General features: G+C 40.9%; 1 protein-coding gene across 2 annotated transcripts; it reads right to left on the reverse strand.

Moving 5' to 3' along the window:
- Positions 1-25,342: 25,342 nt before the first annotated feature.
- On the reverse strand, positions 25,343-41,961 carry Rwdd1 (RWD domain containing 1). Of its 2 annotated transcripts, none has more exons than XM_008772869.4 (7): positions 41,411-41,764; positions 34,483-34,548; positions 31,393-31,523; positions 29,735-29,878; positions 29,009-29,141; positions 28,506-28,568; positions 25,343-25,641 (listed from the first exon to the last, which is right to left on the reverse strand). In XM_008772869.4, exons 4-7 carry the CDS (start codon positions 29,858-29,860, stop codon positions 25,520-25,522), a joined length of 444 nt encoding a protein of 147 aa, XP_008771091.1. In that variant the 5' UTR covers positions 29,861-29,878; positions 31,393-31,523; positions 34,483-34,548; positions 41,411-41,764; the 3' UTR covers positions 25,343-25,519.
- Between the last annotated feature and the right edge of the window lie 19,431 nt (positions 41,962-61,392).

Below are 61,392 nucleotides of genomic sequence, written 5' to 3' on the forward strand. Positions count from 1 at the left end.
TCCAGGACGGAAAACATCTGCCTAGTCAGATATCCTTGGCACTGGAATAACTGAGCTAATGAAGCTGTGTGACTATATAAACTGTACATTTCTGCTGTTCGAGGCTCTTCATATCCCTCCTCTGTGAGGACAGTGTCAAGCCCCAATGTATTGGTATCCCAAAGTAAACCTCTTGCTTTTGCATCAAGATGTGAGTTCCGCGTGTTTGTGGGGTGGTGGGTATCCTCAGAATTGGATCGAGAGTCTCCTCAATCTGAGGGTATTTCACTGACACCCTCTGTGGCTGAGACTTGAATTTTCGCTGTAGTTCAGCCAACCTTATAATGAAGACTTCAGTTTGATTTTCTGCAACTCGAGCTCTATAGCTGCTGAAGAGAAGATTCTCTTCAAGGATGTGATATTTATTTCTCTGTATCGTCTGGTTTCACTTAATCTGGGATTTTAGCATTCATTTATTTCCAACAATAGGTTTATAACCTTTTTTGAATCTTAAGAATACTCTATTTTGTGTGTGTATCACACCCTTATTCTTTTCAATATTAATGAACATCTAGGGTCATTCCATTTCTTAACTATAGAGAAGAGCACAATAACATTGGAATCCAATAAGGGTTTGGAATGGTGACTCTGTTTTCATTGTCTATATAACCAGCAATGGGGTTGCTGGATCACATGGTAGGCCCATCTTTTAACTGTATAATATCTACAACATTTTCCATGCTGAACGCACTTAATGTGCACAATGTCTAATCTGCTATGTCATCTTCACTACCTGGTTTTTTTTTTACTTGTATGCTGCTGATTGAAACCAGGGTCTAATAATATGTCATACAAATATTCTCCTAACCTACATTCTCAGCCAGAATCTAGACTTTTGGATTCTTTTTAATTATGTCTTTTATCTCCTTCAATATAATATCCAGAATATCTCTGAGAGCAAATTATTTTCCCTTTCCTGTGATACTATATACCTTATTCTTGGTCAAGTTATTTTCTCCATTGTAGTCTTATGATAAAACATCAATAACATAACATATACCTTCTCATCATTTTAAATGAGGACTTCTGGGTACCTTGTCTTGCAACTACACCACCATCCATATCACAAAGTGTCCTTTTCTGGCCATTTATCCATTGCACTGCATTGCCTCATTCCTTCATCTCAATGTCTTTGAAGTGCTGTTTCCCTCTATTGATTTTCCACCATGTGTCACTTCAAAGGAAATCAGTTTTGGTTGCTATTTTATTTTCTACTTGCTTTTTTTTTATTATTATTATTAACTTGAGTATTTCTTATATACATTTCGAGTGTTATTCCCTTTCCCAGTTTCCGGGCAAACATCCCCCTCCCCCCTCCCCTTTCTTATCGGTGTTCCCCTCCCCACCCTCCCCTCATTGTCCCCCTCCCCCCAACAGTCTAGTTCACTGGGGGTTCAGTCTTAGCAGGACCCAGGGCTTCCCCTTCCACTGGTGCTCTTACTAGGATATTCATTGCTACCTATGAGGTCAGAGTCCAGGGTCAGTCCATGTATAGTCTTTAGGTAGTGGCTTAGTCCCTGGAAGCTCTGGTTGCTTGGCATTGTTGTACATATGGGGTCTCGAGCCCCTTCAAGCTCTTCCAGTTCTTTCTCTGATTCCTTCAACGGGGGTCCTATTCTCAGTTCAGTGGTTTGCTGCTGGTATTCGCCTCTGTATTTGCTGTATTCTGGCTGTGTCTCTCAGGAGCGATCTACATCCGGCTCCTGTCGGTCTGCACTTCTTTGCTTCATCCATCTTGTCTAATTGGATGGCTGTATATGCATGGGCCACATGTGGGGCAGACTCTGAATGGGTGTTCCTTCAGTCTCTGTTTTAATCTTTGCCTCTCTCTTCCCTGCCAAGGGTATTCTTGTTCCCCTTTTAAAGAAGGAGTGAACCATTCACATTTTGATCATCTGTCTTGAGTTTCATTTGTTCTAGGCATTTAGGGTAATTCAAGCATTTGAGCTAATAGCCACTTATCAGTGAGTGCATACCATGTATGTCTTTCTGTGTTTGGGTTAGCTCACTCAGGATGATATTTTCCAGTTCCAGCCATTTGCCTACGAATTTCATAAAGTCGTTGTTTTTGATAGCTGAGTAATATTCCATTGTGTAGATGTACCACATTTTCTGTATCCATTCCTCTGTTGAAGGGCATCTGGGTTCTTTCCAGCTTCTGGCTATTATAAATAAGGCTGCAATGAACATAGTGGAGCACGTGTCTTTTTTATATGTTGGGGCATCTTTTGGGTATATGCCCAAGAGAGGTATAGCTGGATCCTCAGGCAGTTCAATGTCCAATTTTCTGAGGATCCTCCAGACTGATTTCCAGAATGGTTGTACCAGTCTGCAATCCCACCAACAATGGAGGAGTGTTCCTCTTTCTCCACATCCTCGCCAGCATCTGTTGTCCCCTGAGTTTTTGATCTTAGCCATTCTCACGGGCATGAGGTGAAATCTCAGGGTTGTTTTGATTTGCATTTCCCTTATGACTAAAGATGTTGAACATTTCTTTAGGTGTTTCTCCGCCATTCGGCATTCCTCAGCTGTGAATTCTTTGTTTAGCTCTGAGCCCCATTTTTTAATAGGGTTATTTGTTTCCCTGTGGTCTAACTTCTTGAGTTCTTTGTATATTTTGGATATAAGGCCTCTATCTGTTGTAGGATTAGTAAAGATCTTTTCCCAATCTGTTGGTTGCCGTTTTGTCCTAACCACAGTGTCCTTTGCCTTACAGAAGCTTTGCAGTTTTATGAGATCCCATTTGTCAATTCTTGATCTTAGAGCGTAAGCCATTGGTGTTTTGTTCAGGAAATTTTTTCCAGTGCCCATGTGTTCCAGATGCTTCCCTAGTTTTTCTTCTATTAGTTTGAGTGTGTCTGCTTTGATGTGGAGGTCCTTGATCCACTTGGACTTAAGCTTTGTACAGGGTGATAAGCATGGATCGATCTGCATTCTTCTACATGTTGACCTCCAGTTGAACCAGCACCATTTGCTGAAAATGCTATCTTTTTTCCATTGGATGGTTTTGGCTCCTTTGTCAAAAATCAAGTGACCATATGTGTGTGGGTTCATTTCTGGGTCTTCAATTCTATTCCATTGGTCTATCTGTCTGTCTCTGTACCAATACCATGCAGTTCTTATCACTATTGCTCTGTAATACTGCTTGAGTTCAGGGATAGTGATTCCCCCTGAAGTCCTTTCATTGTTGAGGATAGCTTTAGCTATCCTGGGTTTTTTGTTATTCCAGATGAATTTGCAAATTGTTCTGTCTAACTCTTTGAAGAATTGGATTGGTATTTTGATGGGGATTGCATTGAATCTGTAGATTGCTTTTGGTAAAATGGCCATTTTTACTATATTAATCCTGCCAATCCATGAGCATGGGAGATCTTTCCATCTTCTGAAGTCTTCTTCAATTTCCTTCTTCAGTGTCTTGAAGTTCTTATTGTACAGATCTTTTACTTGCTTTGTTAAAGTCACTCCGAGGTACTTTATATTATTTGGGTCTATTATGAAGGGTGTCGTTTCCCTAATTTCTTTCTTGGCTTGTTTCTCTTTTGTATAGAGGAAGGCAACTGATTTATTTGAGTTAATTTTATACCCAGCCACTTTGCTGAAGTTGTTTATCAGCTTTAGTAGTTCTCCGGTGGAACTTTTGGGATCACTTAAATATACTATAATATCATCTGCAAATAGTGATATTTTGACTTCTTCTTTTCCGATCTGTATCCCCTTGACATCCTTTTGTTGTCTGATTGCTCTGGCTAGAACTTCAAGAACTATATTGAATAAGTAGGGAGAGAGTGGGCAGCCTTGTCTAGTCCCTGATTTTAGTGGGATTGCTTCAAGTTTCTCTCCATTTAGTTTAATGTTAGCAACTGGTTTGCTGTATATGGCTTTTACCATGTTCAGGTATGGGCCTTGAATTCCTATTCTTTCCAGGACTTTTATCATGAAGGGGTGTTGAATTTTGTCAAATGCTTTCTCAGCATCTAATGAAATGATCATGTGGTTTTGTTCTTTCAGTTTGTTTATATAATGGATCACGTTGATGGTTTTCCGTATATTAAACCATCCCTGCATGCCTGGGATGAAGCCTACTTGATCATGGTGGATGATTATTTTGATGTGCTCTTGGATTCGGTTTGCCAGAATTTTGTTGAGTATTTTTGCGTCGATATTCATAAGGGAAATTGGTCTGAAGTTCTCTTTCTTTGTTGTGTCTTTGTGTGGTTTAGGTATAAGAATAATTGTGGCTTCGTAGAAGGTATTCGGTAGTGATCCATCTGTTTCAATTTTGTGGAATAGTTTGGATAATATTGGTATGAGGTCTTCTATGAAGGTTTGATAGAATTCTGCACTAAACCCGTCTGGACCTGGGCTCTTTTTGGTTGGGAGACCTTTAATGACTGCTTCTATTTCCTTAGGAGTTATGGGGTTGTTTAACTGGTTTATCTGTTCCTGATTTAACTTCGGTACCTGGTATCTGTCTAGGAAATTGTCCATTTCCTGAAGATTTTCAAGTTTTGTTGAATATAGGTTTTTGTAGTAAGATCTGATGATTTTTTGAATTTCCTCTGAATCTGTTGTTATGTCTCCCTTTTCATTTCTGATTTTGTTAATTTGGACGCACTCTCTGTGTCCTCTCGTTAGTCTGGCTAAGGGTTTATCTATCTTGTTGATTTTCTCAAAGAACCAACTTTTGGTTCTGTTGATTCTTTCTATGGTCCTTTTTGTTTCTACTTGGTTGATTTCAGCTCTGAGTTTGATTATTTCCTGCCTTCTACTCCTCCTGGGTGTATTTGCTTCTTTTTGTTCTAGATCTTTTAGGTGTGCTGTCAAGCTGCTGACATATGCTCTTTCCTGTTTCTTTCTGCAGGCACTCAGCGCTATGAGTTTTCCTCTTAGCACAGCTTTCATTGTGTCCCATAAGTTTGGGTATGTTGTACCTTCATTTTCATTAAATTCTAAAAAGTTTTTAATTTCTTTCTTTATTTCTTCCTTGACCAGGTTATCACTGAGTACAGCATTGTTCAATTTCCAAGTATATGTGGACATTCTTCCTTGATTGTTATTGAAGACCAGTTTTAGGCCGTGGTGGTCCGATAGCATGCATGGGATTATTTCTATCTTTCTGTACCTGTTGAGGCCCGTTTTTTGACCAATTATATGGTCAATTTTGGAGAAAGTACCATGAGGAGCTGAGAAGAAGGTATATCCTTTTGCTTTAGGATAGAATGTTCTATAAATATCCGTTAGGTCCATTTGGCTCATGACTTCTCTTAGTCTGTCTACATCTCTGTTTAATTTCTGTTTCCATGATCTGTCCATTGATGAGAGTGGGGTGTTGAAATCTCCCACTATTATTGTGTGAGGTCCAATGTGTGTTTTGAGCTTTAGTAAGGTTTCTTTTACATATGTAGGTGCCCTTGTATTTGGGGCATAGATATTTAGGATTGAGAGTTCATCTTGGTGGATTTTTCCTTTGATGAATATGTAGTGTCCTTCCTTATCTTTTTTGATGACTTTTAGTTGAAAATTGATTTTATTTGATATTAGAATGGCTACTCCAGCTTGCTTCTTCTGACCATTTGCTTGGAAAGTTGTTTTCCAGCCTTTCACTCTGAGGTAGTGTCTGTCTTTGTCTCTGAGGTGTTTTTCCTGTAGGCAGCAGAATGCAGGGTCCTCGTTGCGTATCCAGTTTGTTAATCTATTTCTTTTTATTGGGGAGTTGAGGCCATTGATGTTGAGAGATATTAAGGAATAGTGGTTATTGCTTCCCGTTATATTCATATTTGGATGTGAGGTTATGTTTGTGGGCTTTCATTCTCTTTGTTTTGTTGCCAAGACGATTAGTTTCTTGCTTCTTCTAGGGTATAGCTTGCCTCCTTATGTTGGGCTTTACCATTTATTATCCTTTGTAGTGCTGGATTTGTAGAAAGATATTGTGTAAATTTGGTTTTGTCATGGAATATCTTGGTTTCTCCATCTATGTTAATTGAGAGTTTTGCAGGATACAGTAACCTGGGCTGGCATTTGTGTTCTCTTAGGGTCTGTATGACATCAGTCCAGGATCTTCTGGCCTTCATAGTTTCTGGCGAGAAGTCTGGTGTGATTCTGATAGGTCTGCCTTTATATGTTACTTGACCTTTTTCCCTTACTGCTTTTAATATTCTTTCTTTATTTTGTGCATTTGGTGTTTTGACTATTATGTGACGGGAGGTGTTTCTTTTCTGGTCCAATCTATTTGGAGTTCTGTAGGCATCTTGTATGCCTATGGGTATCTCTTTTTTTAGGTTAGGGAAGTTTTCTTCTATGATTTTGTTGAAGATATTTACTGGTCCTTTGAGCTGGGAGTCTTCACTCTCTTCTATACCTATTATCCTTAGGTTTGATCTTCTCATTGAGTCCTGGATTTCCTGTATGTTTTGGACCAGTAGCTTTTTCCGCTTTACATTATCTTTGACAGTTGAGTCAATGATTTCTATGGAATCTTCTGCTCCCGAGATTCTCTCTTCCATCTCTTGAATTCTGTTGGTGAGGCTTGTATCTACAGCTCCTTGTCTCTTCTTTTGGTTTTCTATATCCAGGGTTGTTTCCATGTGTTCTTTCTTGATTGCTTCTATTTCCATTTTTAATTCCTTCAACTGTTTGATTGTGTTTTCCTGGAATTCTTTCAGGGATTTTTGCGATTCCTCTCTGTAGGCTTCTACTTGTTTATTAATGTTTTCCTGTGTTTCCCTAAGTGTGTTCATGTCTTTCTTGAAGTCCTCCAGCATCATGATCAGATATGATTTTGAAACTAGATCTTGCTTTTCTGGTGTGTTTGGATATTCCATGTTTGTTTTGGTGGGAGAATTGGGCTCCGATGATGGCATGTAGTCTTGGTTTCTGTTGCTTGGGTTCCTGCGCTTGCCTCTCGCCATCAGATTATCTCTAGTGTTACTTTGTTCTGCTATTTCTGACAGTGGCTAGACTGTCCTATAAGCCTGTGTGTCAGGAGTGCTGTAGACCTGTTTTCCTCTCTTTCAGTCAGTTATGGGGACAGAGTGTTCTGCTTTCGGGCGTGTAGTTTTTCCTCTCTACAGGTCTTCAGCTGTTCCTGTGGGCCTGTGTCTTGAGTTCACCAGGCAGCTTTCTTGCAGCAGACAAGTTGGTCTTACCTGTGGTCCCGAGGCTCAAGTTTGCTCGCGGGGTGCTGCCCAAGGGCTCTCTGCGGCGGCAGCAACCAGGAAGACCTGTGCCGCCCCTTCCGGGAGCTTCAGTGCACCAGGGTTCCAGATGGCCTTTGGTGTTTTCCTCTGGCGTCCGAGATGTATGTACAGAGAGCAGTCTCTTCTGCCTCTCTGAAGGTTCAGCTCTCCCTCCCACGGGATTTGGGTGCAGAGAACTGTTTATCCGGTCTGTTTCCCTCAGGTTCCGGCGGTGTCTCAGGCAGGGGTCCTGCCGCTCCTGGGCCCTCCCCCACGGGAGCCCAGAGGCCTTATACAGTTTCCTCTTGGGCCAGGGATGTGGGCAGGGGTGGGCAGTGTTGGTGGTCTCTTCCACTCTGCAGCCTCAGGAGTGCCCACCTGATCAGGCGGTGAGGTGTTTTTCCCACAGGGTCTGGGAGCAGAGAGCTGCTGCGGGCCCAGGATCCGCGGGCGTGGGACCTCCGGCAAACACAGGACGTGCCTGGTCCTAGATGAACTCTGCCTCTGTGTGTCCCGATCTCACCAGGCAGCTCTCTTGCAGCAGACAAGTTGGTCTTACCTGTGGTCCCGAGGCTCAAGTTTGCTCGTGGGGTGCTGCCCAAGGGCTCTCTCCGCTTCAAGCTCTACTTGCTTTTTAAGGTAACATACAAAACATATTTGTTCATTCACTATTTACACCATTATATAATGTTTACTTTTCTTCTTTCTTTTTTTAAAATTTTCTTTATTTCCCTCCCAAACACTACCCCCATCCCAGTCACCCCTCACAGAGTCCCTCCATCCATCCCCCATCCCTTTCTCCCCTGAGAGTGTCCCCTGTTGGGCCCCACTACCCAGGCACATCAAATCTATGCAGGATTAGGCATATCCTCCCACACTACAGCCAGACAAGACAGCCCTGTTGGGGAACAGATTAAATTAAAGTGAGGCTCCAGCTTAATGAAAAGCCCGACTACAGTTGTGGAGAAACTCACTTGGAGACTGAGCTGCATGTCTGCTACAAATATACTCAAAAAATTGACTGTATATAAAGTTACCTCAAAAAAGTCAGAAGCCCTCCATTATACAAATGTTAAACAGGCTAAGAAAGGAATTAGGAAATCAATACCCTTCAAAATGGCCACAAATAATATAAAATATTTTGGTGTAAGTCAAGCAATTGAAAGTTGTATATGACAAGGACTACAAGTCCCTGAAGAAAGAAATTGAAGAAGATATTGGAAAGATCTCTCATGCTCATTGATTGGTAGGATTAACATCGTGAAAATGGCCACCACTATTTCACAATGAAAAAATCTACAAATTCAATTCAATTCCCATTAAAATTCCAACAAAATCTTTTACAGAACTTGAAAGAGCAATTCTTAACTTCCGTGAGAACCCTGTCAGAAATAGCAAGTCACCACCCTGCCTATGGGAAGGACAGATAAGGAAATGGCCTAAACAGGGAACCACTCTGTCTAGGGTGAGGACAGAGAAGGAAGTGACTTGGAAAAAAGACAATGCCAGGAAATACCACAAATTCCACAAGATGCACAGGGCAGGGCCAAATGTAGGAGACAACCTTCCCATTCAAGTTGACCAATAGTTTTAAATGTTGTTCAGGGTAACCAGGCGAAGTTGTCCAACTCAGGTGACCTCTGAATTCCCTGCCAAAATGTTTATAAAAAGTGTGTTCTTTGTGAGCTCGGGGTCTCCTCTTGCCTATGTACTGGAGGACCCCAATGTACGTTGGAACAATAAACCTCTTGCGGATTGCAGCGATCCCGGTGTCTGTGACCTTATTGAGTGGGGATCTTCCGACGGACTCTTACACTTCATATGGAAAACAAAAAACAAAAAAACAAACCCAAATCAAAACAAAACAAAAACAAACAAACAAACAATAGCAGCAAAGGATAGCTAAAACTGTTCTGAACAATAAAAGAACTTCTGGAGAAATTACCACCCCCAATCTCAAGCTGTACTACAGTGCAATGGTGATAAAAATAAATATAATAATAATAATAATAATAATAATAATAATAATAACCCTGCATGGTAATAGGAACAAACAGGTTGTTCAATAGAATTGAAATGAAGACCCTGAAATAAACCCACACATTTTGTCTGTTGAATTTTGACAAAGAAGCCAAAACCACACAATAGAAAAAAAAGACATCTTCAAAAAATGGTGCTGGTCTAACCAGAAGTCTGCATGTAGAAGAATGCAAATAGATCCTCATTTATCACCCTGCACAAAATTCAAAGCCAAGTGCGTTGAGGATAAAACCAGATGCATTAAATCTCATAGAAGATAAGGTGGGAAATAGCTTTGAATGTATTGGTACAGGAGACAATTTCACGAACAGAACAGGAACACTCAGGCGTTAAGATCAACAATTGATCATGGTGAAAGACCCCCGGAGAGGACCTTTCCCTCAGGAGGAGTCCCAAGCGCCCAGTGACTGAGCCGAGTCCACTCGGATGCAATCAGCAAGAGGGTTTATTGGAAAACACAGGTACCTGCGGGCACACAGTCTCTTCGGAGGACTTGCGCGCCCAGCAGCTCCAGCATGGGGCTTTTATAGGGATTGGGGAAGCAGAAGCGGGCGTACAGAAGCAGATGCATAGTTACAGGGATTGGTGGATTCAAACGAGGCACATAGACATGTTCACATATGATTGGCTATTTCACATGATGAGGTAATAAGGTATAGCTACACACATTGGCAGGTTTGGGGCGTCCTGGATGTCGGGGGCTGGGGGCTTATCTCTTCCTGCCAGGTGGCCTGTGAGTCAGTTCCGGTACTCCTGGTCTGTTCTGCATTCCTTTCCTTTCATGGTCTGTTAGTTCTAGCGGCAGGGCGGGGCTGCCTGGGCTTGCTTTTCACAGTGTTTAGTCCTGAGTCTGAATTTAAAACTTATTCTTTTAACTTCATATTTTTAAACCTCAAATCTGTATAATTTTCCTTTCAATGGGACATCATGAAACTGAAAAGGTTCTTTAAGGCAAAGGACAATACCAATGGGACAAAATGGCAGCCTACAAATTAGCAATATTTATAAACCATTAAGAGTTTATAATTTATCTTTCTTAATTTGTACTTTGGTTGAATTTTCTGTAAATCTATATTATATCCTCGATAATTGATAGAATCTCATCTTTGTAATTTCTCAGGAGCAATTTGTAATCCCCATGAAGGCAGCAGGCAAAGTTCCTGACAGGACACAAGGGGCAGGGCCAGACCTGCTTTCCCTGAGGCAAAGGAGAGCAAAGGTGTGGGGGGGAAGGGGGGCAGACGTCAGAACTAAGCAAAGCTAGAGCCCAGCCCTAAGCAGATTCCTGAGAAGGGCTTGACCTTTTCAAAGAACTTGTCCCCGGAAGACTGTTGCCTCCTCGGCTAAGGAGAATATCTTACAGTTTAATGATTCACCTTATGTCCTTGGGCACTTCCCAGTACTCCCCCTGCCCTAAGCTTCAGTTCCTGCTTCAATTCCTGCTTCAGAGCTTTAAATGCTGAACATTCCTCTCAATAAACAGACCTTGACTAGGACACTGCTTGGTCTCGCTCCTCTTTCTCACCCATTCCTCCTCAGGTTCGGATCCCCCTCGGTTCCTGTAAATTACGAAGCTCCTGCGGGCAGGGGCACAGAGGTAAGGAGGAAATAGTGCTTTCTGCTTACTGTGATTTAGACAAAAATATCCCAGTAAATAGGGACAGGCGGTGAAGACAGACCCATGGATGAGAAAATAGGAGCTAGAGAGCAGTTTATCCAGGCCCAGCCTGGCATTTTCAACAGAGAGAAAGAAACTGTCTCATGAAGAGAGAGGAAAATCTCACCCACGGGAAAAAGTCCTAGAAGGAGGGCCCATGAAAAGCTCTATCCTTAAAAACAGCACAGGGGTAGCTCAAGAATTCTCTCCTGGGACCATGCAGACTCTGACCAGTGGGGATAAGGGGCTTACCAGTTCTCCAAAGTTTAGTTAGAGTGTTGGATCTCCATGTAGCAGTAGAGGGATGCAAACCTGCAGAGTTTCTAAATCTCAGTCATGGCACCATATGATGTATTTATATAAAGGGCGAGAAATATGTTCTATGGAAGTGTGGTGAGGTATGGGGAAAGGGGGTGACTCTGCAGGCCCATGATGAGGCATCTCTTTCTCTGAGGGACCAGCCACACAACAGTATAGTATAAGAATAGAGTTTATTCAGGGAATGGGTAGAGGAGTTTAGAGGGTAGTAGGGGCAGAGATGGGGGAGGGGCAGAGTAGAAGAGTAGCGGCTGGCCAAGAGCATATGGAGAGAAGGGGGAGAGAAGGGACAACGGGAGAAGAAGGGAAGAGCAAGAGAACAAGAGAGAGCAGGGAGCAAGAGAGTGAGGAAGGGGCAAGCAGCCCCTTTTATAGTGTCAGGCATACATGGCTGTGGCCAGGTAACTGAAGGTGGAGCTTAGACAGAATGCTAACACCCAGGAAATACCAATGCCTTTAGCCTTATGCCATTGTTCTATGGCCCTAGCTTCCTCTTTCCATCCTGTTTGCCAATGTAAATGAGGACCAGCTTCTAATACTGCTTTTGTCAAAGTGGAAACTCTTGGGAGATACTTTTCTTCTGCATTGTCCATGAATTTAATATCTGTTTCACATAGGATTGTTAAGACCTAAGGAACTGTTATCTGTCAAGCCTTCTATTAAAAGGAAACTTTCTTGTATGTTACTGCTGTTTATAGAAAACTTTCTCATGCCCAAGTTGATTATATATTCTGTGCCCTTAGAACCCAATTATGGTAGGAGTTAGTAGGAATACTTAGTATAATTACCAACCATAAATTTGGATGCAAACCAAACACCCAGCAGAACTTCCTGTATCTCTATATAAGCCTTGCCCTGAGATGGACCCCAACATAAGAGAGACACCTATCCCAATGTAACAAATTATTTAGAATAAGACTTCCATTTTGAGTAGTGGTTGAGTAATATCTCTGATACCTGACATCCTAGAAAGAGACAGGCATGTCTAGTTGGCCAGTTAAGACATGAATGTTAGACAAGGCAAGTCCCATCCTGGTATACAAGTTAAGATATGAACATTAGACAAAGCAAATCCCCTAAATCAGTTGGATACCCCAACCAATGGAAACAGGATAAATGTACAACAAAGTCATGTTCCTAAGGAAATACCCTATCCCTAAATCATGACTGCTTGAATAACTTCACACAGATGTTTGTGGATTTTACTCACTAAAAATTTGTAGGATCTTCAGTCAATGTCATAGTTCAGATCCCAAATCTGGACGATGATCCTGGTCAATTGGCCCTGGGGCATATGCTTAATAAACTATCCCTGTCTACCTGGGATCTGTGTTTGTGTAGTTTGTGAGGCAATTCCTGTACCCCAATAGGGTGAATGCATACATTATGATACAATCACTTTCTTCAATTAGTGGCTGAGCCTAAATGACACCTAAGTTTCTGCATTTTCACCAGTTTGAGGTTTCTGTATTGAAAAAAAAGAAACTCCTCTGGAAAGGGTGGAGAGCTGCATTCATCTGTGGGTAAATTAGCTTCATTTTCATTTGTGTATTGTGTAATACTTTGACCTAAGTTCTGAGTGACTGGTCCTCCATGCTTCCTGTGATGGTTTGCATATGCTTGGCCCAGGGAGTGGCACTATTAGAAGGTGTGGCCTTGTTGGAGGAAGTGTGTCACTGTGGGGCTGGGCTTGGAGACCCTCCTGAGGATGCTCAGTCTGTTCCTGGCTTCCTTCGGGTGAAGATGTAGAACTCAGCTCCTCTTGCACCATACCTGCCTGGGTGTTTTGATGCTGCCATGCTCCTGCCTTGATGATAATGGACTGAACCTCTGAACCTGTAAGGCAGCCCCAATGAAATGTTGTCCTTTATTATAAAACTTAAATTGGTCATGGTGTCTGTTCACAGCAATAAAATCCTAAGACATTTCTGTTCACTGGGGCTACCACTCTTATCAGACATGTATCTAAGAAAACAGCCTCTATCACATCTCCCCTCTTGCAATGAAGATAAAAAGGAGGGAAAAAATTCTTAAGACAAAATTTGTACCAGTTACCATTAAAAAGTACTCATACTTCTTGTGTGTGTGTGTGTCTGTGTCTGTGTGTATGGGGTGGGGGAGGGGGTGAACCAGTGGAATTCAGAGGAAAACTTATAGCACTCTCTTTCCACCATGTGGTCAGGCGATCGCACCCAGGTCATCAGGCTCAGCAGCTGATCCCTATAACCTAAGCCCATTTCTAACAACTTTCCATTTTACTTAGAAGATTCCCTTCCTTGTTTTTGCTGCTCAGAGACATCAATGCGTAACAGTGCAGAGGTTATAATAGATAAATGCTTTAACCACTTGGTGGCACTGGAGAAAACTGCACTTAGAAGACAATTTACTCCATTTGGTTGGTAGGTGGCAGTAGTGTCTTTGCACTTGGATTTGCATCTTCCTGATGACAACATCCTTATGTTGAACCTTTCCTTACGTGCTTTTCAGCCATTCAATATTCCTCAGGTGAGAATTCTTTGCTTAGCTCTGTAGCCCATTTTTTTAAAATTTTTTATTAGATATAAACTTTTCTTTACTAATTTAGAGACAGGATTTTACTATGTAGCCCTGGCTGGGCTGGAACTCAGACACACACCTGCCTCTGTTTTCTAAATGCTAGGATCAAGGGCATGCACCACCATGACAGGATTAAGGTCATGTTCCACTGTTTTGTCTGTTTTGTTTTTTTTTAAAGATATATTTATTCATTTTATGCATATGAGTACAGTGTAGCTGCTTTTAGAGACATCAGAAAAGGAGACTGTATGCATTACAGATGGTTGTGGGCCACCATGTGGTTGCTGCAATTTGAACTCAGGACCTCTGGAAGAGCAGTCAGTGCTCTTAACCACTAAACCATCTCTCCAGCCCTGTAGCTCATTTTTTAAAAGGGTTATTTAATTCTTTGGAGTCTAACTTCTTAAGTTCTTTGTATATATTGAATATTGGCCCTCCATCAGATATAAGATTGGTAAAAATCTTTTCCCAATCTGTTGGTTACCCTTTTGTCATACTGACAGTGTCCTTTGCCTTAGAGAAGCTTTGCAATTTTATGTGGTCCTATTTATCAATTTTTGATCTTAGAGAATAAGCCATAAGTATTCTGTTCAGATTTCCCCTTTGTTCATGTGTTCAAGTTTCTTCCCACTTTCTCTTCTATTAGTTTCAGTGTATCTGGTTTTATGTGGAAGTCCAAGATCCACTTGGACTTGATCTTTGTACAAGATGATAAGAATGTATAGAATTACATTCTTCTACATGCTAACCTCCAGTTGAACCAACACCATTTGTTGAAAATGCTGTCTTTTTTACACTGTAAAAAAATGCTGTCTTTTTTACACTGTTTTAGCTCCTTTGCCAAAGATCAAGTGACCATAGGTGTGTGTGTGTTCATTTCTAGGTCTTCAATTCTATTCCACTGGTCTACCTGCCTGTCTCTATACCAATACCATACAGTTTTTTTTTTATCACTATTGTTCTGTAATATAGCTTGAGGTCATGGATGGTGATTACCCCAGAAGTTCTTTTATTGTTGAGGATAGTTTTCACTATTCTGGGTTTTTTGGTATTCCAAATGAATTTGCAAACTGCTTTCTAATAACTCTGTGAAGAATTGGCTTGGGATTTTGATGGGGATTGCACTGAATCTGTAGATTGCTTTCAGCAAGATGGCCATTTTTACTATATTAATCCTGCTAATCCATGAACATGGGAGAACTGTCCACCCTCTGAAATCTTCAATTTCTTTCTTCAGAGACTTGAAGTTCTTGACATATAGATCTTTCACTTGCTTGGTTAGTTACACTGAGGTATTTTATGCTATTTGGACTATTGTGAAGGGTGTCATTTCCCTAATTTCTTTCCCAGCCTGTTTATCCTTTGAGTAGAAAAAGGCTAATGATTTGTTCATGTTAATTTTATACCCAACCACTTTGCTGAAGTTGTTTATCAGGCCTAGTAAATCTCTGGTGGAACTTTTGGGGGTCACTTAAGTATATTATCATATCATCTGCAAATAGTGATATTTTGACTTCTTCCTTTCCAATTTGTATCCCTTTGCCCTCCTTTTATTGTCTAATTGCTCTGGCTAGGGCTTTGAGCACTATACTGAATAGGTAGGAAGGGAGTGGGCAGCCTTGTCTCCTCCCTAATTTTAGTGGGATTGCTTCAAGCTTCTTGCCATTAAGTTTGATGTTGGCCACTGGTTTGCTGTATATTGCTTTTACTATGTTTAGGGATGGCCCTTGAATTCCTGATCTTTCCAAGACTTTTATCATGAAGGGGTGTTTAATTTTGTCAAATGCTTTCTCAGCATCTAATGAGATGATCAAATGGTTTTATTCTTTGTGTTTATTTATATCGTGAATTCCATTAATTGATTTCCATATATTGAACCATCCCTGCATCCCTGGGATAAAGTCTACTTGATGTTTTCTATGGTATCTTCTGCCCTTGAGATTCTCTCTTCTATCTTTTGTATTCTGTTGGTGATGCTTGTATGTATGACTCCTGATCTCTTTCCTAAATTTTATATCTCTAGGGTTGTCTCCCTTTGTGATTTCTTCATTTCTATTTCCATTTTCACATCCTGAATGGTTTTGTTCAATTCCTTCACCTGTTTGGTTGTGTTTTCATGTAATTCTTCAACAGATTTTTGTGTTTTCTCTTTAAGGGCTTCTACCTGCTTACCTGTGTTGTCCTATATTTCTTTATTTATGTCTTTCTTAACGTCTAACATCATGATGTTAGATCATGATGATCTAACATCATCATGAGATGTGATTTTTAATCAGAATCTAGCTTTTCCAGTGTGTTAGGATATCCTGGACTCGCTGTGGTGGGAGAACTGGGTTCTGAAGATGTCAAGTGGCCTTGGTTTCTGTTGCTTATATTCTTGCCCTTGCCTCTTGCCATCTAGTTATCTCTGGTGTTAGCTGGTCTTGCTGTCTTTGACAGAGGTTTGACTCTCCTGTATGTCCAGCACTCCTGGGAGACCAGCTCTCTACTGGCGGGATCAGGACACAGAAGGCTGTGGCTCAGGTTCTGCTCCAGGCGCAGATGGAAACCAGAAAGATTCTGTCCCAGACTGCGCCTTGGTTCCTACGTCCCAAGGGCTCCAGGCAGGTCCCTCAAAGCAGAAGTGGTAGCCCTACCTGTGCTCTCAGGTGTGCCAGCACTCAGCTACCAAGTTCTTGGACTTTGGGAGCCTGTATGCCTTCTGTGTTCATGGGAATCTTCATAACAGAGCTGTCTTCTCTATCTCTGATGTTAACTTGCTAGCTAATGTCGACCACAATCCAGTTCACCTCTAAAGGAACACAAGAGTTTATTGTAAGCCAAATATGAGTTATTGTGGCTCAAGAACACAGATACAGGTTGCCCCAAGTGACATTTTATCACAGAAGGTGTTACAAGAATTTTTATAGTCACAGAACAAAAGAAAGTCACAAATTAAGACATTCATAATTCATATATTAGTAAGAACACCAGGTAGATGGGTTTCAGCAAAGCAGGGAGATATTATATTAGAAAAGGTTTAGATCTTATCTGGTGGCAAGTTAGTGGTCTATTGACATAATACATTCTCAAAGTTGTACCTGGTTGGTGACAAGATAAGAACTCAGATTCAGGGGGTTGGGGATTTAGCTCAGTGGTAGAGTGCTTACCTAGCAAGCGCTAGGCCCTGGGTTTGGTCCCCAGCTCTGGAAAAAAAAAAAAAAAAAGAGAAAAAAAAGAACTCAGATTCAGACAGGGGTGACAAATGGCTACTGTATTAAAGTGACTAACAACTTAGAGATGTTTGGTTATGGATCTGCATCTTTCCAGCTCTCCATAATCACCAAGTTCTCATCAGTCAATTGGTTTTTTGGTACCTTTAGCACAGGTGTGATTTTTCTTTTTGGAAACATCAGCTCACTCTAATTTGTGCCCTAAAAGCCACTCCTAGAGCTGAGTCCAACTTAGACTTCAGTTGGTTTACTGCATTTAATTTTCCCATAATTGGTCAAGACTGAAGCACTGTGACTCCCTCCATGGAGCAAGGAGTTATATTCTGTCCAATCATCTTTCTGAGTTTCTCACTCCATCATAAAATCAATGCAAAAAACTCAAAATTTGTCCAATGTTTGAACAGTGACCTCAGATTAACATCAACACAAGTTCGGTACCAACAGGGCTATATTCCCCTGTCAGTAAATCCTTCTTCTAGTACTCCATGAAACCAGAGAACTCCAAAGGAAGCTTAGTATCGGCATGTCAGCATAGGCAGGGCCTTCCACTCTGACCCGTGTTGTCTTCTTGATCTTTGTTGATCTTTACTAAGATGTGCCTCATTCTACTTGGACAGTGACACAGGTGTCTCTTAAATGACAGTGACAAGTACATCTGGTAGCCATGGAGTTTGCCTGGTGCTCTCATTCACCATGCTATAATCTCCTGTAGGTGCCATTGGCCCTTTCTCGTTATTTAACATTACAGTGGAACTCTCTACTACAGGAAAACAGTTCTCAGCCACAGTGTATATTCAACTCCTTTATTTGGACATTCCCTTTTACAATATCATTTAAACTGGGGTTGAACTTACACACTACAATATTCATCAGTATTGACCCACAGACTGATTTTGTAAAATATATATTTCTATCAACCCACCTTTTCAAACAATTTCCTCTACCTTATAGGCATCACTTTGCTTTACATAATACTGTTGAGATTCGTCTATTTCTAATGTGACATTTTCATTCCTGAGTAGTATTCTACCCCATAAAAACATCATAGCTTCTTAGTTCACTCACCTAGTAATGATATATAGGTTGTTTCCAGTTTGGACTTTTCTGAATAGAAGTTGTTGTGAATAATCTTAAGTAGAATTTAATTTGGGATTTCTAAGTCTCTGGTGAAAAGGCTGGCTCATAGAGTAGATGAATAGTGCCTAGTTCCCATCAGACTTTCACGCCAGTGTCCCTGGGCAGTTCCAGATGCTTCATACTCTTACCAACACCAGGTTAAGTATCCATGATTACTAAAAGTGCAACACAAGCTTCACTATATGTAAACATTCTACACTCAGTTACATATGGACTATTCTCAGCAAGGAATACCCAGTATATTAAAAACCTGAAGAGTATTTCAGACTCTTATTCAGTTTGGTTACACCAAGAAGCCATCAGAACTGTGTGTTCCCAGTGCTGTCCAGATTCACTCACCCTAGCACAGCACAGTCCGTGGGAAGTCATGGAGCACACGAGCTGAGAACCCAACAAGCTTCCCTGTCAGTTCTACTGTCATTTGCTATTGAATCAGCATGGTCTTTTTTTTTTTTAAACTTTTCCTTAAATTTTTAATATCACACTTAATTTGTGATATGTGCATAAAACAGTTGTTCTTGAAAAAATATAGTTACGCAAAACCCAAAAGCTATAAATATTAATCCAAACAAAACAGCTATTCTCTCTGCACTCAGAGAACTGATGCAGGAAAATTGCAAGGTCCAAACTATCCTGGATACTAAGGTACCCACAATAAAAATACTAATAATAATGGAATTGCCTGAGCCTAGCTCTTTAAAAATAGCTCAATTAGTACTGGGTATACAGTCCAAAGGCACAGCACTGGCCCTTCATGGTCGAACCATTTTTAAAAGACGCTCTGCTTCAGGTTCCACATCTGCTAACACCATTCGTTTCTAGAACTCTTACAACTCGCTTTCTGTAACTCATAGCACACTACTTGTCCATACTGTTTTTAACCAGAAAAGAATTATATGCCAAGGAATTATATCTGAAAGCAGATGAGCTTCATTTGAGACTTTTCTAGTAGCATTTTACAGAAACTGTAAAAAGTACCCAGTAAGAATTGGTTGGTGTATACTTTTTAGGAGTCATATTTCCACAGTTCAGCTGCAGTGAGAAGTTGTGTTATTGTTAATAGTATGCAGTATGAATGTAAAAGGGGGAGACATATTCATTATACATACAAAGTCAATACCCAGTGGGTGCCTTGCCTGGAAAAGGTGTTACTAGAGCTTCTACTTAACCCCAGGCAAGCACTTTTACTGACCTCACTTTATTTAGTACTAAACGTAAAGCTGTAGTGGTTTTGTTCACAGTACTGACAGAATCAAATACACACATATTTTTGCAACCCAAGACTAAGTAGTAACTATAAACACTAGTAGTATCAAAACTTGTGATTGGTAGTTCTAGTTGGTTATTCAAGGGCAGTGTTCATACTGAATTCTTACCCCTTGTTATGGTAACTCAGAAACCTTATGATGGCAAGTCCTTATGATTCAGAATTTTGCAGATCTGCTGGGATCATCAGGGTCAGGTCTTCCCAGTGTATTCAAGTGAACAATAATATCCTTGAAGTCTTCAGACATTTGCTTCAGCAGAGGATCTATATTTTCTGCTAATCTGAAGATTCTCTCCTACTCTTCTCTTTGCAACAGATTAAGGCCAGCTCTGTTCTTTCCAACTAGGTGAACAGATGCTTTAGTTCTTGCTGCTATAATATGAGACTGACTGCCCAACTCTTATTCTTCTTACCTTTTCCAATCCAAGAATTAACTTGGTTGGCTTTGGTGAAGAAGATACCTCCCTAGATCTTGTAGCTGCAGGCTCTCTTTGTCCATCAGACTATCCACTGGACCACATATCATCCTGGACCACAGGAATTATTACTGGATTAAGAGTCAGGTAAAAGTAAAGATATGTTGACTAAACCGATGTTACAAATACTAGTTAAAGCCACTATTAATAATGGTAATGGTATTAGGGTAACCCCAACAGTTGTAGTTGTAGATGACAAGTTCTGTGACAGCCATGAAGGCAGAAACATCTGACACTGCAGTAAGCATTAAGGCCGCTGAACTACCAGCGATGGCAACAGCAGAAGATACCAGAACCAATCTTAGTTGCAGACAGAAGACAACGCACGAAGTAAGCATGCAGACCTCTGAAACTGAGCAACACTGAAAAGAGCAGACCTACTCCACCAGAGAGGGAGTGACATCCTAGCTGGAGAGTGCTTTAGGTCATCCTTCAGGAGCCTGCTTTAGGTCACAGTTAGGTGTTTTAGGTTGGGTTTCCCCAGGAAGCAGACTGGGGAATATTTTAGGGAGCAAACATCTGTGAGAGAGTAAATGAAGCACAACTGAGCAAGGGAGAAGCAACTGAGACAGAGGCCACAGGTAACAATCAATAGGATACTCGGGATATCTCTAGTCTGCTCCTCAGAATTATTCCAAATTACTGCTGCTCCAAACAGGGATAAAGGGCAAGAGTAGTGTAAGAAAGAGTACAGCCCACTCTGCTCAGCAATCTTTCAGTGTTTGCCTGGTTTATGTTTCTGATGTAATAATGGCAAATGGCAGACAGTGTATACTTACTTCTTATGGCAATGTATTATGGTAGAATCGGAATGGTTTATAGATTAAAAACCCATGAAAGTTCTCACTACTAAATACCAATCTTAAGGCAACTGACCAGTTTTTCTTTTGAAGTCTGTAAATGTGTAAATATGAGGGTAAGTGCAGGGCCTAAAATGGTCAGAAGAAGGTACCAGACTCCTGGAGTTACAGGTGAGCTGCTCCAAGTGGATGATGGAAACAGAACTTGGGTCCTCTAGAAGAGCAAACAAGAGTTCTTGACCACTGAGCCTTGTTTACAACCTTCAGCTTTATTTTTTGAAAAATGAACTACTTATTACCTTACCCTTACAGACCAGGAAACTAAGACTCAGACATTCAGTAACTTCACACTCCCATGGCAGTCACTCCAACACCAAAGGCTGTTAGTCCAATTCGCACCATTTGAAACAACCATATATTTTCTTTTTTAAAATGTCTGCATAGCCAGGCGGTAGTAGCACACCTTTAATCCCAGCAGTCAGGAGGCAGAGGAAGATGAATCTCTGTGAGTTTAAGGCCGGCCTGGTCTATAGAACAAGTTCAAGGACAGTCAGGGCTACATAGAGAAACCCTGTCCAAAAGAAGAAAAAAAAACTTTCTATTGTATAATATGTAGACATATGTGCATATTCAGCGGGCACATACACACCACAGCACATGTGTTGGAGTCAGAGGATAACTATAGGTAGATGTTAGCCATCACCTTCGACACTGAGATAGTCTCTTGTTCAGCACTACATACACAAAGGTGGGTGGACCACAGTCTTCAGGGATTCTCCTACCTCTAACTCCCATCTCTATAGGAACACTGAGGTTATAGACATGTACTACCATGTCTGGCTTCACCAGAATCCTATGTATACAACTCAGGCTTCGTGATTATGAGAAAGGGTATTTTACTCACTGTAATATCTTCCCAGTCTTAACAATTGGATCATGCATATTTATGTGAAGAAATTTATCAGATATCACTGGTGAGTAAAAAGAATCAAAATTAAGAATCAAATCTTCACTATCTTGTTCTTCCTTCATGCTTAGTTTCCAAAGGCCAGGTTCAAAGTGCACAGGTTCATAATCAATCGAGTACCAATGGTAAAAAAAATAAAAGTCCTAACCTTCCCATAAAAAACAAGAGCTCGGAGATTTGCAATCAACAGAGCTCCATAATATCGGCTGATAACAGCAAGTGACTTTGACTGAAAGGCAAAAACTATGGAGCCATCACTGATCCCTTCCCATATTCCTGTCACTGATTCTGCTGTGGCTAGTAAGTCTAGACAGTTTCAGTGTGCTAGCCTAGCATGAAGAAGTTTCAAAGCTCTTCTTTGTAATTTTATCCTTCACCTTTTTCCCCGAGACAAGGTTTCTCTGTGTAGCTCTGGCTGTTCTGAAACTTGTTCTGTTGACCAGGTTGGCCTCAAACACAAAGATTCACCTGCTTCTGCATCCTGAGTTCTGGGATTCAAGGCATATGCCAACAATGTTCAGCTTAATCCTTAATCATTTTTAAGAGAAAAAAAAGAACTATAAAAGTTCAAGGCTGTTCTGCTGTGTAATGAATTCCACTGTGCACCGTGTGTTGTCTAAAAGTCAATAGCAAGATGCTCCCACTAAAAGGCTTTCCAAGGCAAATGTTCTCTTTCTTTGTGCAAAGAGACAACATCAAGAACAGTAACATAAAGAAATGCCCAGGAACACCTCTCTCCCCAGTTCTGGCTGCCTTCTATTAACTTGCTTTCTTTGCAAGGTCATGCTTTTCATGTATTTGTCAGTCTGTCTCTCTTACTCCCTCTACCTCGTTTTTCTACCTACTGCATCCTATCTTCTCGTTTGATTCCATATTCCTGAAATGTTTACCCAGATCACACACTTAAACACAATTTTAAATTGTGGCTCAGGACCATGGACAGTGCTAATGGGTTGGCCTGTTGAGTGACCAGCTGAAAATTTCACATATTATTAGGCATATTTGTTGTGGTGGCTAAAAGTACATAAGGTTCTAGTCACAACAGTAAAACTCCGGTCTGAGCTGCATTATTTCTCTTCATGGAAGGAGTTTAAAACAGTAACACTACCACACTGCACAAATGGCATATAGCAGCTGTCCAGTGTTTACTAAATGGAACTTTTAAGTGACTGTTCCCAGTAAGCAACTGGAACACAAATGTGTGTGTCTTAAGCTGCAAATCTACAATGTCTATGCAATTGCCTAAGGTTGGATTAAGGATAAGAATTGGATGGCGATTCAGTCAGTCTCACTAGAGAATGCAAAATTAGCTCGAGATATAAAATGAAAATCACATGGGTCATTTTTCTCTGATAATAAAAATAAAAAGTCCTTTGACAAGTCTCTTAACAATTAAAACAATCCTTTAGCCATCCTTTGATACAAGTAAACTGACAAACATGTCACATGAATTTTCACCTAAACAGCAGCAGTCTGACAACTTATTATCTTCTTGGCAGCATGTGAGTCTGCAGCCTGGACAGTGGTTATGCCACTCACCATCTGTGAGCACACTGCATGACAAGCTAATGTCACCTGCCTGTGCACACAGTTCATGTGCCACAGATTCTGAGGGCTTCACCTACCACTGATCATTCCTTCAATGTAAAGCAGGTGATCATCTTGACACATAATCCCGCCTTGTCTTCCTACCTGACACACAAAAAAAACCAAATAGCTCATCTCCCCATATTTGAAGCCTGTGGCACCAACCATGGGTAATATGCTCATGTTAATAACCCATAGACATCTTTCTTCTGGAATCTAAGAGTTCATCTTTGGCAGCTTACACATATTCTAGATACACGGTTTGTGAAGAGTAGTGAACTCTTTTCAATGAGATGACACTGGCCCTTCCTTTTAGTCTGAACCCAACTGACCAATATTCAACTAACCCTTTACATGTCGCCTGCTAGCACTTCCTCAACTTGCCCCTAAGAATCCTTGCTGGCAAAAAGAGCATGAAGGGACAAGACGATGAAGACTTATTCAAGAGGGTGGGTATAAAGAGAAGTCTGGTGTGAACTTTCCTGAGAATTCCCATTCTTCCCATAATTTAACATCCCCTACCCAGTGCTCCTGTGCCACAGGATCCAGCAAGATGACATTTCCCTTTTTAATCCTACTAATATTTTTATATGTCTGGGCACAAATAGAAAAAACAAACAAAAAAAATAAAACAAGCACACATTCAAATGCATACACATCGTCTCCAATGCCACCGGTCAGGCTGCTGCACCAGTGGAGTCATGGCTTACTCCCAGATTATGAATTCAACTGGGTTTATACTCCCATGACAACTCTTGAAGTGTCAATAGAACTAAACAGGATGCCTTTTTATTATTGCTTTCCCTTACAGTCTAGAACGACCAAGGTAGAAACCCACTACAATATCAAAATACCTAACAATCTTGTAAATTGCATGAAGAGGGACTCCTTGGCATTTGGGTCAAAGACCTGACCATGGCACATTGTTTCTCCATGCTTTGTTACCCCAACTGAACAGCTTCTTCCCTATCTACTGATTAGCTTCCAAAAGCCCCTTTTATGGAAAATAAAAGCTCACATAGCATAAACTTTTGGCATAGAAAAACTGAAAATTATTGCTGCCACCTGGCATCAAGACCAACTAAAAAAAAATCTTCGAAATGTACTAAAGTCCATAATGATAATTTTTCTTGGTTTTGGTTTGTTTGTTTGTTTGTTTTTTCAAGACAGGGTTTCTCTGTGTAGCACTGGCTGCCCTGGAACTCGCTCTGTAGTCCAGGTTGACTTCAAACTCAGAGATCCTCCTGCCTCTGACTCCCAAGTGGTAGGAGTAAAGTTGAACACCACCAACTCCCAGCATGATAGTTTTATTTTAAATATTTTGATTTTAATCATAAGTCTCATTCCAAAAGCAACTGTGAGGTTAAAACTGCATTTGTGGGTATGTGACAGACATTTTTGACTGAAGGTAGGTACTTGAACAGCACAAGTGATTTTCACCAGGGTCATGTCGACCTTCTGAAACTGTTATGACTGACAGCCTGGCTCACCTACCTAATGTCCCAACCAACCATCTCAATTTACTATGAAGAGGGCACCCCATCTGCATGTATCTAGACATATTTCTCTTCTAACAGTCCCAAAAGAGTCTTTGGACTGGTTAACTGGCAGGAAAACGACTAACCCAGGCAGGTAAGACAAACCGACAGGCCAGTGGCTCAGTCAGAATATCTCTATAACTGCTGTAATGAGACTGAACTGTTTTAAAATCAGGTTGGGATCTACTGTTTCTGTCTCTAACCCACAAAGGCCCAGGAATGCATACCTCAAAATCCTCAAATCCGGATTCAAATATTGCCACCACTGTAATAAAGTCTATTTTATTCCTCCCTACATAATATTTGAGCTTCTAATTTTGTTAAAACTCAAAATTAGTGTGCCAGGCACTAGGAGTCCAGGTTGGTTACTGTTCTACTCACTTATGCTTCTTGTAAGACACTTGGGATCCAAAATAACCACTGACTCCAGTATAGAAATCCTGAGTCACACCAATTCCTTATTTGTAAAGCCATGCATCTACAACAGCAGCCTACATCAGTGATACAGGTGGGAGCTCTCTCCAAACTAAAGATAAAATATCTAAGTTGTTCATAAATGAGAGGAAGTAAACATTTTATATTGGAAATTTTATGGGCAGTTTATTAAGTTCAATGATGAAAGCTATCAGAAGAATATTCTCCTGAAAAATTTGTTTTTTCTTAGAAAAAAATGAAAGGAAGATCCAAACCCTCTCAGCATAGCCACAGATGCTGTGGCAGTCACGCCTCTCTGGAGACAGGGACAGTCCATCAGTCTGAGGAGTCACTCCCTGGGGCAACAGGATTGTAGTCAGGATCATCCTCACCATCTTCTAGCTCCAAATCATCCATTTCTTGGAACAATGACTCATCCACCTCCACATTGTTCCCAGCTGTGAAGAATAAGACAGCCTTGCCTTTTAATCCAGAAACAGTCAACCAGTGTGAGTGTGTGTGTCTGTGTGTGTGTGTGTGTGTATGTGTGTGTGTGTCTGTATGTGTGTGTGTGAGTGTGTGTGTGTGAGTGTGAGTGAGTGTGTGTGTGTGTATGTGTGTGTGTGTGTGTTCAGGCATGGAGAGGAAGGTATGAGGTAGTGATGACACCCAGGCTACCAGTGAAAATCCTTCTGAAGTTGATTAGCAGAAACTCCAACAACAGAAGAGCAACTCCAATCTTCACAGTCATAGCCTAAAGTCTTGCTATTTTAAAAGAAGCTCATAGAATATTTAATGACAATGTAGCAAGCTATAGTTGCAAACAAGGACTCATTGGTGGACCATCACTAAGACCAGCCCCATAGCTCAGCTTACCTACTGCCAGCAGATATGCATATCATCTAAGCTCAGCTGTAACTTCTTACTTAATTGACTGTCAGATGGGACTTGCCTAATTCCCTTTACATACAACAGATAGCAAAGGCTCTAAGTGTCTAAGCCCTGTGTAAAGCACTGGCCAGGCTCTGCCTCAGCAAACCCACCCTGCAGACAGCCTGAAGTAGATATAGGAGGATACCACAGCACTCCTCTAGCTGTGCAAATGTTTATCTTCCTTCCCTCCTAAGAGTCTAGTCTATTGACATTCAATCTAATGAGAATATAGAGAGCCTATCCTATATAAACTATAGTCTATATAAATAATACTATAGGGCTGGAAAGATAGTTCAGCCATTAGAGGCTAGGCTCACAACCAGAAATACAATGACAATGAACTGAGTTCAGGCCACAGAGTGAGTTGAGTCAGAAGCACTGAAGGCTTCTCGAATATTTTCAGGGAACATGTGAATCCAACAACAGAACACAAGGGTCAGGATGAGCAATTCTAAAAGTATTTAAAACGTACAAAAAGAATAAGATCTTGATACTTCCAATTAGAAGACAAGAGTCTTGAGGAAAAATATCTGGAAGTAACACAGGTAAGACCAGACTGAAATGGAACTATGTAGTTTTTTCCCCTATCAAAGAATTCTAAAGTTTTATGGTTAAAACTATAGAATATTCAAGGCTCCTAGAAACAGAGAGATTCATGGGCTGGAGAGATGGTAAGAGGACTCTTCCAAAGGACTCAGATTCAATTCCTAGCATCCACATGGTGGCTCACAGACCTATAACTCCAGTTTCAGGGAGTACCCATGCAGTGAACACAGTCACATGCAGTCCAACACTTGTACACATAAATAAATAAATCTTTAAAGAGAAAAAGATAAAGACATTGAAAGAATGATTTAAGCGGCTACAGTAAGTCCAGGCAAAAACAATAAAACCTTCAAATGAGAGATGGAAATTGCTGGGAGGCATTTCCAAGGTAGACTCAACAGGTCTCTGGGAAATCTACTAGAGATGAAGAGATACCTTGACCTGTGAGAAGAAAGGAGTCAGGAGTTAACTGAAGCCAAGCATCCTGAAGCTTGCTTCTAATCCCAGCACTCACATGCAGAGAGGGAGGAGGATCTCTGTGAGTTTAAGGCCAGTCTGGTCATTGCAAGTTTCCAGGCCAGCTACTGCTATACAGTGAGACACTATTGAAGAAAGGGAGAGAGGGGGACAAGTAAAACGAATGAAGCTTCTAAAGAACAAGAGAGTGAGGTGAATGAGGGAGCTGAAATTCCTCAGCCAAACAGAAGAGAATATCCTAGTGAATTTCTGATTTGTTTGATTTTAGTTTGTTTGAGACAGTCTCACTCTATAACCCAGACTGGCCTATAACTCACAGTGTAGAACAGAACAGCCTGAAACTTAGGCAATTTTGTTCAGGCTCTAAGTGCACACATTACAGGTGGTGAGCCAACATGCCCAGCTTTGGGTTTTGTTTTTAAGATCATAAAAATAAGAATCTTGACCTATCTGCTAGAGAAGGTAATAATACATTTGAGGGGAAAAAACACATTGAGGACTTAGTGTAGTAAAATGACAGAGAATTTGACATGGCTGTGGGTTCCAGTCTTATCACCAGGAAGAAAGGAAGGGGTCAAGTGCCAGAAAGGGCCCCTATAAGGTTAAGAAGAATGATTAGCAGTGGGCCACATCAGCAGTGCCTACTCTTCAACAGCAGATAATCCAGGACATGTTTGAGAGGCCAAGTCTAGGGAATTCCAAAGGACAGGGTAGACAAGAGGGTAATGAGATGTACAACCCAAAGAAGGTGCTACATCAGCCAGATGTGAGAAGCATTGGGCCAGTGTAAATACAAGCAGCCATTAGCTGCAGGAGGCAGGAAGTAGCCCATGGTGCTCTTTGCTGTGTGAATAGTGGGAAGGAAGGCCAGCATGTAAGCATCTGTGGGTGGGCATGATGGATGCAAAAATAATAGGAGTTAGAGGTAAAGGAAAGAGGGTGAAACCTAAGGATAAAACTCCAGCAACTACACAGTAGGAGGGCTGGCTGTCCCACAGGGGATGCTGGAAGTTCCACATCCACATCTCGGGCTTCTATAAACCCAGAGTGGACCATGGATTCCGCTCTCTCACATCTATGATACAAACTTTTGAGGAAAATAGTCACCTGAACCATGCTGTCCCAATTTCCAGCTGAAAGAGGCTTATGTACTATGACTGCCACCCTGGAGGTGCTTAAGACATCTGAAAACTTAAAAACATACTGCTATATGATTTAACATTTAGATTGAGCCTATAAATTGATCAACTGTTAAACCTTCAAAATTTTGCTTTTAACAGGTTGGTAGGAAATTTTCACACTAAATAAAAATAGTACTCTGCTTTTCACAGATACTACATCTACAAGGAAGATAAAAGTATCTTACCATCCTCCAGGAATTGGATATCAGATGTGTCAAGATTATGATCTGTTTCAAATAACTGTTTCCCTAAAAAAATAAATAAATAAATATACTTAATTCAAACAGCATATCATTGTTTCATCGCCTATAATCACTTAAAAGGGTAAGACCCATGAAAACAAATCTGAACATCTCTATTTCTGGGAATATCAATAAATTTATGAATTGTAACATAGAATCAAGATATGTATTCATACTAAGACAGAAAACATAAAAACCCTAAGTTCCCAAGGTCTGGAAAAGTATGGGTTTAATTCTATCACCCTGAAGGCTTTTGGTCCTTCACATTCTTTTCTAAGGATCTGGACTATAAATCCAGACTCACCAAATATAATACAAAGCTACAGCATACATGGCAGCTATGAACTGTGTGTGAAGAGTGGACGTATTTTTTTCTGTGGAAATCTATCCCAGTCATCTGCTGTCAGGAAATGGTGTGGGCTGTGGGGTGAGAGCACTATACTCACCACTTAGTTTATTTTTCCCTGCTTGTTCTTCTTCTTTCATTCGTTTCTTTTTAATTTCCAGGAGTTCTGCGTCAAATTTGGCCTTCCAACTCAAGAAATTCTCAATTGTAACAGGGGTGCCATGAAACAGTTTCTTAGAAAATGAAAGACACAGATGTCCTGTCAATGAGGCAGTAAACAAAACCAAAATGACTGTCTTCTAGATACCCACAGCTACACAGTGAAGCAGAGACAGACACTACTGATGTCTGCCTGGGCTAGCTATCTATTTAATTTCAGCAGCTTACTCTAGAAAAGTCAAATTTTAAAAATATTCTTCTTGCAAAACTTAAAAAAATAAAGATAATGTGCAATGTACTTACTGTACTTGCCAGAGCTATTTATCACGGTTACCTTGGTTTTAGTATGTTTTCAATACACGTCAATGTATAAGACTGCAATTACTTTTTTACTTCAGAGTTTGGAGGTAGCCCTGTTTATATCACTGTAACAGGGCTTGATAGCTCTTTTAGACACCCTGTTGAGAAGGATTTACATTTTTTGGTCTCACACAAGTGAGCTTTATCAATATGTCCTCGACCATAATTTCATTCCTAGGAAAATTCACCTTTTAGTCTTACTATTGTGATTTCCAAAAGCAAGTTACTTACAAATATCAGAAAAGAAATCAAAGCTAAATATCAACTAAGCCTATAAAAGAATATAAAAAACAAGGTTAAATTATACCTTCTCTGCTTCTTCTGCTTCCTTTTCTTTCTGCTTCTTTTCTTCCTCTCTTCTTGTTTTTATCTGATCAACTATTTCATTTAACTTTTCTTGAACAGCTGTCACGAGAGTGAAGATCATGACCATGCCAAGATTCTCCTCGGCCTGTGAAAAGCAAACACAGGAGAGAAACACACTTCTCAGGAAACTATAAGCTGCCCAAAGAAACAAAGTTATTTTATCAACTAAATTCCATGTTTATACAATGATTCCTCATTCAGTTATCCCATACAGTTGGATAAGTAGACATTAACATTTGAGTATAGAGCCAGAAACAGTGGTAGTAAATCCCAGCATTTATGAGATGGAGACAAAAGTCCCTGAAACTCTTGGCTCTATAGGGAGTTCGAGGTACCCTTGTCTTTAATGACTAGGACACAGACCTAGGGAACAAGTAAGTATTGTTGTTCTAAAATCTGAGAATATAGACTTCAAACTGAAAACTAGTGAGGAAGATTAAGAATGGTCACTTTTTAATAATTAAGAGAACTTCCAGAGAACATACACGTAACATCAGATACGAATCCCAGCACAATAGAGTGGATGACTTCAATACCCCAAAGTATACACAACCTTGGAGAGAATCTATCAGTCCAAAGTGTGAGAATAAGTGACTGCTGACTCTTCATCCCTAAATGGGACATATCTATCAGCCCATTCTGTCCCCAAGTTCAGAGGGCATCATGGAAGACTATAAGATCCAGAGGATAGGGAGATGTTCTATGTCTTCTGGACATGATATAGCCATTACATTTGTGATCTCATGACAGCTGTGCAAAACCTGCACTAAAACAAACTTTCCAAAATTCCAGCATCGATGGGAGAGGACACGGGGCCACCCATAACTGAGGAGCTCTGAGCAGTTGACAGTTTCTATGGAAAGAAGTCATTGTTCTTTGGGGTTTTGCCAACAGTGGGTAGCCTGTGCTCCAGTAAATGCTCCCTAGCCAACTGCATATTGGTAGCACTAATTGGTTTTAGGGAGCTATTTAAAGCAAGGGCTGGAGAGAGAGCTCAGTGGGGGTTAAGAACCCAAACAAACTGCTCTGTAAGAAGTTGAAAGTACAGTTCCCAGTTCCTATATCAGACAGTTACAACTGACGTAACCATAGCTCCAGGGTGATCTGACACCTCTGAGAAAACCTGCACTCATATGAGCATGCTCACAAGAGACATACACATACATATGCATAATTAAAAATAATATAAATCTGCTTTGTTTGTTTGTTTTTAAGACAGTTTCTCTGTGTACTCTTGGCTGTCCTGGAACTTGCTCTGCAGACCAGAATGGCCTCAAACTCAGAGATCCTCTGCCTCCTGAGAGCTGGTCTTAAAGGCATGTGCCACTACACCCATCTTTAAGATAATAAAAAAGAAAGAACAGGACATGAAGGTGGGGGAGGTTATGCTGAGGTGGAATCTTGGGAGGAGAATTATACAAATGTATGAAATTCTCAAAGAATAAAAATCTTGTCTTTTTAAAAAAGATGCTTTGTGGTTATGTATCATGAATTCTGATTGGTCAGAGTACTATTTACATATATTTAAAAACATTTTCTAGCCAGCGTTTAATAAAGGCCAATAAAATATGCTACCATAAAGGAAAATGATTTCCTTACCTGCAAAGCTAGTAATTTTAAAATGTCTGAGACATCATTATCTTCCAGATTTTCCTGGGAGAATATTTCATAAAGGGGAGCCTCGTCGGGGTATTTTTCACTGTATGTAAACTTGAGAGTAGTCTGGACAGCTAGGGTACAAGATAAAAGTTTAATGTGAACATATTAAAAGTATAAAAAATCAGTGTTTCTATTGAGTCAATATTTGTAATATCAGTGAAAAGTAGCACAAAAGAATTACTAATATAAGCAACAACCTCAACGAGATGAGTCAAAGAAATCCAGAGAATGACAGAAGCTCCTTCTTGGCCATGAAACACACTCACGTACCACCTTTTTTTTTTTTAAATTCTGGCTAAATAAACAAAAACCTACTTCAAAATAGTATTAACAAAATTATTGCCATAGTCTCACATGCAGCCTTTACTAGCAGAAGTTCCTGATGGCAGAAGACTTAACTGGAGCCTGGAATTCATATTTAAATATACAAAATGCCAGCAGGATGTTGCTGAGTGGCTAGGTGACACATTTTTGCACTGGCAGTTTTGAGAAGCTAAATGCTGGGACTATAAGCTTGTATTATCATACCTGCCAAAAAACACAGAAGCTTAAAAAAAAAAAAAAGATTGCTTCTACTATAAGCAATACTAGGCATTCATTATAGAAAAGTATTGATAGCCGTAATGCTATCTGTGCATGTAACTGAATCATTTCACTACATGTAAATTCACCAAACCAGAGCATGTCTATAATTATTTACCAACTCAAAGTAAGAATGAAAGGTAGGGGGTTGGGGATTTAGCTCAGTGGTAGAGCACTTGCCTAGCAAGCGCAAGGCCCTGGGCTCCATCCCCAGCTTCGAGAAAAAGAAAGAAAGAAAAAAAAAAAGAATGAAAGGTAGGAGATATAATCCATGGATAAAACACTTGACATATGAAAGCTGGGTAAAATATAGCACACACAGAATTTTAGTGACAAGACAGGAGGCAGACACAGGCTAGAGCTTGCAGACCAGGCAAAGCAAAGACCAATACCTAAGATGGTCCTCTGATCTCTACACATGTCTAGATACAGTCACACACACACACACCAGGGGCTGGAGAGATGACTCAGCAGTTAAGAGCACTAGCTACTCTTCCAGAGAGGATCTAGGTTCAATTCCTAGCACCCACACAGTGATTTACAACCATCCAAAACTCTAGATCTGAACCCTCTTCTAGCCTCTGCAGTAAGCAGGCATGTACACTTACATACAAGCCCAAAAACACTCATGTACATAAAATAATAAACTTTAAAAAAATAAAAAATAAAAAGGAACTAAGATAGAAGAAACAAAATATATAGACATATCTACAATCTCAAACCTAACAGGTACATCATTCCAATTTGCTTCCCTAAGCATGTCATCATGTCCTGGTTAAGACAGAACTATGCTTATTATAACATCCCAAGTATCATTTACTTGTGTTGAAATACTTTCCTTACAGTAATATTCCATAAGTAGAAATACACAAAGGGTATTTTCTTACATGCCTGCTCCATGACTGAATAGCTTTCCTGTTCTAAATTAACAACAGCATAGTTCTCTATTCATCAACACTGAAAATTTACTGGATGAGATGAAATATCTTCATTTTTAATTTGTCTGAAGTACTAGTAAGAGTAGTTTCTAAATATTCATTTATAATGCCACATCTAGAAACTAAGTATCAACTCCCTCTGCCTACTCTTCTACTAATCAGTTCACTAAAATAAAGGATAGAGACAAAACTAGCAGAATCTAGGTATTGTTTTAAACAGTTAAAAACACTCCTCAAATTAAGACTGAACTGTAACACAGCTGTTTTTATAGAAGTGTTATTAGCTCCCAATAAAGGTACTATTCAGAATATGAGAATGATCTCTGGAAACTTTAATAAGAAAGGTAAATTCTGTCTCAAGGAGCAGTGCCTTCTGCACACATACTGGTTTCACATAGCTAACTGATACTGAAGAGCTCAGGGGGCTTTGAGCAGTATTTATTTGGAAATTTAATGGAAATTTTGTAGATACTTATTTATAAAAGGACAGAAAGAATAACTGTGTCTAACATCCTTTTCCTTGAGATTTTAAAATATCTCAACGTGGAACTCACTTTCCATTATTAAGAAACTAAGTTTTCAAATGATTCCTCTAAAACTGACTGACTCCTCTTGAAAGAACTTGTGTGGCCACCTGAGAAAACCATACTTGAGACTGACAGCTTATAGAACCTTTTAATTTACTATATTAACTGACTTAGACCAAAAATAGATAACCTTTATATTATTACTAAATTTAGTTTAACTTACTAATTTTAAAGCTGTTTTACTTTGGAGGATGAGATAGATAGGTATACATTCAGCCTGTTTATATCAGTCAATAAATAATTTATGCTTCCAAAGAAAATAGCAGAAATCAAAAAGTAATATTCACTTAGACATTTTTTGAACAAAAATCTCCACCTTCCCTTCATCTGCTGCATTGTTAACCTATCTGCTTCAGTTTTATTTTTTTTTCCTTTTTTTTTTTTATTAACTTGAGTATTTCTTATATACATTTCAAGTGTTATTCCCTTTCCCGGTTTCCGGGCAAACATCCCCCTCCCCCCTCCCCTTCCTTATGGGTGTTCCCCTCCCAACCCTCCCCCCATTGCCGCCCTCCCCCATAGTCTAGTTCACTGGGGGTTCAGTCTTAGCAGGACCCAGGGCTTCCCCTTCCACTGGTGCTCTTACTAGGATATTCATTGCTACCTATGGGGTCAGAGTCCAGGGTCAGTCCATGTATAGTATTTAGGTAGTGGCTTAGTCCCTGGAAGCTCTGGTTGCTTGACATTGTTGTACTTTTGGGGTCTCGAGCCCCTTCATCTGCTTCAGTTTTAAATACCAGACATATGACTGTACCCAACTACAGAGCCTGGACTACCTCTGTCCCTAAGAGTCACGCTCACACAAAACACAGGCTGCAAGCACAACAGTCATGCACAATAACAGTGCCTCCACACCTGCAGTGCCCTGCACAATGACTGCAGAAGGAGCCTAGGAAAACCACGACCAATTCTATCTTACTTACTTTCATCATTTTCTCCAGCCTCCGATGTCACAGTAATGGTGAAGCTGGGTGGGTTTTCTGATAACACTGCAAGAAAATACACATAGAGATTACTGTGTCCTAGGGCAGACACGTCCGGGATTTATTGCTGCTCAGCACTAGAAATTCATACCTCACCTGTATGTTCATTTCAACCAACACAAATGAACAGAACACTGAAATGATAAACCCACTTTTTAATCAAGAGTAATGTTAATTTGCAAAGATGTACCTTTAGTAAATAACTCTCTAACCAATTAAATATTAGGTTGTTTATATTTTATTCCAAAATCTACCTATATATGAACTTGCCTTCCAAAAGACTCCTGAAAATAATGGTAAACAAAAACTCTGGGTTTTTTTCACCACCCACAGATACTCATGTTATAATGGGTTATCTTGTTTATTCTACAGGCTTAAGTGAAGTCAAATCTAATCTTTCCCAGAGACTGAGCCACCTTCCACACAATTATAAAGAATATGACTATGAATCTGAACATCGAATTATTAAACACTCACTAAGCAAGACCTATAAGTAACATTTACACAAATAAGGAAGCTGCCAAGATCATTTTAGAGCATGTCTAATAACATCTGTTGATGATCTACTCCTACACAAGAATATAGAAAACACTGTGAGAAACCCATACCAGGGCCCTGTGGGTACTGCAAAGTCAGCAAATACTGGCTTAATGGACTAAACTAATGGACAAAGATGAAAAAAATAACAAAGAAAATTAATATTAAAAATCAAGTGAGAAATAAACCAGGAAGCTCCTAGCTGCACGGGTGGCTCTGGTGCCTAAGCTTTATGCCAAGGCTGGGAAATAGTGACCTCTCACAGTTGGCAGCAGCTATGTGAACTCTGGGAGAGCACAGATGACTCAAGTCACCAGGGAGACTGCATGGCTTTAAAGTATCCAGGCCTTCCTCAAACTACCTCAGACATTATTATCAGTAAAGGTTTTAAAACAGAGGCCATCATTGTGCCTCGAGTTTAAAACGCCATGATGAACATCTACAATCATTCAAAAGCAGTTTGCCCAAACAATGAAACACTCTCCCTGAACTCAAACTGTACATCAGTCTCAGATAATATACCTAATGCTGAAAAGGCACTAAAAGCTTGTTATATGCTCCCAGACAGGTTGTTCTTACCGATTTTAGGTATCACAATACATTAGATAGGTTTCATTCCTCTTCCTTAGCATTAACATATCATGAAATGTAAATATCATGATCATAGAAAGCAGAGCTTTAACCCAACAACATACCACCCAACAAGGACTCCAGAAGACTATTAATTAGTCTAACAAACACAGTCATACTGAGCACCACATTGTACTTGTGCCGTGTATGCAGTTAAGTAAAAATCCTTTAAATCCAATACCAAGACCATAGTTTTATTCTCTTGACTATACTCAGCCAAATTTATGAGGTTAAACACAATTAATTTACCTTATATACTATAAAAAGAATGCCCAGATATAAGGTTTTCATTTCAGTCATATTCAAATATACAAGTACATCTCAGAAACAGTTAAATACTTCGTCGCCTCAGTGCCCTGTTGCACACACACAGAAGCTACCTACACTCTCTCTCTCTCTTCAGCAATATGTGGCAGGGCTGCATAATTCACACAGGGCTTCATTAAAAGAAAAAAGGAAGTATTAACTGCTGATAAATTTCAAGGATGTTATTTGAATGAGGCTAAAAGCACTTTGTAAGTAGGCAGCAAGAGGGGGGGATGTGTGTTAGGATACCCTGGTGGCAGAGCACAATGGCTGGGAAGCTAAGCAACGTTTAGAGAAGAATTAAAGTTTTCTGTTAGATGGGCACATATGAGTGAGTGGACTAGTGAAAGTATGTTTGACAGTATAATCCTAGACGGTAACATGTTCAGCAGCTGTAGCTGCATCTTTGCACAAGGCTGTAAATCTAGCAACAGTGCACAGAATGGTAAGCAGAGGAAACTAGACAACCTCTACAATCAATCAGGCAAGGATAATGAGGTTCTGAACTAGGATGGGAGCCATGGGAATAACAGGAAATGAAGATGGCAATGACAGGTTGAGTTTGCAGCTGTGAGTATGGTGCCACTAAACCAAAAAAGAGTACAGAAGGAATCAGGCATGATATATTTTAAACAGAGGGAAACCTGCGGGAATGTGAAGTAGACAATCAGAAATGAGGACACAGGAGAACCAAACAAGGTCTGAATCCAATTTGGATCTTCTGGTAATAGCTAAAGCTACCACACTGAGGAAATCATTAGAATTAGATTAATAAGATCATTAGAAGGAAAAAGGACAAGGGACAACAGCAGCTTTGTAAGAAATCCTTAATTTGGAGAAAAAGTGAGAAGGAAAAAAATTGCCAGATTGACAGCAGCAGCCACAGAAGACAGTAACAAACAAAATGTAAGCATTGTACAAAGGGCAAGTCTCAAGCGGGAGGTAACTCCACTACCCCATCCACCCCACCACCATCTCTGCTCCATTTTCTAGTGGAGGTTGTATCACATCATTACATGCTTTCAGAAGCAGTTAAGGACAGATAGGTCTGGTGGCACCTGCCTATAATTCCAGCATTTAGGAGATTGAGGTAGGACAGTCAGGAATTTCAAGGATGTCCTCAGCTACACAGGGAAATGGAGGGTAACTAGCTATGTGAAACCCATCAAAGGGGTGTGTAGGGGGTGGGGTGGACAAACATCAAAAACTAAAAACAGTTCTCTATCTGCCCTCAGAGAGTTAAGATTACTTATTGAAAGCAGTGGAACTATATAGTTTGAACACTAGAAAACCTAGTCATTCTGATAACATGGGTTTGATATGGTTGTCTATAATGAGTACTGTACAGTTTGTGCATGAAAGACCTACTGACAAATTAGATCATATTAACCCTGAGGAGGCCCTTGGTCATCTGGTTCCTGCTCACTTGTTAATGCTCTCAGTTCCTCAATCCCACCTCTTAGTTGATGAAATGTCACCACTTGTACTCAGAGAGTCCTGCTTTTACATGTGCCATGTCCCTCTGAAAGACTGTTCCCCTAGTTCTACTTAACTCATCATCTCTCAGTTTTCTAAAACAACTGGGCTATCCTCTCTTGAACGTATATTACCTACTTCCCTAATAGACTGAGTTCTTTCCTGTGTAGCTAATAAATACTTGGTAAATAAAGATGCCTAAAGGACACAGAGAGGTTATAACGAGAAGACTAAATGGCCTAATCTTGGGCAACAGAAAAGGTGGAGCAAACGAAGCAGAATTACCAATCAATGAGAAACCACAAGAGGACTGTAGGGTATTAGAACCAAAAAATAAAAATAAAAATAAAAATAGGACTTCAGAGCCAGAACCAGGAGTCATCCTGGCATTTCCAAGGTATGCTAATGTCCACACTTGCAGCAGAAAACCAGTTTTATGATTTAATGAAGACAAAGAACAGTAAGGCCCGAATAACAGAAGGATCAACAACTAAAACAGCATTGTTTCTAATAAGTAGTATCTTATGCTTACTAAACTATAATAAAGTATTTACATTAACATTACTTCCCATCACACAGTTGAACAAAGTCAGGCTTGCAAAGGATACCACACCAACCTGCCACAGTGAAGAGGGAGAAATAAAGGAAAATGGGTGCACCTAAGAAAAAGAAATGCTAGAAAACTCTATACATGGGATAAGTTCTTACAAAGTGAAAACAGATATACTTTCTAACAGTTACCAGAAAATCTCCTTTTAAAAAACTGATAGCTCCCCCTCCTCCTCCTTCAATCCTTTATTTATCCTACGAGCTGCTGCTGCTGCTGCTGCTGCTGCTGCTGCTGCTCCTTGACCAAGATGGTGAGGCATTAAAGATAATCAAGAACTAAAGTCAGAAGCCCCTTCCTGAAGGAACACTCTTGAATAGGTGCTGCCAGAAGACTTTCATATACAATACAAATAAACTTTTACTTTACTTTTAAAGCCTAATGTTATCCAGGTAGTGGTACATGCCTTTAATCACAGCACCTGGGAGCCAGAGGCAGAAGGATCTCTAGGACTTTGAGACCAGCAGTTTGAGACTCACTACACAGTGAGTTCCAACTTAGCCAAGACTACACAGAGAAACCCTGTCTCAGAAAACTGGGGTGGGGGGTGAGGGGTTGGGACTGGGGTGGGGAGAGGGGGTGGGTGGGTAATTGTATTTGCAAATATTACTAACCCCTAAATTTTGTTTTGTTCTTTAAGATGAGTTTTCACCATATAATCCATATTGGTGTGGAATTTTCCATTCTCCTGACTCAGGCTTCCAGTGCTTGGAGGATAGGCATGTACCACCACACATGGTGGATTCCCAATTCTGATGTAATCTCACCACTGCTTGTTCTAATGCACTGCTATGGACTAGGATAAACCACAGGTGTCAGACTTCCACCACTGTAAAAAGATCACAATATTTCTAAAGTTTAGTGTGTGTGTGTGTGTGTGTGTGTGTGTGTGTGTGTGTCTGTCTGTCTGTCTGTCTGTCTGTCTATGTTCGTTCCCTGGGTGTGAAGAAGCCTGCAGAGACCAGAAGAGGGTGTTGGATCCTCAGGAGCTGGAGTTTGAGGCAGATATGGGGTAGCTGATAGAGGTCCCTAGATGAAGCAACATGTCCTAAACCTAAACCCCTAAGCAACCCTCTCTCCAGTCTAGAATCAAAGTACTTTTGAGAAAAGCAGTAGGTTTCTAGTGGTGATGGACTGAATTAATAAGAAATCAGGGGAGATGCTAGGTGATACAGAGAAGAGAATGAAATAAATGTAATTAAGGATTTTGTTGCAAGCAGATAACGAAGGTGATGTTTAAAAGCTATGCCAAGGGGGTTGGGGACTTAGCTCAGTGGTAGAGGGCTCGCCTAGCAAACGCAAGGCCCTGGGTTTGGTCCCCAGCTCCAGAAAAAAAAAAAAAGCTATGCCAATGGGCTATACAAATGAAGCTCCTACTATATGAGTCCCTTTGCTTGTTAGGGAGTCTAATCTTTAAGAATTTCTCAAGAAAATCTGCTTTCACAACATGATCTCTCCTCTTCCTCTATATCATCCTGAGTGCCAATGACTACCACTCAGGAGCCCGATGAAGCACATACAGGATGTCCTCTTGGCAAAGCAGACAGAATTAAGGGAATTTGGTTTTGATCTAGTAAAAGTCAACCACGGACTTCCAAAACATTCCCTCTATCAGATATTCTAATAGAGAAATGGAAATAACTAAATTCTACTCCCTTAGCACATCCTTGCCAAGTGATGCACAAGTGGTAAGAGAATGGTACCATTGCAACCAAGTTACCGAACAGGCAAAAGGAAGAAACTGGAGAATGCGCAACTCTGGACCACGAGGTCACCACTAATGGAACAGCAACTAACAACAGCTGTACCTTTTTGATATCATACAAGGTCAGTAGACCTAACAAAGGCTTCTCTCCTAGTTCATAGGGTATGCACTAAGGAGAGGATGGGGTGGGGTAGGGTGCAGTGCACTGAGAGATCCAGTTCCTTCATCAGACCTAGCATTTGCCAAATCTGGTATTAAATGAAACACAAAATAAAGCCAAAATACTGTTCGTGGCAAACTGACACAGGATAACTTTTTAAAGCCTGAGCACAAATATGGAAACATAAATACAACTGGCCATAAAACTGCAAACCTTAGAAACCCTCAGAATTTCCGAGCTCAAACACAGAAATATTTTATTTAAAAGTCCTACCTTTTCCCTAAAAGATTTCACTAAAAAAATGACCAAGAGCAATGCAAAATCCCTTAAGAACAATTACACAAAATGTTTTATTTATTGCAAAAATGTGTACAGATGCAAAAGGGAATTAGAAGAAGGCTCAAGAGTTTGCTGAAGAATGGTTGGGTGCATCAAAATAGTCATAAGTCATCATTTGTTGTCCTGTCTCAGGCTCCTCATGCACTTGTACATCTGACAAAAATTTCATATACTACCACTACTGGGACCTAATAAAATTCCACACAATACTACTTTAAGACCTAAAAATGTCACCGTTGTAAGACACCCTAACAAGAAGGACAAGTTAAAAATATTGTATGCCTCATGCATTTTTTGCTTCTGCCTACAAAGTTTCATGTCTATTTTATTTCTAACGTACTAGAAAGGTCTCAGCATTGTGATTCAGACCATATCGGAAAACTGACGCTAGCGCTCTATTTCAGTTTGACATTGAAATATAAGCATGGATAGAGAAGGGAGCCAGACGCCAGACACTCTCAAACCCCTCTTCGCTCATCCCCTTAACATCCGTAGCACAGCTGGATTGCTGGTGCGAGAGAACACGAACACGACTGGAGCTACACAGGAGTAGCTGAGAGACATCTGCCTGTTGGCAAAGCAGAACAAGATTTGCTACCATTGCAAGCAGGTGGTCAAAAGTGAAGCCAAAAATTAAAACTAGGCTAAGCAATGAGAGGAATGCTTTGGAGTTTAGGAGTTAAAGCAATATGCCTTAGGTGGTAACTGACAACACTTAGAGGAAGGGCTGTGGAATGTAAATCCCCGCCAATCCCCAGCCTACGCATTCATACTGACTTTACCATGAGTGCTTCCCTAACTTAAGAAAAAACAAAAAAAAAACAAAAAGCACTGAAACTGACTCACATGGAAGGATTCTACTAATGAACTTCCTGACGGATGTTTTCCCTTAGCCCCATCTGAGCAGAGGCTGAACCCCCAACCCAAGTCTGCATGGTGTAGGAACTGGGTACTTCTGTCCGGAGGCAGCGCGGAAGCCACTTGCCTTCCCTGGGCCTCCAGAACTGCGACGATGTCTAAGATACCTCAGATCCACGGCGGCCACATCCCTGCATCAGGCATTCTACAGAATACCTGATCACTCTTATACTTAAAATAAAAGACAAACCCGGGTGTGATGTCAAAAGTCAGCATCTCAAACATCACCGCAGGAAAAACAGCTGCTACTTCACCAGGGCTTAAAACAGGAGGGGATGAGGGGGACATTCAGCGGCTCTGGAGAGATTCTTCGCACAGCCAGAGTTTCCCTCCGCGTGCGTCAGTGAATCTCGGATGGTTGCGGTTACGCGAAACCAAGGCGGTCGGGATCAATTTCATGGCCTCCGCCGAGCCACCCAGACCTTCGGATTTCAAGACAGTGGGGAAGGGAGCAGGCTGGTCCTGGAAACTGAAGAGCGAGAGTTAGGGCCGCGGGGCCCCGATCTCCGCCCCAGGGCGGGCGGCCGCCAAAGTCACCTGTGAAGGAGTCGGGGTAGATGGACTCCAGAGCCTCCAACTCGTTGCGTTGTTCCTCGCCGTAATCTGTCATCGTGGCCCGCTTTGCTGCCCATGCATCAGCGCTACACCCTGGTGGTTGGCTGCAGCGGACACCGCGGCCGCCGGCTGCTGGGCGGGCGCACGCGCAGAGTCCGGGTGGAAAGGCCGGGAGCCACGCCTGGCTAGGCTTGCTGAAAAATAGCCGCAGCTCCGCTGGCCGCCGGATCCCAGCGTCGGAGTTCGACTTGTCGCGCCTGGAATGCCGGCCTCCGATTCGCTGCCTGCCCGCCGCTGCTCGGGACTGGCTGGAGGGTGACGTCTACCCGCCCGGCGTTCCGTATGGACAGCTAGGGCCTGCTACGGGTATTGCGGGCTTCTAAAGAAGAGGCCCGGCTGAGCGGCATCTTCATTCTGCGCTCGACGAGTCTGGTCTGGGTCTGGCACAGGGCGTGGTGGCGTCGCCGAGGGCGGGGCGTGGAGGTCCTCCGGCTTCCGCTTTTCCGGGTTCTTGGACCAAGTCCTGTCCTTGAACAGCTTGTGGGCACCGGAATCTTGGGACATTCAATGGCCGCATCTGTGCAGATTCTTGTAAGCCGAGCGGGGAGGACTTGGGGTGCGCGGGCGTACTGAGGTCTGTCCCAGCTGCTGGAAAGCTGTGGAACGCGGGAGGGAGGCTGGAAGTCAAGCCAGAGGTTTAGATCTTGAACCCTGCTTTAAAGTTGTAAAATAAACCAAGCGGAAAATTGGCTTAAAGACGTCTCCAGTTGTGTTTCAGCGAACAGATGAAAGTGCGTATTTTAGTGACAGATTTGACATTGCAAAAACTACAATAAGATACCGGGAAAAAATATTCAACCTTTGATTTAGTAATACTTCTGCTGATAGATTCGTCAGCTACAACCAAAATGTCAAATGCCGTAACTGCAAAACTAAGGAAACAGCTAAATATGTTTTTATAATGAGCACTACAGAGTTACTTGGGTTTATAATAAAGGAACACGTATTAGCTTAAACAAAATGTGGGGAAATGTACCTCGGGAAAAATACCCCAAACATACTAAAAATGCCCCCCCCCAAAAAAAATTTTTTCTACCTTTCTTGTGTATTAAAGCTGGCTTTACTTGTATAGCTTTCTCCTGATAAAATTATTCAAGTTCCATAAATGTTCATTTTAGGCTTTGACTTTGTGGTGGTTGTTGCTGTTGCTTGCTTGTGTCTTGCTTACTAGCCAGGATTGCCAGAACTCGGGGTACCTCTACTCTGGGCTCAGTGGTGCTGAGATTGTGGGTGTGAGCCACAATGCTCCACTTACACAGAAAGGGTTTTTTTGTTTTGTTTTGTTTTTAATTAGCAAGTATTCCTTACTTACAGCAAAGGAAATACATTATGTCAAAACTATTTGTTACAGTTTCTTGTTTTAAGTATACTAAGGGTTGCTTTTTGCCTTCTTTTAAACTTTAAAGGGACTAACTTGAATCATGAAGTTCTGATATCAAAAATGACAAGTGAAGAAGACAGCATACATTTGACAAAGATGGTACGAATTTCACTGACACGTCAAAAGCCAAAGCAAAAGCAAAGTTTGTTTTCTAACAGAATAGCATAGGAAAACAGTCTGCCAAAATTGGTGAAGTACAACCATCCTAAAATTAACAGAATAGCCACTATTTGCTTGTTTTCCTCTAGTAAGTGGAATGACCTTTAATCACCACTTTATTAAATGAAGTTTAGGGACATCCCTAACTTGTCTACTCAGCTCAGAGACACAGATGGATGTAGCCCTCATCCTTCATTCAAAGAAACTATTTTTCAAAGCAGACTCAAAAACAGAAAGTGCAATTAATCAAAATGCAGAGTTCTGTGAGATGCCCCACTGATGAAACATCTTGAACACAACCCATATACCTGTGGCTTGGGGAATAACAGAAGAGGGAGAGGAAAGATTGTAAGAGCCAGGGGACCAGGAAGTCTACTGCAAAATTGTCTTCTAAATATGACAAGTTTCCATGAGCATGAGATCTCAAAACTGAGACAGTTTAAACAAGCTCTGAACAAAGACACTAACAAGCCAATATGGAACAGGGAAATCCATAGAGCCTCACCACTTAATGAAGAGCTATAGGCAGTTAACAACTGCTGAGAGGCAATTTAGACTTCCTCACAGACAGCACCCTAAATGGTTATCCAGTCCCAAGTGGTCCATCCTAAAAAGTATACATGCATACTAAACGGATTGCATTGATACATGTATTCCCAAATAAGGAATAAGGTTATTGATTTGAAAATGGCGTGTGATGTGATAAAGGGAGAAAAGTAACTATTTTTATTAAATTTAAAGATTTCAGGAACAATTACCAAAAAAAGGAATTTTTAATAAACTCCTTTTCATGCTTATTATATGTTATAGCAAACTTAAGTCTTCATGAATCCTTGAGAGAGAAAGAGAATGTGTTTGTGGGGTGGGGGTAGGGGGCTACTGGAGATCAAACCCAGGGATTTGCACAGGCTAGACAACTGCTCAACCACTGAGTTCTATCCCCAATCCTTGAGTATTGTTTTTAATACTAGAGATCATGCCTTGAGAGAGTTCAGGGCTGCTGTAATGATGAGAACATTTCCCCTGCTCATACTTTGTCATACATGAATAAAGATTATTAATCATTTTCAGTCAATCTCTATTTCCTTCTGCAGTAACAGGAGCTCTTATAGGACAGGAAGCCCTTCACTGGAAGTGCAGAGAATTCTCAAAGGGAAAATTATCCTGTTAGTGTTTTGTTTTAAGCTGTAGTTAATAATGTTAGGAGTGGGTCTGTTTCAGGCTCTACCAGACAGCAAATAGTGTAATGAGAATGGTCATCATGATACAGGGGCCAGAATTGAGGAACCTGTGCTTAGTCACTAACAAGCTACATGAACTTGTAAGATGAAGTAGTGGGTATCCAAGTATGTAGCAAACTGAAAAATACAATGTCAGTTTTATTTAATAGTTTTTAAAAATACAATATTGACCAAAACCATCAGGAATGAGGCTCTAGAAAGGTGAAGTATTGAGTGACAGGACTGAAGATGAGAAACAAAAATGGCAAAAGCAATGGCTGGAACTGGAGGTACTGTATAAGTTGAGGATTGATGCCAGTCCAAGTGCATTAAGAAGGACAGTGTCATATATACTATTTGCAGAGAGAAAATGACCAAAGTCAACAGAGAGCTAAATCAGACGTTAGGAAAGAACCTGGACTACCTCAGACACAGCTACCTAAGGACTCATAATCACAGCCCAAAAGGAAGTCATCCCCAGAAACCTCAACACTGACTCCTGCAAGGCAGTAGCTCTAGCATCAAATGGACCTTGACAAGTCCTTACCATATGAATGGATATGATACAGCCTCTCTGACTCTTAGCTTCCCTTTTTTGAACAAGAAAGATTTGAGTTATTTTCAGATTTCTAAGGTACTGTGATTCATCAATACCTCGCTTATATTGGAGTGGGTATGTAACCAGACCTTCAAGTTACTTAACTTCTCTGACTCAAGGTATAATGGGCAAAAGAATAGTGTTTCTATTGGTGGCCAGTTTATCACCTAACAGACAAAACCTACTTTTGTTTTCTTTTATTGAAAATACATTTTTTTTCTCAACAATAAATCCTAATTGCAGTTTCCTCTCCTACTCCCATCTTCCCCCATCCCATCCAGATTTCTGTCTCCCATTAGACAACAAACAGGTTTTCAAGGGAATATAATGTAACAATATTTAACATAGTATAATGAGATACAATATAATACAATTGTCTTAGTTAGGGTTTTACTGCTGTGAGTAGACACCATGACCAAGGCAACTCTTATAAGGACAACATTTAATTGGGATTGACTTACAGGTTTAGAGGTTCAGTCCATTATTATCAAGGCAAGAAGCATGGCAGCGTCCAGGCGGGCATGGTGCAGGCAGAGTTGAGAGTTCTACATCTTCATCCAAAAGCTGCTAGTGGAAGACTGGGTTCCAGGAAGCTAGGGTGAGGGTCTTGAGCCCATGCCCACAGTGACACGCCTATTCCAACAAGGCCACACCTTCTTTTTTTTTCAATTTTATATACCTTTATTTGCATTATCAAAGAGCTGCATAACAATATGGGGGTTTTCACATGGCTTTTACTTATCAGTTTGTGTCATATTCAGATTTTTATGTTTTTATTTTTTAGAAAACATGTTAATTTCCTAATTTGCTAGAGTTTCAAAATCTGTTTTGATGTAGACCGAGGCAGATTGGACTGGCAAGAAGGGGCTCCCTCTCTCCTTGAGGACTTTTCTCTCTGGTTTTAGCCTCAGATATCCCATGGACTTGACATATTTACCAAGAAGTGGTTCTCTTCTTTATCCCCCACCACCTTTAAGCTGTCTGGAGGAAAGGGACAAAATCTACAGGAAGAAAGGGAAGGCCACACCTTCTAATCCTGCCACTCCCTGGGCCAAGCATCTATAAACCACCACAACATTATAATAAATTATAATAGAGAGATACACCAAAAACTAATACATCAGAATAGAACAATGGAAGAAAAAGGAGCCCAAGAAAAGGCACAAGATACAAATGCAGGGACACCATTTATTTGTACACTTAGGGATCCAATAAACACTAAATTATATGCCATAATATATAGGCAAACAATGCACAGGGGAAAAAAACAAAAAAATGCTTATAAATACGACAAGTTTTTAAAAAATCTGTACTGTTAAGTTGTTAGTATGAAATCTCTCCAGTTTTTTATGTAGACACTTAGTGTTATGGACTTGGATCTTAGAACTGCTTCCTTGTGTCCTGGTGTTCATTTTCATTCAAGAATGAGTTAATCAGTTTCCATATGTTTTTAAGCTTTCTGTGGTTTTTGTTGTTCAGTTTTTCATCTGTGATGGTGGTCAGATAGGATTTGGGGTGTTATTTCAGTTTTCTTGTATCTGTTAAGACTTGCTTTGTGTCCAAGAATATGGTCAAATTTTGAGGAAGTTCTCTGAGTTGTGGAAGGTATATTGTTTTGTCTAAGTATGTTATGTCCATTTGGTTTACAATATCACTTAACACCCCTAAGAACTGGGGCAGAGTTAAGGAGAAACCAAAGCAGGTAGTCTGCTACAAAACTGGAGAGGAGACTGGGGGGTTGGAATTGGAGGAGAGGAGGGTGGGGTGAACATCTGTAGTTAGCCTACCTGCTTCCCTGGCAAATGCTGCTTTGTTTTAACTTTCCAGTTGAGGTTTTGTCTTTTACTGTCTATTGTAATGCTAAGTGCAGGGTCCCCAAGACCTGGAGTCTACACATAACCCCTGTGACCTTGCCCCCAAGTTAATTCTGATTGGTTAATAAAGATGCCAACAGCCAATAGCTGGGCAGAAGAGACATAGGTGGGGTTTTAGGTCTCACAGTCTTGGGTGGAGAGGTGGACCACTTGAGGGGAAGGTGCAGAAGAGGAAGGAGAAGCCACCGTGGGTTAAGGGTCAAGAGAGCATGGCCCTGAGGGCAGCCCAGATGGGACATAGTAAATAGTAATAACTTGGGGTTATGGATAGGAAAGTGGATTCTAACAGCATGGAGGGGAGGCAGCTGCACAGCTATTGTGCTGTTTAGAGCCTATTGTAAATATAATGACTGTGACTATATTTTTCATCTGGAAACTCAATGAACAAAATAAGGTAGAAGAACTGGATTGGGATTTTAATAATTTTCACTACACATTTTATTGATCGTAAATTTCACGTCATGCACCCTAATCCCACTCACCTCCCATCCCTTTGTATCCACCCTCCACCTTTATAACCTCTCTCTATCCCTGTAAAACAAGATAGAAACAAAACTTTAAAAAATAAAAACATGTGGCCTGGAGAGATGGCTCTGAGGTTAAGAGCACTGTTTGCTCTTCCAGAGGTCCTGAGTTCAAATCCCAGCAACCACCTGGTGGCTCACAACCATCTATAATCTGGCCTGCAGGTACATACATGAAGGCAGAAAGCTGTATGATGTATACATAATAAATAAATAAATACATAAATAAATAAATGTTTTTAAAAAATAAAAATAAAAACATTTCATCATGGAAGCTCTAGTGTGTCATGTTGTGTCACACAGTATACCCTTTAGTCCACACATCCTTACTTTCCAATGTTGATTGCAATGAGTCACTAGTCTTGTTTGTGGCCTCTGGCTTCAGTTACACATCAATATTGGATAGTCTTTACGGGGACTTGTGCAGCTTTGACTCTGCAGGACCGGCTCTTTCCGGTACTCCAGCAGTTCATAGGTAAGATAAATGGTGGAATGACCAACTCAAAACCCTGGATCTGGGCCTGGATGGTAGATGAGGTGGTCAGACCACTAGCTAGCTCTTTCTTACCTACACTGCCAGATTAAACTCTTCAGCTCTGCCCCAATTAGCTCATGCAATGCAGCAGCCAGCAAGGGGCAGGGCCAGCTCTCCCTAGTGTTGCAGATAGTGAGAAGCAAGACTATTTCTCTGACTGCCACAGGTGTCGAAGAGAGGGAAGACATCATCTTCCTGCCCCTACCACCTCACAGCAGGTAAGTGGCTAAGCCAGCTTGCTCTCACCCACACCCTCAGGCTGGCTTACCTGCACCTCTGACACCAGCACCAGCTGTACTGTTCTGCCCAAGGGAGGTGCAAGACCTGCTCTCCTAAGTGCTGCAGCAGGTGAGGGTTGGGGCCAGTTCTCTGGAGTGTTGCATCCAGTGAGGGGTGGGCCCAGCTCTGCTCAGCCCTTAGACATCGACATTGTCCTAGGCACCTACCCAGACTAGGGACATCTGCATGATCATTAGTAGTAATACTAGCTACAGACATTGGCACAGACCCCTACCGCTACATGGCCATGGACCCACACATGGCTCTCAGGTGGCAGTGCAGACCTCTCATATCAGACCATTCCTCTCCACCTTTGCATCTCCAGTCCTACTTCATAATGCTCAAAGTTCTCTTTCTCTCCCATCTGCTCTCCATACTTGCACATTGTAGTGACTCCTGATGTGGGCAAGTCATGCAGTGGGTGTCTCTGGATGTCTATAGCCCACCAGTGAGTCCTCCCTGGCTGTGGTCTGGCCTGTGGGTGTCTTTGTTCACTGGCACTGTGCGGCGTGGCATCAGGCAGACATGCGGGTGTGCCTACCCAGCCACCACTCGCACAGTTTGGTCCAGCACACTGCTTCATTTTTAAACTATATATATGATGAGGACCTGTCAGATCTAAGCAACAAAGCAAAGGCAGCAATAGTTCTGAGGGAACTGCACTTCCAACATGGTTGTGTAAGAACGAGAAGTGATAAGAACAGTTAACTTCCTGGAACACTGGGGTCCATTTATGTAAGATAACAAGCTATGTGTTTTCACTTCTGTAAACAAGGTCGGTTGCTCCAGCGTCACAGAATGTGTTTGATCACAGATGGGTGTGAGGTACCATATGTTGTTATTCTGTCTAAGCTCTACCCCCTACAGCTACCTGGGAACAGCCAGGTATGCTCCGTCCCACAGTTGCCTAGCAACAGCCAGCTGTGCCTGACTATAAAGGGGGCTTCCTGCTTGCCCCTCCTCTCCCTCTTGCTTGCTCTTTGTTCTTCCCTGCTCTTGCCCCCTTCCCTGTCCCTTCTCTCTATCTCTCCCCCCCCACTTCCCTCCATGTGCTCATGGCCATCCTTTCCTCTCCTCTACTCTTCTCTCATTAAACCTCTCCACATGGAACCTTGTTGGCTTTGTGTGTTCTGCCCGGACACAGGCCGAGATTTAAACCCTAACACCATAGGCAGAGGTACGGCAGGATGTATGCGTGCCCCAGTTGGACAAAGGTGGGAAGTACCTTGTGGGTTTTGCCTTTTTAACCTTCTGACTAATATCTGGCGCCATTTTCTGGGGATGCCTGGTATGGACTTGGCCAGTGTCCATCATCCCTGGAAAGTATTTAATAAAGCTTGCTTAAAATTTAGCTCAAATTCTGTGGTAGGAGTGGTCTTATTCTTGCTTGGTGGGAACATTTTCTCTCCCTCTCAGAAAAAGCAAAGGAGCAAAAGAATAAATAGGACTGAGTTAGTGAAAGAAAATGCAAATAGTGCCAAATTCACTTAACAAGAGTGAACTCCTAAAAGTTAAAATGAAAACCTAAGTAAGTCACCCTTCCTGTTGAAAGACCCTAGGGCCTTTCGGCAGCCTTACAGCCACCGCCTCAGGTCAAGACTAGGCCAAGTACCAGCTTCCTGCCTCTGGTCAAGGTTAGGCCAAGTTCCATTCTCTACCCACAGTTCTCAGGAGAAGTAGGAACATTCTTGAAAAACCACAGAATGTACTGACATACTGATAGCCACACATGTCATATGCTTGCTAGCCAGTAAGCTTAGCCAATAAGTTTAAACTGTAACCTTGCTGATGTAACCTGTATAAAAACTGCTTCTTATAGCCATTCAGGGGTTGCCTTCTACACACTTGTCACAAGGGGCTGATTGAAGGTCAACCTGACACGCCTGAAAAATAAACCTCTTGCATCGAACTCTGTTCTCGTGTCGCACTTGGGGTGTCTCCCTGTAGTTAAGACTCACTTCGAGCCTTATATTGTGAGGAAAGGGAAAGATCTAATCAAGGTTGTATTGAGACACATAAGCTCCAGCTGGAGGGGTCAAGAGGATTGGGAAACAAACCCACCATCTTCACTTGCTTGTAGTTAGTTTGGTTTTAGTTGACTTTAAAAACCACTCATTCAGAAGGGCTCAAAGTTGTATATGTTACAGCCTCAGATCACTGTTGGTGGTGCTTATGTTGTGTGTTGTGGGAACAGTAGCCAGAGTTGCATTTCAGGAGCTTTGAGGCCATTTGAATCAACTGACCCTTCAGTTGGGCCTAAACAAGGGTCAAATTGGTGAATGTTTTACATCTACCACCCAATCTTACCAACACCTACATTTTCTTAAGCACTCTTTCAAGAGCAGAAACAGAAAGTTTATGTGGAACACACCCTCTCCTGAGGCCTGCTTCTTTATCTTGTAAATGTATTCAAAGTTTGACCTTAGGGAGAAAGACTTGAAGCTTGAGTCTTCTGCCTCTATTCTTGACCCCTTAAAAGAAACTCCTTTGCACAATTAATTAGTATACTGTGCAGTAACAGCACTGTCTGTCTTTTTAAGCAAATCAATCATTGCATTAAAATGTGTTTTTAAATTTCATGAACTGGAGAGATGGATGATCTTTCCATCATGAGACTGGAGAGACTGATGGCTCAGCGGTCAATAGCACTGGCTGCACTTCCAGAAGACCTGAGTTCAGTTCTCAGCATCCCCATTGACCTGTGCACAACTTCCTATAACTCCAGCTCCATGAGATCCGATGCCTTCTTATAGCTTCCATGGGTACCCAGAGGCACATGATATACTCAGAAAATACACGCACACATACACACACACACACACACACACACACACACAAATAGTAAAAGGATTTCATAGGCCCATCTAAGATATAGTAGATTTACTAATAAAGATTTAGAATAAATAAGAAGGGACATATATACATAAGGACTGTGGTTTAGATTCCCAATGCTCATGTAAAACCAGGCAGGTGTGACAACTACCTATAACCCCAGCACGTGTGAAGCAGAGACATGGAATCTCCAGGTAAGCTGGCAAACTGGAATCCTGCCTCAATAAAATGTACAGCAAGCAGGGAGGACACCTGAATTCAGCATAGTATCATAGAGGTAGAGAGAGGTAGAGACACGTCACATGCAACCATGGAGGATACTTAATGTCAGCATGTTATCATAGAGGTAGAGGTAGACATGTCACATGCAAGCATACACATTTATCCACACCGTGATGTCCACTCATTTGAACATGCATACACACATGCATGCATAAAACACACACACACACACACACACACACACACACACAAACACAGTGTTGCCTATGTTCTGTCTCTTCTCATTCAGGCTGAACAGCCACCTTTTCCTGTTCTTTAATGTCAAATGTTCATATGTAATTTTGTACACCACTATGTCAACTTTTGCTCACCAAGCTGACCTCAAACTCATAGAGGTTCTCCTTCCTGCCTCTTCTTCCTAGGTGTACATGACCATAGCTGGCTGCAGTAGCTTTGAGGGAATTTTTTTTGTCTGTCTATCTGTTTTGTGTCCATAAACTTTAACCAAATCCAAAGGTTCTTTATAATGTAAGTGACAACAACAGAACTATCCCAAACCTTTTGGTGTGGTTCAAACCTGTCATTTCAGCAATGGAAGACTTAGGCAGCCCTATGAGTTTGAAGCTAGACTGAACTACACGAGGAGAATTTAACCTTTAATAACAACAAGAACAAATAATAGTAATAAAATCCTAAATCATAATAAAATCATAAACATTTGAATGTTTTGTTTGTGTATGTTAAATATACGTAGAAATAGGTTCCTTATGACATTTTCATACATGTGTATAGTGGGTTTGAGCCTACTCAACCTTCTTTATTCTCTCTTGTCCCTCTCCTCCCACCCTTTCCTATCCTCTTCCCAACCAGCTCCCTCCTACTTTCATGTCCTGTACTTTCAGTGGAGGTAAGGAGAGAGGGAGAAACATACTGACAGACAGACCTAATCCTAATGAGTTTCTTTAGAGTTGCTTATAGAAAGAGTCCTGGATGTGAGATTCTTTCCAGGAGCATACACCCCTTACTAAGTGACCTCATCATAGAAGTAAATCTCTCTCCCTGTTCCGGCATCCATTGTCTACCGATCCGAGGGTGTGACTTAGTTTGTATATAGTATAAGCTCCTTCAGTATCGGTTGGTTCTGCGGTGTGTGTTTACATTGATGCACATGCGAGCTATGTGAGCTCTCTAACTCTTAAGGAACTCTCCCAGCCTGGATGGGGGGTGGGAGAGCCATGACAGAGGGGGAGAAAGAAAGAGAGAGGTGGGGGAGGAAGGAGGGAGGGGGGGGAGAGAGAGATTATAAAGGTTGGAGACTGTATCTTTTTTTTAAAGTGATCTGCTGCAGAGATTCGGTTCTTTCATTGTGGGTTCCAGGAACCCAGCCATCCCTCAGGCTCTAGAAGTGTGTGTGTGTGTGTGTGTGTGTGTGTGTGTGTGTGTGTGTGTGTGTGTGTGTGTTCTTCCTTTTTTCTTTTTTCATTTGTTGTTTTACTTTATTTTTCTGAGACAGTTTTTGTGTAGTCCTGGCTGTCCTGAAACTGGCTCTGTAGAACGAACAGGCTGGCCTCTAACTCAGAGATGCCCCGCCCCCGCCCCCGCCCCCGTCCCCGCCCCCCCAAGGGCTTGGATTAAAGGCAAGCGCCACCAGGCAGGGCTAAAATGTGCTTTCTTGATGGCAGGAAATAAAAATCTTACCCAAAATGTGCAGGAAATTTATACAGCGACCATCTATTTTTAAATCGACCAGATTTGTTACACATCTTCCAAACACTTTCCTCAAACCATGCTCACTGTATCCCTGGAACGGAACGGAGTCTCTTTTGACACTGGTTGCAGGCACCTAGCACACCGGGCTGGTGAGAGGATGTGAGACAGAACAGACTTGCAGGCAACTGTAGCCTAGGTTTCATTCCAGTGTGGGGAAGTCCTCATCCCCCAACCTCCCCCACCCCCACCCCCCAGAACGTCCAAAATTGAACAGCGATCAGAAAAGCCAGCGATCCGACCGAAAGGGCTCCAAAAAAGCCCGATCTCAGACTGCTGGCGTCTGGGGCAACGCACCCTGGATGCCGGGGGTGCGGCTAATGCAGGACCTGGCCACTATACCAGCTGAAGACACAGGCAGGAGTTGGCACCTGGAGAGGAGCACCTGGGAATCAATGGCCACCCGGGGTGTAAAGCTGCTGAGCAATGCAGCTTCGTTCTCATGCTCCATCCCCAATACTTAAGAGAAAGCTCATAAGCCAGGTGCCCTGATGGCAAGGACAAAATTCCATAATAATCATTATCGCTTGTTATGTCTGAAATTACCTGCTTTTTGCTTTGGGGGACAGAAGAATGATGTTTTGGGCTTTATCTTGGGGGGGGGCGCTTCTTGAAGAATTTCAGTTATTCTACTAAATATGCTTGTTTCATAGGTGACTTTCTTCAAATAAAAGAATGGCAGTGTAGTCTTTCCGATAGCAAGCCTGCTTGATGTATAAAACTTATACACTCCATAAAGTTCCACAGAAATTGAGAATCCTTTAAAAATGACAGCCAAGGGTTACACAGTGAAACCCTCTCTTGGAAAAACAAAGCAACAACAACAATTATATATATATATATACATATATATATATATGTATATATATATTCTGTGGTGCACGCTTTTAATCCCAGCAGTTGGCAAGTGGATCTCTCTGAGTTTGAGATCAGTCTGGTCTACAGAGTGAGTTATAGAAGGAGAAGGCTACATAGAGAAACCATGTCTCAAAAAACAAAGGGAACAAAAAGTAATATATATGATGAAATTGATTATAATATAAAGTTCTATTAGTGCTAACTGCCAACTAAAAGAATATATTTTAAAATATATTTATAGTCTTAAAATGAAGCCTATAGGTCTGGAATGATAAATTTCCACAATGTCAGTACTGAGTCAGATGAGGCAGGAGAATCATTAATTCAGTACAAGTCTGAGCTATACATTGATACCTACTCTGAAAAAAGAGAGATGGAAAGAGAGGAAGTCTTTATGAATCTAATAAACTTAATATGAGCTCTTCCTTTTGCAGTTCTTATCATCTTAAAGTTGGACTACATTGTATTTTATTTATTTATAAACTATTATAGAGATAGATGAGGGAGAAATGATTGACAGAAAAATAGATAATTGATAGGTAAATAGATTATAGTTCTAGGAGCAACAGTTTTGCCTAAACTGAACAGTCAAGAGAAGACACAATTTTGTGCCCATGAAGAAGTCTTGGACTCCTAAGCTGTGCTGGTGTGGGCCACCACGGTATCACACTCTCACAATAAATTTCTATAGACTTTTTAAAGAAATGCAAATTATCATCTTGTAATTCATACAAACTCTATAGAATCCTTACTAGTCTGACACAGGTCTCTGTAGATCAAAATCAAGGTGTTGGCAGAGCTGAGGATGCCCACATCCTTTAGTTCATGGCACTGTTTGTCAGGAATGATGGACACTCAGTAATGACTTTCTTCTCCTGTCTGGTAATATACTCCAAATTGAAATAGTTCCTCCAGATTGGAGGATCCTCAAGACTCAAAGAGTTCCGGGAAACCTCAGTATTTACCTGATTTGCAAGACCTCTCCTACTCGAAAGTTACACAAGCAGTAAAGACAGTGCAGAGAGATCCAGGGATGTGAGCTATCACCCACATGGACTGGGGTTTGCGGCTTCCCTTCGAGTGGCTCCTTCCTGTAAGCAACCCCTCACCCCTTCTCCTATAAGCAATTCCAGTAAATTCTTTGGCTTGCCAAATAGGACTTCGTACAATCATTTCTTTGGTCTGTTTATTATTACTTCCCTATCTGTGGTGAGTAGACATAGTTTGTGATTCCCCCAGAATAGCCCTATACTTTCTCCAACTGATTCCTCCTGTGGAAGAATGACTCATGACTGTGTGGGACTAGATCTCCTCATCAAAAACTCCTTGTATCACATCTTCCAAGTGCCCTTTTCCATCAAGATAACACTGATGAATCGCAAGGACTAGAATGCAGAGGTCTTTGAATATAAACCCTGTGGCACATGAGTGTACATATGTTTAATGTTGAAGGGCATTTACTCAGTATAGATTTCCACAGAACTACTCTTCAAATAAGTCTGTGCTCAAAGTAACAGTTCACTCAACAACTCTCACAACCTAATCATCCTTTCCTGTCTCATATAAAGGAAAATTAAAATTCCAGAGAGACTGGCATTCATACAAGCAATGAGAGGGAGAATTCCCTGACCTCCACATCAACCCTTCATAACTATGGCCATCTGAAAGAAACAAGATTATAGTACTGTCCGGACCCTTTCATGTGCTTGTGTGCATGTGCGTGAGAAAGAGAGAAAGGGAGGGAGGGAGGGAGAAAGAGAGAACAAACTTGGGACTCTAGGACTCGATGACAGGGCGGTGGTAATTCTGAGGTTGGTGTTTTGTTTGTTTGTTTGTTTGTTTTGTTTTGTTTTGCAAGCTGAGAACACTTGTGTAGATTTACTGAAGGAGAAGTTCAAATCTCTCATTTTGCTGTTTTAAATATTTCAATGTTTGGAATGCTTCAGATTTCACATCTTTTTATTTTCCTCCATCTTTATTAAATTTGGTATTTCTTATTTACATTTCAATTGCTATTCCCTTTCCCGGTTTTCAGGCCAACATCCCCTTAACCCCTCCTCATCCCCTTCTATATGGGTGTTCCCCTCCCTATCCTCCCTCCATTACTGCCCTCCCCCCAACAATCACGTTCACTGGGGGGTTCAGTCTTGGAAAGACCAAGGGACTTCCCCTTCCACTGGTGCTCTTACTAGGCTATTCATTGCTACCTATGAGGTTGGAGCCCAGGGTCAGTCCATGTAGAGTCTTTGGGTAGTGGCTTAGTCCCTGGAAGCTCTGGTTGCTTGGCATTGTTGTTCATATGGGGTCTAGAGCCCCTTCAAGCTCTTCCAGTCCTTTCTCTGATTCCTTCAACAGGGGTCCCATTCTCAGTTCAGTGGTTTGCTGCTGGCATTCGACTATTTGCCATATTCTGGCTGTATCTCTCAGGAGAGATCTACATCTGGTTCCTGTCAGCCTGCACTTCTTTGTTTCATCCATCTTATCTAGTTTGGTGACTGTATATGTATGGGCCACATGTGGGGCAGGCTCTGAATGGGCATTCCTTCAGTCTCTGTTCTAAACTTTGCCTCCCTCGTCCCTCCCAAGAGTATTCTTGTTCCCCTTTTAGAGAAGGAGTGAAGTATTCAAATTTGGTCATCCTTCTTGAGTTCCATGTGTTCTGTGCATCTAGGGTAATTTGAGCATTTGGGCTAATAGCCACTTATCAATGAAAAACACCAAGTGTGTTTTTCTGTGATGGGTTACCTCACTCAAGATGATATTTTCTACTTCCATCCATTTGCCTACGAATTTCATAAAGTCATTGTTTTTGATAGCTGAGTAGTATTCCATTGTGTAGATGTACCACATTTTCTGTATCCATTCCTCTGTTGAAGGGCATCTGGGTTCTTTCCAGCTTCTGGCTATTATAAATAAGGCTGCTATGAACATGGTGGAGCATGTGTCTTTGTTATTTGTTGGGGCATCTTTTGGGTATATGCCCAAGAGAGGTATAGCTGGATCCTCAGGCAGTTCAATGTCCAATTTTCTGAGGAACCTCCAGACTGATTTCCAGAATGGTTGTACAGTCTGCAATCCCACCAACAATGGAGGAGTGTTCCTCTTTCTCCACATTCTAGCCAGCATCTGCTGTCGCCAGAGTTTTTGATCTCAGCCACTCTCACTGGTGTGAGGTGGGGTCTCAGGGATGTTTTGATTTGCATTTCCCTTATGACTAAAGATATTGGACATTTCTTTAGGTGCTTTTCAACCATTCCGCATTCCTCAGCTGTGAATTCTTTGTTTAGATCTGAACCCCATTTTTTAATAGGGTTATTTGTCTCCCTGCAGCCTAACTTCTTGAGTTCTTTGTATATTTTGGATATAAGCCCTCTATCTGTTGTAGGATTGATAAAGATCTTTTCCCAATCTGATGGTTGCCATTTTGTCCTAACAACAGTGTCCTTTGCCTTACAAAAGCTTTGCAGTTTTATGAGATCCCATTTGTCGATTCTTGATCTTTGAGCATAAGCTTTTGGTGTTTTGTTCAGGAAATTTTCTCCAGTACCCATGTGTTCAAGATTCTTCCCCACCTTTTCTTCTATTAGTTTGAGTGTGATTTGATGTGGAGGTCCTTGATCCACTTGGACTTAAGCTTTGTACACGGTGATAAGCATGGATCGATCTGCATTCTTCTACATGCTGACCTCCAGTTGAACCAGCACCATTTGCTGAAAATGCCATCTTTTTTCCATTTGATGGTTTGGGCTCCTTTGTCAAAAATCAAGTGACCATAGGTGTGTGGGTTCATTTCTGGATCTTCAATTCTATTCCACTGGTCTATCTGTCTGTTTCTGTACCAATACCATACAGTTTTTATCACTATTGCTCTGTAATACTGCTTGAGGTCAGGGATGGTTATTCCCCCGAAAGTCCTCTTATTGTTGAGGATAGTTTTAGCTACCCTGGGGTTTTTTTTTTTATTATTATTATTCCAAATGAATTTGCAAATTTTTCTGTCTAACTCTATGAAGAATTGAGTTGGAATTTTGATGGGGATTGCATTGAATCTGTAGATCGCTTTTGGTAAAATGGCCATTTTTACTATATTAATCCTGCCAATCCATGAGCATGGGAGATCTTTCCATCTTCTGAGGTCTTCTTCAATTTCTTTCTTTAGAGGCTTGAAGTTCTTATCATACAGATCTCTTACTTGCTTTGTTAAAGTCACACCGAGGTATTTTATATTTTTTGGGACTATTATGAAGGGTGTCGTTTCCCTAATTTCATTCTCAGCTTGTTTCTCTTTTGTGTAGAGCAAGGCTACTGATTTATTTGAGTTAATTTTATACCCAGCCACTTTGCTGAAGTTGTTTATCAGGTTTAGTAGTTCCCTGGTGGAACTTTTGGGATCACTTAAATATACAATTATATCATCTGCAAATAGTGATATTTTGACTTCTTCCTTTCCAATTTGTATCCCTTTGATCTCCTTTTGTTGTCTGATTGCTCTGGCTAGGACTTTGAGAACTATATTGAATAAGTAGGGAGAGAGAGGGCAGCCTTGTCAAGTCCCTGATTTTAGTGGGATTGCTTCAAGTTTCTCTCCATTTAGTTTAATGTTAGCTACTGGTTTGCTGTATATGGCTTTTACTATGTTTAGGTATGGGCCTTGAATTCCTGTTCTTTCCATGACTCTTATCATGAAGGGGTGTTGAATTTTGTCAAATGCTTTCTCAGCATCTAATGAAATGATCATGTGGTTTTTATCTTTCAGTTTGTTTATATAGTGGATTATGTTGATGGTTTTCCATATATTAAACCATCCCTGAATCCCTGGAATGAAGCCTACTTGATCATGATGGATGATTGCTTTGATGTGCTCTTGGATTCGGTTTGCAAGAATTTTATTGAGTATCTTTGCGTCAATATTCATAAGGGAAATTGGTCTGAAGTTCTCTTTCTTTGTTGGGTCTTTGTGTGGTTTAGGTATAAGAGTAATTGTGGCTTCATAGAAGGAATTCAGTAGCGCTCCATCTGTTAATTTTGTGGAATACTTTGGATAGTATTGGTGTGAGGTCTTCTATGAAGGTCTGATAGAATTCTGCACTGAACCCATCTGGACCTGGGCTCTTTTTGGTTAGGAGACTTTTAATGACTGCTTCTATTTCTTTAGGAGTTATGGATTGCTTAAATGGTTTATTTGTTCCGGATTTAACTTCGTACCTGGTATCTGTCTAGGAAATTGTCCATTTCCTCCAGATTTTCAAGTTTTGTTGAATATAGGCTTTTGTAGTAGGATCTGATGATTTTTTGATTTTCCTCTGACTCTGTTGTTATGTCTCCCTTTTCATTTTTTATTTTGTTAATTTGGCCACACTCTCTGTGTCCTCTGGTTAGTCTGGCTAAGGGTTTATCTATCTTGTTGATTTTCTCAAAGAACCAGCTTTTGGTTCTGTTAATTCTTTGTATAGTCCTTTTACTTTCTATTTGGTTGATTTCAGCTCTGAGTTTGATTATTTCCTGCCTTCTACTACTCCTGGGTATGTTTGTTTCTTTTTGTTCTAGAGCTTTTAGGTGTGCTGTCAAGCTGCTGATATATGCTCTCTCCTGTTTCTTTCTGCAGGCACTCAGAGCTATAAGCTTTCCTCTTAGCACAGCTTTCATTATGTTCCATAAGTTTGGGTACGTTGTAACTTCATTTTCATTAAATTCTAAGAAGTCTTTAATTTCTCTTTTTATTTCTTCCTTGAGTAGGGCATTATTCAACTTCCATGTATATGTGGGCATTCTTTCCTTATTGTTATTGAAGACCAGCTTTATCCCGTGATGGTCTGATAGGATGCATGGGATTATTTCTATCTTTCTGTATCTGTGGAGGCCTTTTTTATGACTGATTATATGGTCAATTTTGGAGAAAGTACCATGAGGTGGTGAGAAGAAGGTATATCCTTTTGTTTTAGGATAGAATGTTCTATAAATATCAGTTAAGTCCATTTGGTTTATGACTTCTCTTTGTCTATGTCTCTGTTTAATTTCTGTCTCCATGATCTGTTCATTGATGAGAGTGAGATGTTGAAATCTCCTACTATTATTGTGTGAGGTGCAATGTGTGCTTTGAGCTTTAGTAAGGTTTCTTTTATGTATGTAGGTGCCCTTGTATTTGGAGCAGAGATATTTAGGACTGAGAGTTCATCTTGGTGGATTTTTCCTTTGATGAATATGAAGTGTCCTTCCTCATCTTTTTTGATGACTTTTGGTTGAAAATCAATTTTATTCGTTATTAGAATGGCTACTCCAGCTTGCTTCTTCAGACCATTTGCTTGGAAAGTTGTTTTCCAGGCTTTTACTCTGAGGTAGTGTCTGTCTTTGTCTCTGAGGTGTGTTTCCTGTAGGCAGCAAAATGTTGGGTCCTCATTGTGTATTCAGTTTGTTAATCTGTGCCTTTTTATCCAGGAATTGAGTCCATTGATATTGAGAGATATTAAGGAATAGTGATTGCTGCTTCCTGTTATATTTGTGTTTGGATGTGAGATTATGTTTGTGTGCTTGTCTTCTCTTTGTTTTGTTGCAAAACCATTAGTTTCTTGCTTTTTCTAGGGTGTAGCTTGCCTCCTTGTGTTGCGCTGTACCATTTACTATCCTTTGTAGGGCTGGATTCATAGAAAGATATTGTGTAAATTTGGTTTTGTCATGGAATATCTTGGTTTCTCCATCTATGTTAATTGAGAGTCTTGCTGGATACAGTAACCTGGGCTGGCATTTGTGTTCTCTTAGAGTCTGTATGACATCTTTCCAGGATCTTCTGGGTTTCTTAGTCTCTGGTGAGAAGTCTGGTGTAATTCTGATAGGTCTGCCTTTATATGTTACTTGACCTTTTTCCCTTAGTGCTTTTAGTATTCTTTCTTTGTTTTGTGCATTTGGTGTTTTGACTATTATGTGACGGGAGGAGTTTCTTTTCTGGTCCAACCTATTTGGAGTTCTATAGGCTTCTTGTATGTTTACTGGCATCTCTTTCTTTAGGTTAGGGACATTTTCTTCTATGATTTTGTTGAAGATATTTACTGGTCCTTTGAGTTGGGAGTCTTCACTCTCTTCTATACCTATTATCCTTAAGTTTGATCTTCTCATTGTGTCCTGGATTTCCTGTATGTTTTGGGTCAGTATATTTTTCTATTTTACATTATCTTTGACAGTTGTGTCGATAATTTCTATGGAATCTTCTGCTCCTGAGATCCTCTCTTCTATCTCTTGCATTCTGTTGGTGATGCTTGTATCTACGGCTCCTTGTCTCCTCCTTTCATTTTCTATATCCAGTGTTATCTCCCT

The sequence above is a fragment of the Rattus norvegicus genome, chromosome 20 (genome assembly GCF_036323735.1).
Source record: "Rattus norvegicus strain BN/NHsdMcwi chromosome 20, GRCr8, whole genome shotgun sequence".
Lineage (NCBI taxonomy): Eukaryota > Metazoa > Chordata > Mammalia > Rodentia > Muridae > Rattus > Rattus norvegicus.

Excerpts from the sequence above, each read along its gene's own strand:
- Rwdd1 (XM_008772869.4), bottom strand. The coding sequence starts at position 29,860 with ATGGTCATGATCTTCACTCTCGTGACAGCTGTTCAAGAAAAGTTAAAT. Across the intron at positions 29,142-29,734 it reads AAGCAGAAGAAGCAGAGAAG|AAACTGTTTCATGGCACCCC; the intron begins GTATAATTTAAC and ends TCATTTTCTAAG. Across the intron at positions 25,642-28,505 it reads TATCCAATTCCTGGAGGATG|CTGGGAACAATGTGGAGGTG; the intron begins GTAAGATACTTT and ends TATTCTTCACAG.